The following is a 72,089-nucleotide window of genomic DNA, read 5'->3' as shown; positions in this document are numbered from 1 at the left end:
TTTTATAGATAATCTCTAATAAGATCTATTTAACATGGAAATGCTATTTATCTCTTTACTGGGGATAGATAGATAGATAGATAGATAGATAGATAGATAGATAGATAGATAATAGATAGATAGATAGATGATAGATAGATAGATAGATGATAGATAGATAGATAGATAGATAGATAGATAGATAGATAGATAGATAGATAGATAGATAAATAGATTCTTCATAGTGAAGCATTCTGAACTTCTTTCCTGGGAAGTTCATAAACATTCAGAATGAACATTCATGCACTGGGGTAGAATAGATGTCCGTGTTTGAACCATGGGACACTGTCTGCCCTTATTAAACCTGTTTGCCATCAGTTGTCTTATGTGGCACACCGCAAGGGCAAGAACCCGTAGGGTTTTCCCATTTCTATATCCAGCAGCAAAAGCTGACTGCTATTTCATAACCACACTTTGGATCTGTGCAAAGACAGAGCCAGGAATCTGTCTTGTTTGTTGGGTGGCCTAGGTTCGTTTAGGGTACAGTCATCTCATGAGAGGACACCCAGAAAGATGAAACCATATCCCTAAATTCATATTCATTCCATGATCCCATAATTTCTAACAGAATGAGAAACAAAGGGCAATTGTGAAAAATCTTTGTCTGCACCCCTCCTCAGAGCCTCGGGAGTAGTTCTCATTGCCTAAGATGAGGTTTGGCTGGTGTCAATCCCATTGTTTGTGCTTCCATTGAGGGAGGCCATCTCTTTCCCTGGACCTCGTGCACTCTTTGAAAATAACACTCACTAGGGGAAGTTTCTTACAGAATACATTTTCTCTTAGGGAAAGTTCCAGATGACAGATCATAAATTTAGAAGGTCCTGGTCTCAGAAGGTGTTTTGAGGGATTTTGGTAAAATACAGAAGGGAAGTATGCCTTTAAGACAACTATGGTGGGACAATCAGAGGGAGGAGGCGGTGTATGAGAAAGGCTGGTTTACTTATTAAAACACCCGTGTTCTCTGAACATCCGAGTCATACACTCCTTTGCATCAATGAAGAACCTATGACCCACCAGTCTACTTGAGCCATGGGTGGGCTGACTCAGGGGTTCCCTGAGTACAAAGGCAGCCCACCACCTGTAGGCAGGAAGTCCAGTGGATCAGGATGTGATCTGTCCCAGTATCTCTTCCTTTACTTTCTCTTTGCACTTACTCTAGAACCTGACATTGCTAATGCCCAGGCTGACCCATGAAACCCTCCTGTCTTGAGTAAAGTAAGCCCATTGAAGGCAAGAACAGAGGGCAATCATATAGTTTGGGTATCGGTGGGAATCTTGCTCCAGATGACTTCTGGTTCAATCAGCTCACTATTGAAGGCCAAGATCTGATATGCTTTGCTTTGAATGCTAGCGGGGTACATGGGAATGGTTCAATTTATTCTACTTGTTAGCCTTTCTTCCTGCTTGTTACCATGGGCTCCTCTATCTGTTCACATTCTGTGTGAGATGTTCAGGACAGTTCTTGAAATTAGAGTAAACACTCGAAAATATTTGTGAAGGTGTTATCAAGAGGTATCCTCTAGTCACCATTTCACCTGTACCTTAGACTCTGTTTCTAGGGATAAAACCACTCATTTTTAAAGGGCTTCATTTTTTTCATAGGCAATATGTAGACTGATATATATCCACCAGATAAATACATTCTGAACCCACCTGTAGCCACGGCCTGTTCCTTGGTCTCTCGGAAGTGCATCCCATCAAGACAGAGTATCATGAGTCTCCCCTAACAAGCTCTAAAAGATGAAGCTACACACAGCTGAGTATACAATCCCTGGACCAGAGCCCAGTGAAGTCACTACCTTGGGGGCCCAGGACTGTCATCACTGTCCTCACAAGTCCATGCTTCTGGACTCTCATAGTAGACTCCACACACCTGCAACATCTGGCTTGTGGCTAAGCACTTTGACTACAACAGACCAGAACCACATTCAGCTTGCCATGGGCAAGTGTACTGAGTCTCTCTGGAGCTCAAGTCTTTTGACTCTGAAATGGGAATGACCACAACTTGATCCCAATGGGTCCAATCATAAACTTGATATGCATACACTCTGCCTGGGATACTATTAAGATCCAGGTTCAGACACAACAGGTCTCACATGGTACAAAGATCACATAGTTCTCGCAAGCATCAGGTGATCTAAAGACCACACTAGGAGCAGCAAGGTCAAAGGGTCATGAGTTAATAAACCAGATGTAGGGAATAAAAATAGATAATTAATAAGCATTGCAAAGCAAAATATTATCAGTAGAGTCACTTTGTTTGAAACTCAGAAAATTATCATGAATGGGGTTTGAATCTAATTGCTTCTAGCCCTGAGTCCCTTTAGGCAAGCTATACCAACCCACCTGAAGCCTCTTTGAACCCTTCCCATGAGCCCGGGTGTAACTACAGAAGTCAAGGGCACAGTGGGGAGATATTTTATTACCCATGTATTTATGTATGGGTTTTGGGGTTTTTAAACTGGCAATTAAAACCTTGTAAATTTGTATTATCAACAAAATAAATGTAGACGGGTTAGTTACTCATTGCTAATAAATTTGATCATTCATTTATAAAACGAATGTTCACCCAAGAATCACAGAGCACTCTATAAATATCGCTTCACTAAGCCGCAAACCACCTTGACAAGGAAGGCATACAGCACCCCTGAGGGGTTAAACAAACCCTCCTGGCTGGGGGGCGGGCGCCTGAATTCCAGCCCCCTGGTCCCCTCCCCAGTCCAGTTCAGCTTCAGCCCCAGGGGCTAAGGCTTGGAAGCATGATATCCGTTTGGAAGCATTTCAAATCAGCCCGCCTGGAGGCCCAGTCCTCACATCGCCCCAGGAACCTGTCTGCAGGAGCTTGGGAAACCATCTTTCTCTGCTTGTGAGGTAGGAGAGGTTGCCCCCCTCCCTCTCTTGACCGTGCAACTCAGCTACTGCTGAGGAAAGCACTTCAGAGCTGAGTGTCCAGCTGTGTAACTAAGGCCAGGCAGTGAGGGGAAGGAGACAAACGGAGATACCTCTGCCTTCCCAGACACTGTCAGCTTCAGGCCTTACCCTGCTTTGAATCCTCCTCTCTTCTCTCCTGTAAATGACATTCAGGCAAGCATTTATCTTGAGTTCCTGTGCCTTCACAGAGCAGAGCATTATTGGTGGCTGTGGAGACCACAGGCCTCCTGTTCCCTAGAGGTGAGCCGGCATTACTGCAGGCAAGGGCATCTGGGGCAGTGGGGGATTTGAGAAGGTGGGTGAGAAGGCCCTGTCCTGGGTGGGAGCTGGTCACTCGAGCAGTGATCACTGAGCACATGGTGAGTCCCAGATGGCAGCATCAGGTCAGTGTCAGACTCTATTGTGCACTCTAGTATGTTTAAGCAATGAAAGTAGGAGCTCCTGTGACCCATCATGCACACACATATACACACACATATACACACACATATACACATACACACAGGCTCACATACACATACATACACACACATACATACACACACATACATACACACAGGCTCTCACACTCATGCATATACACACATCTACACATACATACATACACACACACTCATACACACATGCATACACACATGCACACACATATATAGAATATATATATATATATATATACATATATATATATACACACACATATGCACAAACACAGACATACACACCCAGACACACACATACACATACATGCTACACACACACACAAACATACACACATAAAAACATACAGGCTCACACACACATATACACAGGCTCATGCACACATGCATATACATACATGCATGTACACATGTATACACACATGCACATACATACATAAAAATATACATGTACACACACAAATACTCATGCATGCATAAACACAGGCATACACCCCCAGACACACACATACACATACATGCATATACACACACAAACACACATATACACACACTTATGTGCATGTATACAGGCACACATACAAACTCATGCATGCATATACACACTCATACACACACACATATACACATACAATGCATATACTCACACAGCCAAACAAACATGCATACACATGCACATCACACAGAGCCACACATACCACAGCACTACATGCACAAACATACCTGCCAGCATCTATGCACATGCCAACATGCATGGACTTATGTACAACTTTGCACCCATCTCCCCTATCCACACATATACAAAGGTATATATGCTCACACAATCAGATGCATGCATTGTTCACATTTCCTGCCACTCATAGTCCCAGATATCACTGAGCACACTTTGTATGTGTGCTTGTACGTGCATTGTACAAAAGAAACCCGTAGTACTTCAGCTTATATTAAAACTTAAATACTGATTCTGATGTCACATCTAAATAAGCATTTTAAGGAAAAATCATGCAAACTCTGTCTCTCATCATTTTAGAGGAGGGAGACAGAGGGGTAGTCTGCTTTTGAGAGTTAGTTCCCTAAGCAGAAAGGAAGGCCCTTGCAGGTGACTGGCCATCTAACCCTAATGATTATTGGGTTGTACTTTTCCCCAAATTTCTTTCCAGACTATCTTCCTGACTGAAACACTTTCCCTTTCTGTCTTAGTTAGAATTACTATCACTATGATGAAACAGCATGCCCAAAAGCAACTTGGGGAGAAAAGGGATTAATTTGCTCACATTTCCATATAACAGTTTATCACCAAAACAGTGCGGGTAGGAACCTGATGGCAGGAGCTGATGTAGAGGCCATGGAGGGGTGGTACTTACTGGCTTTCTCGCCTTGACTTGCTCAGATTGCTTCCTTATAGAATCTAGGACCACAACCCCTAGGGCCTCCCACATCAATCACTAATTAAGAAAATGCCATACAGACTGGCCTACTACCTGATCTTATGAAGACATGTTCTCAGTTGAGGCTCCCTCCTCTCTGATGACTCCAGCTTGTGTCAAGTTGACATAAAACTAGCCAGCACACTTTCCCATCCTCCTAACCTGCAGTTATCAATCCCGCCCTTGCTGGGGAAAGGAACTAAAATCCCCACTCCCATAAGTATTAACAAAAGGGTGACTTGCAGCATCCCCAGCCATGGTCCACTCAGCGACCATACACCAGTGACCCTAGAATTGTCTAGGTGCAAGGAATACCAGTGTGTACTTTTGTTTGCAGGTTAAAAGTTACCATCTTTTGCTATTCTTGGCTACCTACTGACCTCTTTAAAACTGATGGCTGCATTGATGTTATTACTTGTTCAACCTCAGAAAAGGCAGGACTCCTCTTCCCTTATACACTTTACTGCGTTCAGAAAGATGAGCTATAAAGCCACCTTGAGATGAGCGGCTCTGTTCTGTACACTGCCTTGGGATGAGCAACACAGAATCACAGGATTTCTTATAATCAAAAGCACAAAGCATGTGGGATGTTCAGCTTGCTACAATAGATTGACAAAGATGAGGGGATCTATGAGTTCCTAGTATCTTCAGTTTCTCTGTAGGCTGGGATTGATTCATCTCCACAGAAATCATCCACACAGTCACAACCTTAGCTACCTGCTGCAGGAGGGTTCTTTCCTAAGGGGACTAATGTCTACTGTCAGAAATGCCACCGCCTGCTTTATGGATCTGAATTTAGCCATACTCCCCTACCTCAACCTCTTCTTCGTCATGCTGCAGATTGAATGTAGGGTGTCTTAGTCAGGGTTTCTATTCCTGCACAAACATCATTATGAAGAAGCACGTTGGGGAGGAAAGGGTTTATTTAGTTTACACTTCCATACTGCTGTTTATCATCAAGGAAGCCAGGACTGGAACTCAAGCAGGTCAGGAAGCAGGAGCTGATGCAGAGGCCATGGAGGGATGTTCTTTACTGGCTTGCTTCCCTTGGCTTGCTCAGCCTGCTCTCTTATAGAACCCAAGAACAATCAGCCCAGGGATAATATCACCCACAAGGGGCCCTCCCCCCTTGATCACTCATTGAGAAAATGCCCCACAGCTGGATCTCGTGGAGGCATCTCCTCAACTGAAGCTCCTTTCTCTGTGATAACTCCAGCCTGTGTCAAGTTGACACCCAAAACCAGCCAGTAAAACTGACCCCTTGTCAACTTGACACACAAACACATCACTAGTAAGCCTCAACCCTTAGTTCTTATTCATCCCCAAGATCTTAAATAACTTTAAAAGTCCCTCAGCCTTTACATATTAAAAGTTCAATCCTTTTAAAATATCCAATATCTTTTAAAATCCAAAGTCTTTTTACAATTAAAAGTCTCTTAACTGTGGGATCCACTAAAATATTTTCCTCCTTCAAGAGGGAAAAATATCAGGGCACAGTCACAATCAAAAGCAAAATTTAAACTCCAACTGTCCAGTGTCTGGGATCCAACTCACAATCTTCTGGGCTCCTCTAAGGGCTTGGGTCAATTCTCCAGCCATGCTTTTTGTAGCACACACGTTGTCTTCTATGCTCCAGCTGCCTGTAGCCCACTGCTGCTTCTGTTCTTGGTGGTCATCTCATGGTCCTGGCATCTCCGAAACACTGCTGTCTTTCACAGTAACTTGGCTTCAACAATAGCCTCTCATAGGCTCTCTTTATGATGCCAAGCTTCATCTCCTTTGCATGACCCCTTCAGTCTTGGGCTATCAGTTGCAACTGAGGCTGCACCTTCACCAATGGCCTTCTATGGCCTCTCACAGTGCCGAGCCTCAGATGCTCTGCATGACCCCTTCATGCCTTCAAAACCATACCACCTGGGTAACTCTTACACATTACCAAGTCCAGCCACAGCACAAGGTACAACCTTGGCTATCTCTGGAACACAGCCTCTGTGCTCTCAGAAAACACTTCCCAGAAGATGTCACCTCAATGATGCTGGTCCCTTCTTTATCACCGCTAATTTCTTAGCTCCAGCTAACCAGCATCAATAGTCCCACTAGTGCAAAATGTTTGCTTTAGTAGTTCTGGTATCTTGTTAATCACAACTGATTCTTCAGCCCCAGCTAACCAGAACTACAGAATCTTCACAATCAAAGTAACAATGGCCCTGAAAAGAGTCTTTAATTTTTCCCTCTGAAATTTCACAAGCCAGGCCTCCATCTTCTGCACTGTTCTCAACGTTATCTTCCAAGCTCCTACACAACATCCCACAGAGCTCTTAACATTGAATGGATCTTGTACTTCAAAGTTCCAAAGTCCTTCCACAGTCCTCCCCAAAACATGGTCAGGTTGTCACAGGAATACCCCACTATGCTGGTACCAATTTCTGTCTTAGTTAGGGTTTTACTGCTGTGAACAGACACCATGACCAAGGAAAGTCTTATAAAAACAACATTTAATTGGGGCTGGCTTACAGGTTCAGAGATTCAGTCCATTATCATCAAGGTGGGAGCATGACAGCATCCAGGCTGTCATGGCGCAGGCAAAGCTGGGAGTTCTATGTCTTCATCCAAAGGCTGCTAGTGGAAGACTGACTTCCAGGCAACTAGGGTGAGGATCTTATGCCCACACCCACAGTAACACACCTACTCCAACCAGGTCACACCTATTCCAACAAGTTCACACCTCCAAATGGTGCCACTCCCTGGTCCAAGAACATACATACCATCACATAGTGTCTTGCCTATTTCAGGCAAACCTTCTACCACTGAGCTTTATTCCCATCCTTCCCTTCAATTTAAATTAATCAGGCCCTTAACATAGTTTAATGATGAAAGAATAAAGATTCCCATAGCCTCATTTTTTATACAGCAAATGTCTGTTGAGTTTTGTGTGTGTGTGTTTTCATTTGGTATTCAGTATAAATTTGTCCAGAAGATGTTCACTGCTACCTCTTATTAAGGTGGGTTGAAACTTGGTGTTTTCTTTGTGTAAGTCAATAAATGCTGCAGGTGGGAGGTGACTAGTCAACATTTACTACTCAAGTCTTTCTGCCTCTGGAATTTAACTCCAAGGTTCCCTCCATTGAGTCAATCCACCTACACATCTCAAACTCTCATTTTGAAGGCATCTTCAGTGTCTCTCAGTCTTTACATCTCAAATGGCTCCTTTGCAAGCTGTTATTGATGGCCCCCACAGAAGACTAAGACATGGCAAATTCGAAGTGCTCTTTCAGTCAGTTTTCAAAAACAGGGCAAGTCAGACTCATACTCAACTGTCAAATATCTAGTATGTTCCTACATACATAACCACTACCATAATCTAATTCTAGAACAACTCCATTGGCCAGTAGTGAAACACCAACACTGAACACACACTACCAATCACTGCATATCACTTGCTCCCAAACCCTACACAAATACCATCCTAAGGTCTATCTCTACAAACTTGTCTATTCTGGACAGTTCCTATGGACCGAATGACATAATACTCTCCATCCTGTGTCTGGCTTTCTTTCACATTATGTTCTTTTCCAGATTCCATGGTATGGGTTAGCACACATTGCCTACCCATTTATTGACTGCTATGCATTTAGTTTGTGTGTATGTTCTGGCCAGTCACACGTCAGTGAATATCTGTGCATGTCTGCATGTTTTCAGGTCTTTCCAATACTTAGAAGTAGAATTCCTGGGTAACATAGTGAGTGATTCTTTGCTTAAGATTTGGAAGCTGTAAAGGCATTTCCAAAGAAGCTTCACCATGTTTTTTGTTTTTTGTTTTAATTCCCAGAAGCAGGGCAAGAGTGTTTCAATCTGGCAGATCTTCACAGTACTCAGAACTCTCCGCCTTTCATGATCAGGGATTGAAAAGGGACATCTTTATTTTTAATTATGTCTATCTGGAGTATGTACAGGAGAGCTGGTGACCATGGTGGCCAAATGTAGTGAACGCCTCTCAAGTTGGAGTCACAGGTAATTGGGAGCCACCCATCATGGTCCTGGGAATGAAACTAAGAACAGAACATGATGCTCTTCACTACTGAGCCATCACATTGGCCTCTACAATCAAGCCTGAATTCTCAGTTTGAATCTTTGTTTCAGAGAATAAATATGAGCATTTAACTAACTTTCTTTAACATTCTTTCCCACTCTGAAGAACTTCATTGACCCTGACTGCTAGTTCATGGGACCAGGAGGTCTGGGTTTTTCCTCCCAGTGCTGTGCTGGGCAAACAGCTCCACTTTGCTGGATCACTGTCCCACCTTAGGGACCACATGAAGAAAACATAGATGCTGTCTATATCACAGCATCACAATGAAATGGGACATATGCATAAACCTATCTAGCAGCTCCTGCAGCCCACAGAGGGCAATCTGGAAAGTTTCCTGGCTCACTTGTAGCTCTGTCATAGGGTGCCTGTACAAGTGCCACCAAAGGGAAAAGATGTCTTGGATGACTTTGTAAATCTTTCATGTGTGTGTGAGTATAATTATGCACACACATATGCACATGTCAAGCATGTGAAGTATATAACTCAAATCAGATGCCTCGCCTTTTATCTCCTTGATTAGTTGGTCTCTGAGGAAGTCGTGAGCAGTTTTCATGCTGACTACCTCATAACTCATCTTTCTGTCCATATTTCTGTGGTAACTTCCCAGCGCCCTCCCAGATAATGTTCCCCTAAGTGTTCTTTCTGCTCTCTTCCCAAGACCCACAATGCCTAACAACAATTTCTCAAAATTCCAAGAGTAAAATGATGTGGGTATGTCTTAAGTGAGCTATGTCAGATACATGACTGGATACATTCCTGTCTTTCTACATGATCCAAATTTATTGGATAAACAATATGGTCTCCAGATCCACCAACTTCATTGTCTTTAATTCACTAAGCACTCGTGGATTCAGTGGGTATCCTTGGGCATTGGCAAGCACAGGTTCTTTCATACCCATCTTAATAACTAATATCACCTCTCAGATTATATCTTATACTTCACTCAATAATATACAGGTTATAGAATGGCAAAGAAAAGGTTCTATTTAAGTTACAGGCAGATAGCTGACTCGTGAAGACTCGTGAAGCATCTCTGTGTTGGACTAGATAAGGGACGCATCTTCATCAATTGTGGGCCTAGGTAGCAGGCACTTTGGAATGTCAATATGGAGTGGACTAAGTTATAGACTAGAGAAACTGAGCTGGAAGCCTTGGGTCAGCGGTCTTTCACTGTGGCAATTTCCTGGACAAGGTTTATGACAAATGACCAAATGATGGCCCAATGTGCCTGCCACATCTCCATCTTGGTATGCTCCTTCTTGTATAATCCCAGATAAGAGGGTCCTCTCTGGTATGATTAATAATAAAGAGTTTAATGTCCTTAGTATGATTTTTGTATAACCATGTGACCACAAGTTCCTGCTCTAATTGACAAGTTCATATGTTACTTGAGTGAATAAAATAATTTATCATTCTGTACCTCGTGGTTTATAGCAGACACATCAATGACTTACTTTCACAAAGAAGATACAGTTTACACCTCAGCATTTGCACTCATAGGTGAAGTCAACTGTCCTCTCAGCCTCAGCCTGAAGGCTACTGTTCTACATAGTAGAAGAAATCGCACCAAGCAGGGGATAGCTAGATTCCCACAGGGTACTGAGGATTAGGGAGCTATGCAACATCTGTGAATAGAAGCTTCAGAGATATATATAGTCCTAATCTCAGTCTCAGCAACACTATTTCCCAGTTCATGAACTTGAAGAGGTAATTGAATTGAGAGCCTTAATGGTCCTGTCTATAAACTAGGAAGACTGAGGGTAGTTTCTACCCTGGGGGCTTTAGGGATTCAATGGATCAAGGCATTTCAACAACTATGAAGAGCTGAAGATAGCAGCCTAACAAGCCAGTTCTCCTGGATCCAAGAAGACAACCCCTGCAGCAGCCCTGCTGGCCTCCCTTGTGTCTTGCTAAGCTCTGGGGAGCAGGTTTGTCAGCTCCTTCAGCCCTCACAACGTGGTTGTGGCATACTGGCCAGCACTGCTTGACAGCTGAAGGCACAAAGAGATGAGGCAGCCACCCCCCAGAAGTTACCAGAGACTGGTAGCTCTCCAAATGTGCCTCCATTGTGGGCATCTGGTCTGATGACAAAGTAGGTCACAAAACAAAGAGACATGCCACAATAGGGTCTATTTGTCCCACATCCCTTCCCATGGCCTCCCAGAAGTGCCCCACAGCACCAACCTCACTCTGGGTGGCTACTGTGGCTCTTCCTTTATGTCTGGGAAAGGAGGGTGTTCCATAGGATCCAGCTGCTAGGCCCCTGAAGTTCTGCCTCTGCAGCTCCCGTGTGACAGCACAGCCTTTACTGGTGTCCTTGTTCCACTAACAGTCAGAAATACCAGGAGTGACTCTGGGACAGGAGGCTAAGTAGACCTTAAGAACTTGCACAATGAACCAGTGCTATTGATGCCCATTGATGAATAGCATGTGAGAATCTGGAAAATCGGCACTGGTTGATTTGAACCTCACCTTCTTGGTTTTGTATTTTATTTTATTTTATTTTATTAATTTTATTTTTAGAAAATATATTAGTACACAAATATACCCCCTATTTAAATAAAAGTCAATTAAATAAAAGCTAAAGTTAATAATCAGTAAGAATAGCTGTCTATTGTTACCCTGCCTCAACTCTGAGCCTATGTCCTTTTCCTTCAAGTCCTAACTGGTCAAAGTTCCTCCCAAGTTTTCTCTTTTGTATTTTAGGGAATAGATATATTTAAGTATGGATCATTTGAAAAAAATAGGGGTTTTTTTCATACATCTGGTTTGAAAGTGTGTCCATTGCTTGCAAAAATACTTCCTTGCTTTATCTACTTACTGGAAGACTTAGAAAATCCTATCCAAGGCCAGGCCTACATAAGGACAAAGCTCCTATAGGCTGCTGCTGTACTTCCCATGCTATGGAGCTACCAGTATCCATCAAGCCTCACTCTTTTGATGCACACTTGGTTTCCCTGAGGGAAGATTCTAAAATGGTCACTAATGATCCCTACCTCCTGGTATTTGTGCCCTGTGTATTCCTTACCCTCTCAACATGGGATAGCTCAATGGTTTACTTCTAGTCGTCCAAATAAAGCAAAGGAATGAGATGCCACACCTGGGCTGGTAAAGTAACTCAGTGAGCACTTACCTAGGCCCTGGGTCCTATCATGACAAAAAGAGAGAGAAAGGTCTGGCAAGATGGCGCAGTAGGTAACGATGCTTGGCACTAAGTCTAATAATAACCTGGATTTGATCCCCTGGGTGGAACAAGAGAACTAATTTCCACAAGTTGTCTTCTGGCTTGCACAGATGCACAATGACACATCTATACAAATATATATATATATTTGTATATACACACACATATATATATATTTACACACACAAACATACATACATACATACAAATATATATATGCACACACAAACATACATACATACATGCATGCATGCATGCATACATACATACACACACACACATATACATACTTGGAAAAAGGAAAGAGAATGAGGGAAGGAATAGGGAGAAGTAAATCCATCACATGGGAAAGATTCTAAGTCGCCTCTTGTTAGTGCGTTCTTCCTTGTGGATTATAGCGAATCTTACATGATAACTGTTGGAGAGTCTTAAAGGAAAGCTAAAAGCAGCTTCTCTCTGACAGTTTACAATAACCACAGCCTGCCAACAGCCCTGTGAGTCTGGAAGTGTGTCCTCCACAAGTGTGTCCTCAGGCTAGTCCACAGATCCAGCCAGCACGTCATGGACACTTACAAGAAATGGACACAGAGGACACATTCAATCTACGCCTGGGTTCCCAGAATAAATTGAGATTCTAGAGTAGTGTTCTTTTAGACTGCCAAATTTATGCAGATTTTATATATAAATTACAGAAAATCAATACAGATGTTAATTGCATTGGGTCACAGTGCTAAGATAATTGCTCCTTGCAATGAGTGCTGTGTTCTGGAGTCCTTTCCTAGACCTGAGTCTGTCAAGTCATTGGGTAAGGATATATAACAAAGTAGGATTTACCAATGGTACTCTAAAACATGCCAATCATGCAACAGTGTAGGAAGGTCCCTATGCCTCTCTTTGATCCAAAGGAAATTAATAATTTAAAGAGTATCAGAAGGAGTAAAACCAATAACATAGTCAATTGATTGAATTTACCTGATAAGTAGGATAATCTTTAATAATAATAATAATAATAATAATAATAATAATATCTTCTTCTTCTTCTTCTTCTTCTTCTTCTTCTTCTTCTTCTTCTTCTTCATCATCTATTGGCCATTTTTTCTCTTCTTGTAAGACCTGCTTTTTTCTGCTGTTTCTTTTAATCCCATCTCAAGTCAATAGCTGGAAAGATAGATGAATGAATGTTAATTCTGCACCACACAGGATCTACCCTCTTGGTAATGCAACATTGACATGCCAAATATCACCTGATTTCTCTACTGTGAAGTCCCCTCCTTTCACCCTTATGACTATTGTATGAAATAAGTCAATCATTCTACTACTCATTAAAATACCCGCCGAGATTTAGTACCAGTGAATATCTGAAGCCTGGTTGTGGAGACTATAAAATGGTGGTGCCTGGATGCTTCACCAGTCCATAGTCATCCTTTTGTAGTAAAACACCCTCTTTCCCTCATATATTTATTAACTAGATACACTTAGATTTCTGTATTCATATGGTTCATAACTCATCTCTTCCCTTTATCACTGTAGTGCTCATATTTTATCATTTTAGATAATCGAGTCTTTCCAAATTGACTCTTATCTTCTCATCCCTGCCCTTACCTCTTCCTCCCTTTCTGCTTCTCTCCCTTCCTTCATCACTTCTTACTTTCTGGAACAATAACAACAACAAAAAAAAGTTCTGAGATGTGGGCAGTGTTCGGGAGATGGCTCAGTTAGTAATGTCCTTGCTGAGCAAGCACAAAGACCTGATTTTTCAATCCACACCCAGCCTGCTTATAAAAATCTGAGTGCATCTGGGTATACCTATTAATTCTAAAGCTGGGGCTGTGGAGAAGGATGCATCTCTGGTGCTTGTTGGCCAGAGATGTTGAAGAATAAGGGATCCCAATTTCAGTGAAAGATCTTGTCTCAAAAAATAGGGTGAAGAACTGATTGAAGAAGACACCTGACATATTACTCTAGTTGTTCTTCACATACATGTGCATCCACCTACATATACATACTATCTATTACAAGAGAACATATACATGGGAAAACACAACACATTCCAGGATCAGGATGAGGAATGTTGATTCTATTTAATAAACAAAGGTATTTGAGACCAAACTCTTGGACCAGATATATCCATTAAATTGGAACATTTTAAGTGCACACTGAGCCAGTATCTACCAGAAAACAAACAAACAAGCAAACAAACAGTCTTTCCCTCACCTGTGAAGTCCCTAACTGTGCTTGTGTTAAGTCAGTCTCCTGTACCCGACACACACACACTCTCCAGAATACTGTGTTTGTTCTTTAGTTCCCTCAGCAAAGGATCATGGTTTCTTTTTCTGTACTTCTCACTTAGCTAATGACAGCTAGCTGCATGTCCTGAAGAGAGTTAAACATGTTCCCTAGGACCATCCTGACTTCCCATCTGTGAAACCCCCATTCCCACCATGTTTCATAGTTTATCAACCTAAGTATCTGTCAAATGTCTGCATGTTGGGACATCTACACAGCTAACACTCTGTATCTCTCTTAGTGAATTCTCTAGCCTCCTGGCTTCTATTTCTGTAGGGGACCATTATAATGCCTTCTCCCTGATGTCACTGACACCATCTGAAGGAATGACAATTGGCATGAGGTTGCCTGATTGCACATTCCAGGTCTCCTGCTTGCCTTTCTCCATGGCTACAGGCAGTGGAGACCATATAATTCTCCACCTAGCAACCAACTCCTTTCGCTGGAATGCTTACCCCTCTCACCTAGTGCTTGGGCACAACGTCAATGCTTCCAATAATTTCTATGATGAGCTCTAAACTGCTGTGGTCTTTGGAGCTCTGGGTCACTCTTCTTGGTAGCACTTTCCATAGCTGTACCAACTCCTTTGTATTTTGTGACATTTGGATCTTGGTCTCCATGATTAGAATAGACTGCAGCATACACTCAGAACTATATCTGTGGCATATTTATTAAGATAGGAACTCAATGGACAGCCATTGAAAGTGTAAATGTGCCACTTAGCAGGTGTCATAAAGAAATATGATAATTCATGGCCTAGACACAGTATAGCATAGTATATATAAAAAGTACTCTGGGGACCTGTCCCAAAACTTCTATGGATGTCTGAAACTGCAGATGAAATTGAACATGGTTTTTATATACATATCTACCTATAATGAAGCTCAGAGTATAAATCAGGAAGAAAATAGCAATAATGAAGTAGCCTGATTGTAGCTGAACACTGTGCTACAGTCATGTGATGATGGTCTTTCTCAGTGTTAATCTATATATTATGTTCAAAAATCTTAGCAAGCACAGCATATTACTTTCTTATTTAGGTGGAGAACATTCACTCTTTTATTTTAACAACTTCCTTTATTGATTCTCTTTGGCATGTCTAAACTACCAACCCAGCTCTGAAACACCCTGGTAGTCAATGCAGCAATCAGGGTAGCTGCTGAGTGGCTAGCTGGCAGGTTGCATATACAGTATGTATATACTCTGGACAAACGGATGGGTCTTATACCCGGGTAGGATCCCAAGAGACTCAATGCATTATCAATATGACACATTATCTCAAAATTTGTGGACCGCTTACTTCTGAGAGTTTGCCTTGAATATTTTCACAGACAGCAGACTGTGGGTAATCAAAAGCATGGGGAGCAAGACGGCAGGGAAGGAGAGGTGAAGGTAAGGCGATGCTGCCTGAGAAAGCCAACTGCAAACCCCATCCTTCTATTTACCATTGACTGCTCTGAGCTTTTCTTTATGTGCCTGATTTTCCCACCACTCAAAAGAATATGCCTCTAAGGTAAAGACTAAGTCAAACTACTTGTCTCTCCCACATCTAGTGCAAAAGCATCTGCCTTACTAAGGGGATTGCTCGTCCAGAACTTCTCAAATGGGCTATGCTAACTGGCCCAAGGGTCCACCTGTCTATACCTCCCTAGCAGTGAGATTACAAATGTACATCTGCACATGAGGATTTTTTAATGTGGGTTATAAGGATGGAATTCAGGCCCTTGTGCTTGCAAGGCAAGTACTCTACTGACTGAGCTATCCTCAGCCAATCCCACAATGCTTAAAAAAGCTAATTATTAGCTGTGTGATAAATATTTCCTTCAACTGTTTTTCACTTGTCATTCAAGACATAGCTAATCATTCGCAGTCATTTAGTCAAAGCTTAATTAGATCATGCCATAATGTAACCTTCTTCCCAATTCGATTGCTTTCTTAAATATATACATATATATTTATACTCTAATATATAAAATATAATATACAATGTACATATTGCATGTTATATTATATGGTATATATTATATAAAATATAATGTGCATATTATATAACACTAAAATATATTGATATACATATTCATATGTGGCTATGGGCATTTTATCTAAATATAAATATATACATATATATTATATTTATATTAATATATATTGCAGCCATTTCTCAATTCTTCAATATCCTGGAAACTGTTGACTCTCTGACTTCTTATAAAGTACAACCCATGTCACCCTTGCTCAACAAAAACTCTCATTGGCATTGGGGCCACTCAGTCATACTGGTCGTTCAGCTCTGTGACATGCAGAGTAGCTGAGATCCTTGTATTCCAACTGAGTCACTTTGCCTGAAAAGGTCCAGTGCTCTGTAATGACTATGGTATACACAGGATGGTTCCCATAGGTTTTTCTCCTAAGGATGATTCTTGTGTATCTGAGTGAGAAAAATCAAATATGGCAGTCATCTGTTCAGAATTCAGGTCCTAGCTAGGAAGTCTTTGGCATTTTCCATTTTAGTTTTATTGGTATGAATCCTATCTGGGAAACCGAATCATGCTTACAATTCCTTACATCCCAGAACATAATCCTTTTTCTTCAAAAGCAGGCAGGACAGTATCTAGGGCTTTCTCTGAATGCCTCCTTGAAGCCAAACATCCTTTTCCTTCAAGCCAGAATTGAGCATTTGCACTTGTCATTGACTCTGAGTGAAAATGAAAAAGATCCAGCCTTCCAACTGGCTCTTCTCTGATCGCCTTAATTCATGGGAAGCCAAAGAGGAAAAATTGGTAGGTTCAACACTGTTGGACAAGGGTAAACAGAATCATATCACATTAACTGTAATTTATAGCATTTCAACACATTGCTGCCTGCGCCAAAGCCAGCAACAATCCACCACCATTGGAAAGGGGGGAGAAGAGGGTGAGGCTGGGGGCTCAAGTAGAGAACCCAAATTTCTATTTTCTACGCCAGAGTTTAAGAATTGGAGCCCCATCAACACTTTCTTGAATGTTTTGCTCATTCATACTGTAAAAATAAATATCACAAAATATTTTCTGGGCTCAGCCTAGTATGTTGCTAAAACCAGAGCCAGCCAGCTTCCAAACATACTCACCGAGGCTTGCTTCACAAGCACGGACATTTTGAGGCTGGCAGGCAGCCACTAGAGGGGTTATTGAAATTCAATTCAAAATGATGGACTCTGCATGAAAATGCCCATTTATGAGCACTCCAAAGGGCCCAGGCTTTTACAGGAAGATGACAGCAATGACAGCTTCTAGGGGTGCCTGGAGATGATTAGCCCCCTAAACACACACTCTGAGAGCTTTGTTGGAGAGTCTTCTAAAGACTAAGACTGTTTGAATGCATATGGAGACTTCTCCATAGATGAGGCTGCTTATTGCAGGCTGAGAAAACAAACACAGGCACAGGCGGGGGACAGGGAGGAATTCATAGATAAAATACCCCATAGCAGGGTCTAAATCATGGACCCCCAACCAGCATACTCACACCAGAGACTGGACTGAAAGGACCATTTCCTAGCCTGGGGGGCATCTTCACACACTCAGGGGTAGAACATTGGGAAACTATGTTCTTTCTGGGGCAGCCCCAGAAACACTATTAATATAGTATTTTTACTCACAAATGACCTAAGAACAGCTTTTATGGCTAAAACAATGCCTATATGTTGAATATATAAATCAACAACTCCAAAAGCATTGTGCTTCTTTAAGAACTATCTTTTTCTCTTGGGAAGTCATCATATCCATTGCTTCCTTTCCAATGATTGAACAACTATCCTCTGAAGCAACAGGAAGCTGAAATACACGTGCTCAGTGATTTCTGAGTTCTTCTAGAAAATGCATCGCCTTCCATTTACTCTGTGTGTGAGGCAGGCAGTGCCAGGATTTGTAAAACAGTAAGCCAAGGGCAAGGGTGTGGCTGGGAATTTAACAAAAGTCACCCAGTATTGTTTCATCTTGAGTTTAGGGTTTGAAAAGTTTTAGAACTGGTGACTTTTTCTGGCTATCTTAGGTCCACTTATATTGGATAGCATCATGGGTAGAAGCAAAGTTTGTGAATTATTAGCTTCACCCATTCTGACATTGCTTAGAATGTATGCTTTGGATCCCATCATACAAGAGGACTTTGTCCTCAGCATTAGCCAAGATAGGTATTGATTAATATTCATACAATAAAAGTATTTCAGGAAGTGATTTCGTGTTGTAAATAATGTCTCAAATTCAAGAATGCTATTTGCACAGGGATATCAAGGTATCCATGGATCTGGAGCTGAAGACTGTGGGAAGCCACATGTGCCGTTGCAGAGTGGCACTGACTACTGCTGGCCACCACGCATAAGTTTGGACAAACAACCAATGTGTACATATGCAGTAAAGTTTTTTGCAAAGTCACTGCCTGGCCTGGGCATGTTAATGAGGTACTGAGAATATAACCAATCAGATGTGAGACATGCAAATGAGGTATGATAATGAGGCTCTGTGAGGTACAGAGAGAGAGAGAGAGAGAGAGAGAGAGTAGCCAATCAGATGAGGAACATGCAAATGAGGCATAGTGCATAACCAATCTGGGTATGAGACACGCCTCTTCTAGGCCTATATAAGCAGCACCAGTTCTGGGCTCGGCGTCTTTTCGCCTCTGCAATCAAGCTCTCCCAATAAACATGTGCAGAAGGATCCTGTCGTTCTTGCAGCGTCGTTCTTGCTGGTTGAGTCCGGCGCGCGCAAGAGAAGACATCCATCATTCATTTGATGAACAGCTAATGCAAGGCCTTTTCATTTGCCCGGAACTTAACTGTGCTACATACACAATGATGAATACAATCAAGTCCTCCTTCTCATAAGGTTACTTTGTTTTGTGAAGTCAAAAGATAATGGATTCAAAATCGAGTCAATCGGTGGTAACTAGGCAGAAAAATAAAATGAGCTGCAGATTTAGAGGAAAGTCACTGAGAGGGTATTCGGGAAGGCTTCTGTGGGGAGGAATATTTGAGCAAAGGCTCGCATAAGTGAGAGCTTACTCTGCTAATGGGGCCATCAACATCTGACAAGGCTCTGAAGAATGTTCTGGTTTGAAACAGCATCACACAATGACATAAAAACCAACAGACAAGAACAATTTATTGCACAACAATACTTGCATGCTGAAAATTGAAAACATGTTGTTCCTCCAACCAGGCTGGCAAACACTTAGCGAGGGACAGGGAAAAAGAGAGAGCAGGAGGCGAATAAGTAGGGCACGTTCTGACACATCGATGTGAAGCTGGGTAAGTTACTACCAACTCAGATATGGATTTTCAAGAAATATTGATTCTTCATTCTTATGACTTAGTCCAGTGTGACTGCTATAACAGAAATAGCATTAAAAAACAAAACACATAAAACAAACAAACAAAAAACAAAAACAAATCTTAGAGACAGCAGCAGAAATCCATTTTTTCAAAATACTGGAAGCTGGGACAACTAAAACCAAGCAAGGCTTTGGCAGATTTGACTTCTGAAGAAAAGAACTTCCAGGTACTTCCAGGTACTGCAGGTTTTCAGTCTATTATCACCTGTCAGGAAGAGAGAGGGAATTGTGAAGGCTTTCTCATGTCTTGTTCATGAGGACTGGCTAATCACCTCCTAACTCCACCCCCAAGTTCGCAGCAAATACCATTGTAATGGGAACTGGGTTTCAACATGGTTAGGGATAGGACCTGAATATCAGTCTATGGAGACTCCCAGATATTATTTGTTGAATTGGGCTTTATGGCCAATGTGAAAAGAGCAGCCATATGGATTTCAGCAGGGAGAGGATTAAGTTTGGAGCTAGACATGATAGTCATAAATCTTGATTCCGTAATCCCCACACCATTTGTCTGCAGCTTCCTTCCATGTGTCAATTTTCACATGTGGGAAATGAAAAGGTGACTGTGTTCTTATCTAGTTCATGTGACTATGCTGGAAATTATTAACAAGTCCCTCTCAAGTCCATCCTACTGGTGATAGGATGCAGTAACATATACAATTTAAGATAAAAAAAATCAGAAAGAAAATATAATTCATTTTAAGCAATAATCCTGGGGTTACTTTTCCTTCATCATCCTCAGAAAAACTATCACTAAATAACCATCTATAAGTATCCATGCCCACAGTGCAGTACACTCATAGATGGGTCATATTTGTTAAATCTCTTTCTAAAAGGATATATTATATAAATGGTTGTTCCAAAATGTATATTCTGTATTGTGGTTTGATTATTGGTACAAAAAGCCAACTCAAACTACTTGGGAGCAAGTCTAATCTGAGTTCCTTTGTTCTAAGCTTAGACTTAGAAGTCTAGGCTTCTAAGTGTAAGTTTAGAATAAGGTGACCTATAGGAAGAGATTCATTGGTACCTCTAAAAGGCTGTGATACAGGTATTTCTATCTGAATATTTATTTTCTGTGGATCAATTTATATATACATCTATTCAACCATAGAAATTTACTGAGTTCTGGCAGTAGCTGTTATGTTTGGGATTCAACCAAGCCCCAGAAAGCATAATGAGTGATTAGATGGGCATATATCCTAGTTCAGAAGACATCAAACTCTCTTGTGATGAATGTATTTCCTGCAGGTGTGACATGATCATCTCCATCATGAGGCAGAGCTCTATGGCAACCAAAAGAGGACCTTGGGCCCCAGTCATAGCAATGACACAAGGACAAGATAGTGACAGCCAGGTCTATGGTAATGGTGATGAGTTTATCATCCTTACCTCCCAGCAAGATGGAGATTCCAGTCACCACTCCCTCCTGCCTCCCAGCTGCAGGTGACCCTATACCTACTGTACATAGCTAATTTTGAAAAGGACAGGAGCAGATAGAGGACAGGGAAAGTCCACTGGGTTTGGGGTGACTCATTGGTTCAGCTTTTCACGCAAGTCATCAACCACAATGAAAGAGAGGGAGACATTTAGCTAATGCTGTCTGAGTCCCCCAAGCTCTTGTAAATAATCCCAATACTTCATTGTTTCCCCATACTAGACTTTGATGGAATCCTTTCTTTAGTGTGTCGACATCCTATCTGAAGGAAACATTCATTTCTTCATGAGAATTACACAACACCACAGATAAACAATTGGCTTCATAAATAATTTGAGGTCCCCATGAATATTCTTGCTACCAAGATCTCAACTGGGCCTCTTCTGGCTCCCCAATCTTTTATTGAATGAACTCAGATGAGACATATAGAGTATAATTTAGAAGATGGGCAAATAAGGGCAAATAAATCATTATTCCAATCTTTTTGAAGAGATGTGCTTTTTATTAGATCTTAACATTTCTGGGCTTTAAGGGGATCCATGTGATTGGCAGGCTCATTTAGATTAACCCCAGAGGGAGAAAATATAATGTGCCTCTGTTCTTTATTAGAGAACCTCTGATACATGATAATCTTACAATAGCATGTCTCTACCCAGGGCAAGAAATAGGATTCAGATCTATTAAGGATGAAAGAAAGAAAACACTTCTTTTACATCTACAAAAATAAAGCCATGCTTGGGCTATAGAAATGGTTCAGAGACTAAAGTGCTTACTGTACAGGCATGAAGGCTGGAGTTCAGGTCCCTAGAACCTATATAACCAAGCAGGCATCTTGGCCTTGGTTATAAAGTAGCCACCTACAATTCCAGGACTTGAGAGGCAGACACAGAGGATCCCCAGGGCAAGCAGAGTTTATAGACTAGCCAGAACTGATAAGCTCCACCCTTCTAAAGAGACATGGCTCTATAAATAAAGTAGGGGGAGATCCCTAATATCAAGGTCAGGCCTACACATGCACATGCCTGTGCACACATGTGCACATACATTTGTACCTGCACACAAGAACATGCACACATATGAATGCACACTACCCACAAAAGTGGAAAATATAGACATTCTTTACCAGAAAAAAAAATAGCTTTCCTTTAATGAGTCTTCAAGCTATCTCCAGCATCCTCTCTTTCATGTGGTACTTAAGGTGACACAATTGTCATACTGCCCCTATCTTTTACATATGTTTTGAATTCTAAGGAAGAACAATTATAAAAATTTTTCCTCCCTGAAAATTAGTGTGTTCGGGAACATAGACATTGACTCCAAGAATGATTTTGAGGAGAGGAGTCATCCTTAATGACTTCCAAGCCTTCTATTTTTTAATGAGTTATTTAACACTATGGGAAATTTTATTCAGGCTATATGGAGAGCAAGGCATAGTTCAAGGGAGGTAGGGTAGAATTGCTAATACTGTAGTCGAAGAGCTAGTTAAGTGTGGTTAAAGACATTATATAACCTTTCTTTACTTGCTGAGAAAGAAATCAGGGGAAAACATCCCTTTCATAACAGCTTTTTAAAAACACTAGGAATTCATCTAACCATAGAGATAAAAGGATTTTTCAATGAGAAGTTTAAGACATTGAAGAAATAAATTAAAAACATTGTAAGATGGAAAGACCTCCCATGCTCATGGATTGGCAGAACTAAACCTAAGTAAATTGTTATATTATCAAAAGCAACTTTCATATTTAATAAAATTCCCATAAAAATTCCAATTACTTCTTTGAAGAACTAGAAAAAAATCAAACAAAAACTCACATGAAAAGTAAAAAATAAATAAAAATAAAACAAAACAAAAAATGAACTTGAGTAGTCAAAGCAATGCTTAGCAGAAAGAACAATTTTGGCGACATCATAATACCTGATTGTAAATTATACTTCAAGCCACAGCAATAAATACTATGTGAAACTATAAAAACAAAAATTGTGGTTCAGAAATAAAGCCACACAGATACAGCCACCTAATTCTCCACAAAGGTGTGGTAAATTATCCAGAGTTAAAATAAAAAGACAGATTTTCACAAAGAGGGTTGGGAAAGTAGTCACCCATATGAAGAAGAATAAAATTGTATGCAGATATCTTACAGTGGACATTTCTTACAAAAGTCAATTCAAGATGGAATTTGGTAAAAGGCATAAAACTTTGAAACTGCTAAAGTAAACCTAGGTAAAACTCTTCAAGATATAAAGCATGATAAGGACTCAAAAAATTATAGACCAATTATCCTGAAATGGGAGGGGGAACTACAACTGATTCTCAAGAAGTTCAGAGAGCCATGAAGTGATTTAACACTTGCACAGAACTGGAAATTTTGCAAAGAAAGAAAGAAAGAAAGAAAGAAAGAAAGAAAGGAAGGAAGGAAGGAAGGAAGGAAGGAAGGAAAGAAGAGAGAGAAAGAGAGAGAGAAAGGAAGGAAGAAAGGAGGGAGGGAGGAAAGGAAGGAAGGGAGGGAGGGAGGGAGGGAGGGAGGGAGAAAGGAAGAAAGGAAGAAAGGAAAAAAGGAAGGAAGGAAGGAAGGAAAGAAAGAGAGAGAGAGAGAGAGAGAGAGAGAGAGAGAGAAAGACAGAAAGAGAGAGAGAGAGAATAAATACTTGGACAATATGCTTTACCAAAATGAAATCAAGAAAACATGAAAAATTATCTGGAAAGTATTCAAATTTTACAGAAAATAATCCTAAATATTAATAAATGGGATTCTATGAAGTTAGAAATGGTCTACACAGGGAAGGAACCAATTACCACAATGAAGATGCAATGGGCAGACCTGGAGAAAATCTGTATTAACTGTACATCAGTGAAGGGAATGCAATGTAGAATAGATAAAGAAGAATAGAAATGAAATATCAAAATCCAAAACCCCAGTCATCCAATAATTAATTAATAATTAATCCAATTACAAATGACCAATAAATAGTCTTAAATGTGTTTGACATCCTTAAACTCTGGGGGAAAATGGCCTTAAAAACTTATCTGAGATCTATCTGGCCCTAGTTAGAATGGCTAGTTGGAAGAAAATGAATGGCAATAAATACCGATACGGATATGTGAGAAAAGGAACATATCTATACTGCTGGAAGCAATGTAAACTGCTTCAGGTACTCAGGAAGGCAAAACAGAAGCTCCTCAAACAAACAAACAAACAAACAAACAAACAAAAACTAAATATTGAACAGCCATATGACCCAGCTACTCCACTCCTGGGTGTATCTGCACAGAAGCAAAGAGGCACATGTGTACCAATTTGTTGTTGTTGTTGTTCTTGTATGATTCACAATAGCTGATTCACAACTGGAAAAGCCTAGATGTCCACCAGCAGATGAATGGGTGACAAATATGGGGGACATGTACGCAACATTGGCTTTGGATCTAAAGAATAATCAAGTCGTGACATCTGCAGGACAATGGATAGAGTTAAAAATGATTATGCTCTGTGAATAGTCCAAACTCAGCAAGACAAATAGTGCATACTTTCCTTCATGTGCAAAGCCTAGATTTTAATTCGCATATCTGTTTACACCTGTGTGAGGGGTGAGTAGGTGATAAAAGTAGAAAAGGGGACTATAAAAGGGAAAAAGTGTCTTAAGGGAGGAGAATATATTATTAGAATACACATGTTATAAAGAAGAAGAGAGCCTATTAGGAGAAGAACCAATAAGAAGTGAGTGGGGCTTGAGGGAGGGCATTTGGGGAGGGGTGAGTGAGAACACAGTATAAAGCACATGTGCTCAAATGTCACAATGGAACCCAACACTTGGGTGTCCTAACTTTAATTCAAAAAGTAATTTTACAGGACTCTAGAACAATGAGAAACAAGGGCCTCTTACTCCTTGGACTTCAGGAAATATTTATTTCTTTTCTCTCTACTTGACTAATTAAAATATATAAAATTGTACACGTTATAATTACTGAGTACAAATTTTTTAAGGCATATATGTAATAATTTCCAGAACAGACAGTTCTGAGAAATCAGAGAATTTTAAATGTGAAGTTAGACTAGCAATCAAGGAAATAAAAAATAGGGATATTTTCAATTGCTTAGAAACTATGCAACACACTTCTATGAAATCTCCAGGTTGAAGTCACCAGGAGGAAGAGTGGAAAATATTTTGAATTAGACAAACATATACATATTATATATCAAAATGTATTGTAGGCAGCTCAAGTAGTGTGCAGACCTAAATGTAGAGCTTTAAGCATAGAGAAGAGCAAACAGGAATGAAAACAAATTCCGGATGCTTCTATCTCAATAAACTGCAAGTGTGTTGACAAAGTTAGTGTACAACAAGAAAAGAGAGAACACAGCCCAGGCTAGAGCCAAAGCAAAGAAAGAGGAGACAGATTCTAGGAGGAAACATCTAATGAAATCAAATACAGATTGCTTTTCTAGGATGACTAAGGAAGGTAAGAAGGGAGAAAGGAAAGGAGGTAGGAAGGAGGGAAGAAAGGGAGGGAGGGAGAGAAAGGGAGGGAGGGAGAGAGAGGGAGGGAGGGAGAGAGAGGGAGGGAGGGAGGGGAGGAGGAAGGAAGGGAGGGAGGAAGGGAGGGAGGACCAGGAGCAAAGGGCATAGCTTTGGGGGGGGGGGTCACCAGTGTTAGGATATAAAAAGCTTAACCCATGGCAGCTCACAGAGACATTAAAAATATTATAATGGGCTGTTTTGGATAACTTTTTACCAATAAATTCAACAACTTAGATGAAACAGATAAATTCCTTGTAAAATACAAGTTTTCCAAACTATCACAAGAGTAAATAAGAAATCTGTTAAAGAGATGCAGCTTTTAATTAAAAAAATCTTCCAACAAAGAAAATTCTGGCCCCAGATGGTTTCATGAGTCCTGTGTTTCAAACGCTCAAGAAGAAATCACAGCAATCTTATATAACATACGCTCAAGCGTTTAAAGAAAAGAAAACTTTTTTTAGCTCACTTTATGAGGTCACAATAACCCTAGCACCAAAACATCAGAAAACCATTACAAGAAAAGAGAACTACAGGCTGAGCTCTCTCATAAACACAAAGATAATAATATTGGCCACTAAGCACATTTCTCTTAAGCTAGAAAGTTGTTTCAATCTATTTTGTTGAGTTGATCTAACTTGTTAGAGACCTGAGACATCTTTGATGGCTCAAGGAAAGGATTCAAGAACTTTCAAGAACAGGGCAGGCTTTCTTCAAAGTATTGAATTAAAGATGCCTATTCTGGGTCTGATGCCTCCATGGGATACATTTGCATCCCTAGAAGGAAAATCACTAGGACTCTTTTCTTGGATGAAACCCATCTTTTTGTCCACAATGCAGAGAATAAAATGATCTCAGCCCAATTTGCTTCACACCATCTGCATGACGAGTATCTGTTGACACAATGGATGATGGCAGACCATTCCTTATTGTAGGGGGATGAGTTGCAATGAAAATACACAATCACACATTAGGACACATTTATATACAAGAGATGTGTGTAACTACTTGGCATCACATCTTCATGACAAACAATGACTTTATTAGACAACCCACAGCAATGTTCCATCTCCAGTTATTCTCATATAATGGACTGTTGGATCAAGATATAGTAGTCCAATGTTATCTTTCATATTCACCCTTTCAAATATTTTCATGGGCTATTATATTAGTCTCAACATTCCTTAAGTGTGTCTACTTGGTGTGGCTAGGTTGGCACATGCACCAGTCAGGCAAAACTGCCAGGTACCTAGAGAATAACCTGATTATTGTCCTAAGCTGACCAAACATTTGAAATGAGTTTATTAATGGTTAGCTGTAGCTGCCAAAGATAAAAGATTCTCAAAGTGTGGTGCCCAAACCAGCAATGTGAGCTTCGTGTAAGAATCATCTAGAAATGTGAGATCTCTAAGCCAGATGCATTATATTAGAATATGATCAGAAATACAGTAATTGGTGCTTTAGTCTGTTCTTCTGGGTTTTGGTGTCCATTAAAGACTGAGAACCACTGAGGGTCAATATTACCCCTCTTTGTGCCACACCCCTTTTGTGTCTTATGTATGCCATGTGTGTGCCCCATATGGAGTACTCCCCCTAAGACATAACTGCCTAAGAAACAAAGAAAAGTTATGGAAGGAGAAAAATGTTTCCATAATCTGAGATTTTTAATTATAAAAAGTCGATGACTGTTGTTGAGTTTGGGCTGTGACATAGATAAAGTTGGATGGGCTTGGATCTAATTTATAGATACCTCAGCATTAGCAACCCCCTTTCTCACCAAAGGAGTCTTACAGAATATAAGTGGCTGGTAGTGATGTACCATGCCCCCACTACATTGTGCTAAGGAGTAATGGGAAATACGTTACAAAGAATGATCTGTAAAACCTGGATATGAATCCTGCCCCTCCCTTTAGCTACAAGGCCTTGGGTATCAGTCTTCTTGTGCTTTGACTTACTCAGACACCCTTTTATTTCATGGGTTTAGAAGGATTAAGTGGAAGGGAAATATATATATGTATATATATATATATGTATGTATGTATATATATATATATATATATATATATTTGCTTTGTGGGTGAATGGGATGAATGAAATACTTATGAAGTGTATTCTTGGGCTAGGGCTTAGAATTCAGCAACCTCTCAATACGTTTTAGCAGTTGTCATTATTAGCTTTGATACTACCGGGCTAGCAAAAGTAGCCTATTCATAAGTTTCATCATTGAAAGGTTCAATCAAATTGAACCCATTTAACAGCAAGAGACAGAAACTCAATGCTAGTTTATGCAAGAGGCAAGAGGAGGTGGGAATGGAGTTACTGGCTTGTTTAACCAAATTATGGAAATGGTAGCTTGACTCAATGTAAGGCTAGAGGATCCTAACATGCCCGGGACACTCTGTGGTTCTTCTTTCTTAATCACTGCATTTTTTTTTTACAAAATTATTTGATATTTCATACATGGAAACAATTAAATATTATCATATTCAACCTTGATTCCTCTCTTCAGCCATGTGTCCCCCTAATATCTTCTCCCTCCTCCTCCTCCTCCTCCTCCTCCTCCTCCTCCTCCTCCTCCTCCTTTTCTTTGTCATCACCATAGTTATCACTACCATAAAATCCTCTAATCCAAATATGTGCGTGGATGCAGAGCATCCAATAGAGCACGGGAATCCTACTTCTAGGAACACCCTTAAGAAGGAATGATCTTCCTTCTCTGTTCCCATTAGCCTTGTCAGCTTGCCACAGCCTCGGCTCCTTTGAGAGGAAAAGCTTGATTGAAGAGTTGCCTGGATCAGATTGGCCTGTGAGACATACCCATGGAGGATTATCTTGATATTACTAGATGTAGGCTGACCAGTCCACTGTGGGTGGTCTCAATCCTGGGCAGACAATATTACACTGTATGAGAAAGCTGGCTAATCATGAGCCTGTGAGTGAGCCAGCAAGCAGCAACCCTTAATGGCTTCTGCTTCAAGTTACTACTTGAGTTCCTGCCCTGAGTTCCTTTAATGACCTGGAAGTGTAAGGCAAATAGATCCTCTCCTTCCTTAAGTTGTTTTCTGTTAAAGTGTTTTATCACAGCAATGAAAAGGAAAGCAGAACGTTCCCTCAGCATCTATCAACTGCCAATAGCAACTCAGCAAGGGGTGGGTCCTAGAAGGCACCTCTCAGTCTATACTCAAATTTTGCCTGGCTTGACCTTCTTTGGGTCTCTCGGAGATCACCACAGCTGTTATGAATTTACCTTCATTCTCTTATACAACAGGACCACCTTCTTTCATGGGGCATGGGACACTGTCTCCATGTGTTTCTAGGTTTACAGTGTTTTGATGAGAGATGTTCCAATTAAAACATTCAAAGGGGAAGTGCTGCCCTTTGTGAGTCCCTGCCCTTCTTGGGACAGGTTTAGCTGACAGGAAAGTGATGTCACCCATCCTGTCCTCTCTCCCCATCCAGAGTTCAAGCCAGCAGCAGTCTCTACCTAGACTTTTGCTGAGAACTTATACACTGGATGGTTACCCTGGATAGTCTTCCTAAGCCATCTGGCCCAGGAGAAGTAGCCAACCATGTTATGCCTTTCCTGTTGTTACTGTTGTGATAAGCATTTCACAATCTGGGACTTAATGAGTGTCCCCATCTTTCATGGCATTGGTTGAATTTGACCTCAGGCTAAAAACAGGACATGTGTTTATTTTACCTGACAAAGTAGCCATGGCTGAAAGGCTGAGAGCCCTTGAATACTCTACTCCCCTGTACCCATCCCCCCATGGGGCTGTAATTATAATTTAACTGTCTGGGTCTAACTTAAGGTGAGGAAAAGATATATTAAGTTTGCACACATGTTATTTGCCTGCCCCTACCCACAACCCTTACACATTTCATATGCAATCACCTTCTGTGGGAGGTGCGTGTGTGTGTGTGTGTGTGTGTGTGTGTGTGTGTGTGTGTGTGTGCTTGAGCGTGTGCGGGTGTGTACACAATCATGTTACAATTTTCATTTCATGAAGTCTATACAAAAAAAAAAAAAAAAACGAACACCTGGGTTGAGATTTTCCTAAAGGAGTCATCTGAAGTAGGTACTTCATGCCAAAATGTCACAAAGATTTATGCGCTTTCATTTGTGCATTAAATTGAGGACAGGTGGAGAATGCTCTAGCCTGAGAAAACCTGATAGCACCTTTCTTTTCTCCCTTAGAAGAGGGGTAGCTGTTAGGACTACTGCTGTTCTTGTTGGAAAAGAAAGAAAGAAAGAAAGAAAGAAAGAAAGAAAGAAAGGAAGGAAGGAAGGAAGGAAGGAAGGAAGGAAGGAAGGAAGGAAGAAAGAAAGAGGGCTCATGATTGAAAAAAGTAGTATTTCAATAATCGTCTAATTATTTTTGCAAACTTGTTTCTTACAAATGGGGACGCTGTACTGGCATCCTAAAGTGAGTCCTAGCTCAAACATAGCAGACAATCCTGTACCCACAGAGACAATAAACAGCTAGGCCTTGTTTCATGCCTATGAGTAAGATCTCTGGGACCTCCACACATTCTTCTGTAATGTCTTTTGATGGGGTAGGTTACACATATGTAACCACTCGTGCTTTAATTTAGTTCTTGTTTCAGACACCTTTCTAGGACCTAATACATCTAAGAAATGCCATCACTTGATAGGTTGCTCACTACTCTATGGCCACAGAGCTTGAAACAGTCCATTCTGTGTTCTGAACCTTCTCCTGCAATAAGAGTATGAATGTGCATATTAGAAAGGGAGGGATTGCCAGAAGACATGGGCATTCCATGGGCTTTTCATTGGGGGAAAGGAAAGGACATACAATCAGTAAGTGTTTGTTGTGTGATCTCATTCAACTCCAATCCCAAGAAGGAAATTTGAAGTCTAATGATTTCCTATATTTTCTGGTGCGTAAAATTATGACAACTGTCATGACCTGTTCATCATTTAGAATGACTCATGAATGACATGATCAGAGAATCAAAAATGCCCAGATCCCATTGGCAAAAGATTTCCAATAAAATACTTTTTCATCCCCAGAAAATTTTGCATGAGTTTGTTGTACAACTCCATGTGTGATATATACATGTTTGTGGACAAGATGGCTGCTGGAAGAAGATGGAGAAAGGGAAGCATTTTTTTCTAACTTTTCATTGGTTCTTTATGAATTGCATATTATGTACCTCAATCCCACTCATCTTCCCATCTTCCCTTCCTACATGCCCTTTACCCTTGCAATTCTCCCCGACCTAGGAAAATAATCTCATTGTGGAAGCTATAGTGTGTCACAAAATATACCTTTTGTCCACACTTCTTTGCAAATGTTCATTGTGATGACTTATTTGTCTGGTAAGAGGCCTTTGGCTCCTGCTACTCCATCAGTACTGGAACCCCACTCGGATTCCTTTTGGATATCCTGTCCTTGTCATAGAGATTCTGAAGCTTTAGATCTGTAGGACTGGCCCCTTCATACAGTCCAGCAGTTCATCAATGGAGTAGATATTAGGGTATACTAATTCAAAGTCCTGGATCTGGGCCTGAGAGGTATCTGAGCTGGTCAGCCCACTGGCTCTCTTACTCTCATGTCTGTGGGATAGCTCGCCAGCAACTCTTGCAACCAAGGCCAGCTCTACCCTGCTGCCCAATAAGGTGCAGAGCCCACTCCCCCAACTGTTGCAACCAATGAGATACAAGTGCTTTCATTGTTATGACTCTTGGGTCAGCTCTCTCACCTGCCATAGGTGGTAAGGGATGAGAGAGGGGAGAAGGGGATCTCTCCTTCCATGCCACCTCCCAGGAAACAAGACACAGGACGAGGACTGGCTCTCCTGCTCTGATGCCCTTGGAGTGAGAGACCAGATAACCTGTACTGACCAGACAAGGTGCAGGGTCTGCTTTCCCAGGTGCTGCAGCAGGTGAGGGGCAGGGCCAGCTCTCCTACCTGCCTTAGGTGGCAAAAGGCAAGGGTTGGGGAATGCATCATTCCCTCGCCTACACTGCCACACAGCAGACAAGGGCCAGATCTACCATGCTCATAGCCTTGGGTCAGGCTCACCTGTGTGTGTCCTGCCATCAGGGTTAGCTCTACTGCATTCAAGTGAGGGGCAGGGCCAGCTCTCTTGTTCTCATTGTGGACAACTCTCCCAGCCACTGCCAGTGGCATAGGCAAAAGGGAGGAGTGGGTATCTCTCTCCCACTGATGCCACTGCACAGCATAGTAGAGGCAGGGCTAGCTCTTCCACAATCACTGCATCCACGGCCAGCTCTAATGTGCTGTCTCGGTGAGGTACAGGGCCTGCTCTTCTGAGTGCTACAGCAGGTAAAGGACAGGGACAGCTTTCCTGCCCACTGTAGGTGGCAAGGGGCAATAGGGGGTATCTCTCATTTGCCCATGTCACCACAACAGACAAGTAACGGGGCCAGTTCTCCCACACTCATATCCTCCAAGCCAGCTCACCCATGCCCCTGCCACCAGGGTCAGTCTACTGTGCTGCTCTGGTGAGGTGTTCTCCTGAGTGCTGCAGGTGGTGAAGGGCAGGGACAGCTCTCCTGTTATGACTCCATTGGGGCCAAGGAGAAGAGTTTATAAGTTAAGATAAATATTCGTACTTCATTAAGATAAATACTTGCCTTATAAGGTTAAATTCCAAAAGAACAAACAACACAAAACCTGACAGAACCTCTATTTTCTGCATAACAGATTAGGATGTTATCTTGCACATAGATTAAAAGTTATATGTTATAGTCAGAATGATACTGGGAGGGAACCACATTTGGTTTTGAGAATATATACATTTTTTTAATATTACACTTGAGCTGAAGTTCTGATTAAAATTCCATTACTTGGTGCAAATTACTTAAGGTTATTTGGCCATTGAAAAACAAACAGAAGAATTCTATTCAGGTGTGGTGTGTGTGTGTTCATTATTTTTTGTTTTGTGATGGCACCTTGTGCATGGTAGGCAGGTGCTGTAACACTGAGATATACCACTTCTCTCACAATGGGTTTAAGTGCTTCAAATGAGACTCTACCATAAATTCACATAAATCTATTGTTCTAATACCAGCACACAAATAATTTCTTATAAATGTCAATGGATGGATGGACTATGAAGCACCCTCTTATGGACACTACACAGGTCATCTAGTTGGGTAAACATGTTCAGCTCCATACTTGACCTTCTCCACCTCCAACATCAATCTCCCTGGATGCAAATGCAGATCTCTCTAGGAATGAACACTTAGGCACAGGACCTGCTCACCCCAAGCCAGATCTCTAGCTGAACCCATGAACCTAAGTGTGACCACTTCTGACGCCTCTCTAAGACTTGTTTTCTCTACTTCTCCCACCCTGTCACAGCATCTCAGACATCCCTTTCCTGTTGGATCTAACTTGAAGTATGCCTGAGTCTTGTTTGGGAGGCTGGATAGACCATATATAAAATACATGGTTCATCGGATATTTTAGTTAGGATTTCTATTTCTGTGATGAAATACCATAACCAAAGAGCAAACTTTGGAGAAAAGAAGTTATTGAGCCTACACTTTCTCATTGTACTGTATTACTGAAGGAAGTCAGGCTAGAAACTCAAGTAGGACAAGAACCTGGAGGCAGGAACTAATGCAAAGGCCATGGAGAGGTGCTGCTTACTGGCTTGCTCCTCATAGTTTGCTTACCCTGCTTTCTTGTAGAACCCAGGACCACCAGCTTTGGGGTAGACCTACCTACAATGGGCTGGGCCCTTCCCCATCAATCACTAATTAAGAAAATTCTCTACAGACTGGCCGATAGCCCACACTTATAGAGGCATTTTTTTTTTCAATCAAGATTTCCTCCTATCATGTGACTATAGTTGTGTCAAGTTGATATAAATCTAGCTAGCACAGGAGGACATGGTCAATGATCCTGAGTGTCCCCATCTAGACCTCTGCAATGGCAGTGAGTCCAGAGAACCTACCTCCATCAGAATACCTGACAGAGAGAAAATTAACCGTGGCTCCTTCAGAGAGCACTTTTCTTTCTTTGGTGGTACCAGGAATACCCTGGCTCTACCCTCCAGGACACAGAACTAGCCTAACTCCCTGTTATTGTCAACAAATCCTGCTGTGACTTCAGGTAACTAAAACAAGAATTAAGCAAGCACTGTCTCTGTCACCAGGCACTGTTCCAAGCTCCCTGTATTAATCCTGATACTTAATCTTTACAGCAATCATGTCATTCCACTCTCTTTGTTAATAAAGAAACTATGATACAAAGAGGGGTGGATTTGATTGGTTGGGTGGTGCTGGTGGTGGTGCTGGTGGTGGTAGTGGCGATGATGGTGGTGATGGTGATAATGATGGGGACAGTTGTGATGATGCTGGTGATGATGGTGGTGGTAGTGGTGGGGGTGATGATGGAGTTTTTGTTTTGTTTATGATTACACAACCAATAAAGAGTGGAACCAGAACTTAAATCCCAGCTCTGGATTCATTCTGACTTCATAATAACCACTTAGCCATGAAAAAATATATACCGCATAAAGAACCAAATGTGCATGTTACTTTAGACATCTTGACCAATATTTCAATTTCTCTTACTGATCTTACTGAATCTGTACTCCTAAATACTGGAAATGCCCCCACCAGTGGATGGAAGCAGAGGTGGAAGAAGAAGGGGAAAGATTGTGAGATTGGGACAGAAGGAGGCTGCTGTGCCCTTGGCATAAGAAAAGGCACTGAAGGTCACTCTTTCCTCTTTGTTCACTATTAACAGAACATGGTACCCAGTGACTATTTTATGAGTAGGGTCTGGCTGGAGGTAAACCGATGAAAAGATAGTTCCAGAAGGTAAGAACTCTAAAGACAAATCAATGCTTCTTGATTCCCATTCAGGTATATCTGGATGGTCGAGAACAGCACAGCTGATGGCTGCTATGCACAGAGGCACATAACAACAGCTCGTGATGGGTACTCATTGTCTGTGTTTAGCCCATCTCCATGCCAGCATCTGACTGTGGACACTAAAGTTGGCATTATCAGAATTTAGAGCTAAAGTCAACAGGAACATCTGTTCTTGAAAACCCCTGACTCTACCCACAGACTAGAGGAGAGACAGCAGGTCTCCATCAGCAGGTGCATCACTGTAAATCCTTCCTCCAAGAAATAACGAGATATCTGTCCATGTGGCAGTGCACCAGGCATAGCGTGCTTGGCTGTGAGTGACATATTTTTCAAATGAGATAGATTTTCATGTAGTCTAGGTAGACACTTAGGCTAACAAATACACTAGGAACATGGCTAAAAAAGGAACATTGGATTCCCATATACCACCCCATGCCAAGATAAGCAGAATAAAACGGATGATCCCCTAAGACGACCGGGGTGGGTATGGTCCCGCTTGGCCAAAAGAAGCATATTAAGGAAGGATTCCTCTTTTCCCTACTCAAGCAGGGCTGGTGTTTAAGTGTTATACATTTGGGATGCTGCACCAGCCAGGAAAACTTCTAACTGATCAGAGACCAAGTATTTCTCTCCCTGTTTCTAAAGTTTTCAGTCTTCTCCAAATGTATATAAGGACCCCCACACATGGAGCTGAACACACATAGGTGCACAAACACACACACGCACACGCACGCACACACACCTACATCTCCTTCATTACAGCAAATACATTGTTTTGGGGTTCCCTGGAGTCAATGGTACATTTATTTATCTTCCAAAGCTTGGCTCAAGTCCCATCTCCTCTGGGCAGACTCTGATTTTCTTCAAACAGACACCATCTCTCCTTCACTTTCTGTCTTCCCTTTCCTTACACTCTGCCTTTTATTGCTGTTGATGGAAGACCCTATGTCCCATCTGGGAGGGAGGATTAGCGGTGAAACTCATAGATCTTAATAGCTCCAGCTTTCCAAAGTATTAGAGGGCAGCCTTTTGCAAGGTCAATATCATCAAATGTTTCCATGGAAAATAAAATAGCATATGAATGGGGCCTTGAAATTGCATATTCAGGATGAAGAGAATGTGAGAACACTAGCTGTAGGCTTTACCTCTGCGGAATTCCTATATTCAATCCATTCTTTTCTGTAGCTCCTGGGCTCTACTTCCAATTCCTTAAGCTCACCCTCCACCTTAAGAAAGGCAAGAACCTCAACAAATGGGAAGAAATGATGAGACTTAGAACTTGGGTTTGACTTTAGATGAGATGGGAGGCATTAAGTCAAGAGCCTACAAGTACACCTTTGCTTTTATCTTTATAGAAAAGACAGTACAAAGGATGTCTTGCCCTTTTGCAGACCCTACTATGGCTTGAATCTGGTTAGTATACTAGGAGGCTCCACTATGTTTGAAGGCTTGATCTGCAAGGTGTGGTGCTAGTTGAACCTTTTTGAGTTGGAGCCTCGGAGGAAGGCTGTGCCTTGAAGGGTAGAAGTTATTTCTCAAGTGACCCTTTGGGTTCTCTCATAAGGATGGGTACTGAAAGAGCCTATATATATATATATATATATATATATATATATATAGCCTATATCAAGAATGTGATCTTGAATGTGACCACTTGCTTCTATAGATACTCCCACCTGAAGGTACTGCCATCTGCTGCTCACCCAGAAGACAAACCAACAGACCTGGCAAACTACAAAAAGATTTAGGTGAATAAATCTTGTCTGGCATCTGCCTCAGACACTTGCTTGTAAAAACTCAAAGGTGAATCACTCTTTCTCTCTCCTCTCTACTTCCTCCCCCTCTTGCTCATATCACTCCCTCCTTACCTCCCTCCTTTCTTTCTTTCCTGTTTATTTATTTTTTTAAGGGACACCGTGCCAAGCTAATCACCAACTCCCTAAGTAGTCATGGATGACCTTAAGCTTCTGGGCCTCCCCTGCTGGGATTGCCATACCCAGTATGCGGTGTTGGTGACCACACCCAGAACTCTGAATCTGCTTAGTAGAACCCTACAACCAAGCTACATCCTCAGCACCACATCATAATTTTATTACTAATTTCTAAGTTTCTCAATTACCTATTTCCATAGCAGAAAATAACCTCTTCCCTGTTGGTACCTTTCAGAGACTATATATCCTATGCTGCTTTCCTCTAGGGAAAGCTGAATGCTAGAGGTAAGCCCATCTTTCATAATGAAGCATAGACTCAGTAGGATTCTGTCCCAAGACTTTGAGAATTGGTCTCAGAAGTCAAGGTCAAGAGGTCAAGCTCCAGTGCAGTAAGAGCACTATCTGAACAGGTTATTTCCCTCTCTCGGATCCTCTGCCCAGCCTTTCACACTCACCCCTGGAACTTAGACCCTTCCAGTCTCTCTTCTTCCTTCCATGTTCTTCGTACGTGCCCTTTGACCCTATATGACCTCTCTAGCCTCCCTTTTCCTTTCTATGACCTTTTCAGCCCGCGATTTCCCCTTCATGAACTTCACTCTCGACACTTAATGAATTCCCCAACACTTCAGCTCTCCCCCATCCATCCCACTGCTAGCAGCCAAGACTGTAACCAGGAAATGCTTTAGGAGGAAATGTTCTACATACACTCTGGTGGCAGACAGCTGGAGGTCGTTTCACCCACTGTCTGCAAGGGCATGGCACCGCGGAGCAATCTGGTGATGACTGAGTCTTAAGGTCTCAGCGCTACCTGCCTGGCTCGGTGGGTATTTCCTTACAACAGCTCAACCACGGACTCCAGAGAAAACATTTCTCCTCAAGTACTCAACATTACGTCTGTTGTTTTATGGAGGACAAGAAGGGTTTTCATATCGTGTTGTCATGTGCCAGTCCATTCATTGAAGATAATTATTTTGTTTTTTAATGGGCCATACTTTCTCACTCAGTCCTCTGGGGAGAGCTCAATGACTATAACTGAACTACCTTTTGAGCGATATTTCAAATGACTCCATTCAATTGGCTCGCACTGCATAAAGTAGCCAAATCAAAGCTTTGGCGTTCCAACGCAAATATTTCTTTCTTTCTTTTTCTTTTTTTTTTCCTCCTGGTTCTTATACACATAATTACATGTGATTTACAGTGACGCACAAAATTTCCGGAAATGAAAACAGAAATCTTTGCTCAAAATTTTATCCACTCCAGAAAAAATATACCCAGGCAACAGAAGACAGATGTCACCAACATGGGGTGTATGAGGTTGGAAAATGTTTGCTGAGTAAGAATAGCTCTGGCTCCCAGATAAAGGCTAGAAGCTCAAGCTAGGCCTCAGCCATGGCCTAGGAAGAAATGGAAGTTCTCAGAGGGCCTCCAGAGGGGCCTTTTCTGATACTCTTCTAGTGATCCCATGGTTTAAACCTCCTCCCACAACCCTAACTTCTACTGAAGAGCAAACTAGAGATTATGAACTAGGTGGGGGCCAAGCCATGGAGGATCGTATAGAAAATTGCTAAGTAAGCAGGCGTTCAGTGTCCTAGAACCAAGGGGTCTGCTGCTTAGTACTGGGTCTCTAGGGAAGGTTCAAAGGTGGATGGTAGGGTTAGCCTGTTGGCGCAGAAGAGAAGGTTAAGCAATCAAACATTAAACTGTTTTATGTGAGCTGAACATGTGAGGTGCTAGGATTTTCTCCTCCTGGGTAATAACAGCTGTGTACAATTATCAGCTCTAAATAGCAAGCTGCCATTGAAAGAATCTGGGCCAAAACACCAGCCAAGGTATTATGAGGACTTCTGGGTAGCATCAGCTTCCTCCGGGTGATCTTAAGCCATATTCTCCCCTATCATCACCCTGTCAAAGGGGATGTGATGACCTTGCAACTGTCATCTGTGGGAACCTTTGCTCTAGATAGGTGTCCACACCCATCTTCTAAATCAGTAGATGGAGAAAAAGCTTCTCTCCACAGTATGGGGCCCCTGTTCCCACACCCGGCAGCTGATGGCCACTGTTCTTCTGCTTCCTATGCTCATCCCATGACTGGCTCCTGCTCTCTTAGCTCTCAAATGTCTGCTTCCATGAAGAACATTTGAAAGATTCAAGTAGTCCCCACTTTGTTCTCATTGTGGCTCAGGGGCCACATACAGGGCTCGTCTTGCTTTTATAAATAAAGTTTTGTCAGTAAGTAAACACGCCCCTTTACTTACACATGCATGACCTTGTGACTGCTTCCACCTTGAAATGGTAGAATCAAGTAAATAAAATAATAGTCGTAACCTACAAAGTCAAGACTAGTTCTCCATTCTCTGGCTATTTATATATGGTAATGTAGAGGATTTCTGACTCCTCTTCACTAGAGTCCACACAAACTCTAACTGTTTTTTTTTTCTTTACTTACTTCTTATTTGCAATCAAGCTTATATGTCCAGACATGCAGGGACCCTAACCCTGCCTATACTGTTCAGTGTTTATCCTCAGCCTCTAGCTCATTGCCTGGCACAGACATCAATGGCCCTGTGCTAGGGAAGGATTCTTGCCCCATTACCCAGGTGGAAATGCTGGGAGAGCTGCACCTGTGTAAAAGGGGCTTCTCTGGAAATAAGTCATAACTCGTACTTTAAATGTATTTGTTTGTTTGTTTGTTTGTTTTTAATTATGTATATGGGGTGGTATATGTACTTGAGTGCAGAAACTTGTGGAAGCCAAGGGTTTTTAATCCCCTTGAGCCTGATTTATAGATAGTTATTGGCTACCTTATACAGGTTCTGGAAACGGAACTTAGACCTTCTGCAATAACTGTATGTGTTCTTAACCACTGAGCCATCTTTCCAGTCCAATTATTTTTTTCTTAATGACATTTATACAGAATGGCTGGGTGACTCTGTCTCTACATTGGACTGTAAGTATCAAGAAGCCAGCCACCATCTTTCTGCCTTGTTCAGTGTGATTTCATTAGCACCTGATTAGCACCTGACACTTGTGAATGAGCCAACAAGTAAAAGGACGGCCATCACCTCTGTGTAGCTTCTAACATTGCCCAGGGCTACACACTGACTGTGAACCCTGCCATAAGGAACCAAGCATGTACAAACAACTTTACAAAGTAAATAGTCATGTGCCAATCACATCACTATAGAGTCCTCTGCCTCTGGTGATCCTGAATGTATATTTGCTCTCAGGAACGTACTCCACTGAAGAAGAAAAAAACAAAAACAAAACCACCCTCCTTCTGTGCACCTATGATCAGCAAACTTGCCTGGTGGGAGTGTCACCTTCATTAAATCAAGCTTGTTTCCTTTACAGGTGAGATGAGGAGGAGAAAAACGATGGAGAAAAACATTACAAATCACCATGATGCTCAGTCCCAGGCTGATGCTACATTCAACCTCACTGTGCCCACCCATGAAATGGGAACACAAAGTTTGAAGTTTCAAGATTGCTTTAAGACCATCATGAGATGAAGATGCATTGGAATTTGTTCGACATGATGTTGGTCCATGAGGAGCTGCCCCTACCATTTTCAGCCCTGGCAGCAATGGATTTCCAATAGAATTAGTGTCCAAATAATTAGGTAGCCATAATAGTATATAGAGTACCAATAGTTGGTGATGGAGCTTTAAATACCTGATTACAAATCATAGCTCTATCCTAAGTAGCTATCTGGCCATAGGCAAATCATCATTGCTGCTTTTGTTGTGTCTAATGGCTTTACTCAAGAAACTCCTGGGAGATTTCTCTTCAAACTTTGCATTGCTGAAAAGTGGGATATGACTGGGAATAAGAGATGGGGCTGACTCCTCATAAATACCTCAGGACCTGCTCTCCAAACTATGTTCAAGCTAGGACCCCTTCTTTCTCAAACCTTGCAAACAGAGTATCTTTCAACAACAGTTAGGATTATGACCATAATATATTAAACAATGGGGGAAATGAACTTGAAATATAAACATTTAGTAAGCTATATGCACAGAGAAAAGAATCAGAGATTGGACTTTCCACTAAAATACGGATGTCCTCACCAGTCAATGGCAGTCGGTTGATGAATCCCAGGAGTCCATGCTACTCTCCGGCTCACTGTACAGGAAGTTATGACCGGGCTGAGACTCACATGGGAAGAGAAGATGGGGTGTATCCAAACATGGCTCCCCTCTAAACGATCTCTTTCCTTCCAGTGGAAGAGAAAGTCACAAGTCTGAATGGGGCCCTCTGAAGGCACATAGTCCAGTCCTGCTCTATATAATCCAAGTTTCTTGTTAGTCTAGGGAATAGTCCATTCATGTTTTTAGTATTTCTCTGTCTTGATCAATCTCACCACGGAAATCTTGGGCATAGTCACTGACTTTAGGACTTTTTCTCCATTCTTCGGGGTCTGCCTAGTCCTTTTGGCTACAGTGACACTTCTGGCAGGCGTTCATAAATGGGGCACAGAACACATATTCCCGTGTCACACGTCTAATCGGTCTGCATTTCTCGATCCTGCTTCCATAAGCCCTTTTTATTAATACATTTAGTCAGCACGAGGATTATGATTAGATACTCCTGTTTCTAAAACTTCATCCTGAGGATAAGGCAAGCAGGAATTTGCTTCCAAAGCAACTTACTGTTGCTACTTTCTAATAATTGAAGGTTTTAGGGCAGCCATTTCTCTTTAAGCTTCCCGATAATCCCAGCAAAATCCGCATGTCAGAAAGTGAGGGCAGCCCTCCTGCCTCACACTGTGTCTGTGTGTGACAAGGGTGCTGACTGAGTCCTGCTTGGCTTGAAGACTGGTTCAAAACAGGAGAACAAGCTGCGGGCAAACCAGGAATCCCACACAAATCCCCCCCGTAGAACCAGGAAGTGAGCAGCACGGTGGAAAATGTGCCTGCTTTTCTGCTTCCTTGTCCTTTGCTAGCAACCTAATGTTAGCTTAGGCCGGAGCCCTACGGAACTAAAGCAGGGAAGAGAACCACAAACTGTAGGCTGCGAAAGACCTTCACAGGAGGACACGGAATCGGGAAATCTCTTCACTGTACCAGATAACACGGTTTTGTCGCCACCCCCCTCCCAGCCTGATAATTATGGAGAGAGGTGAGAATTCCAAAAGCAAACACAGAGCTCTTTGGGATGTAAACTTAGCAGCACCAAGAACTTTTCAGGGTTCCTACCCTGGACAGGCCAGGAGACGGTACCCATTTTCTGAAGGGTGCTTCTCCCACAGGCAGTCAGAACAGAGCTATCTGTTGCCAGAAACCATTCATCAGACTCCAGAAGAGGCTGTCAGCTCAGCCTCCAGGCCTCCAGCCAGCCTGTCGGGATCCAGGCAAACGGCCAGAGTGTCAGGGGCTGCGGCTGGTAGCCAACCAGGACTTTGATGTCTAAGGGTTGGCCAGCTGGTATGTGAGGGTGGCCCAGAGGCTCTGAAATCATATGCCCAGCCTTGAGGGCAGGGGTTCTGAAGCAGGCTGGCCCTAAGAGTATCTCTAATAAAGACGGAGGTAGACATCTTATATTGTTAAAGAATTATTTGAATTATTTCAGTATTTGTTTTATTTAAATTTCCATTACACATGCTTTTCATTATACAACTCAATTAGTATATAGAAGTTTTTTTCTCTCCTTAAAATGTTTAAATGAACGTAATTGTTCAATTTGGAAAGATTACAATGCTTTTATTTAATTAACACTGCAATAAATACATCTCTCTGTAATGAACCCCATACTTTTAGGCCATTAACCATTCAATAAATTTGCAATATGGAAGGTCCTATATGCAGAAGAAGATAAATAAAGCTATTTCGTTGAATGTATGAGAGCTATGATGCTGAGCAGCAAATGACTGCATTTTGCTTCTCATCCCTGAGAGCTATACCTTGATCACAAACATATGTGCCTGCAATAAACACCACACATTTCCATTGCTATTTTGAACATGAGCTACACTGGACATTAAAGAAAACTTGTAGGGCATTGATGCTGAGTGTTCTCCATGGCACCTTCCCAACGAGAGGTTCTTCCAACATTGGTTCACAAGGGTCATCTGTCATGCGCCTTAGCAAACCTAGCCATGGCCTTCCAGAAAAAGAAAAAAACAAAAAAATCAACATCTAACCAGTCAGGCTTCCCCAGTCAGAGTGTACTCCTAGAAGCACAAAATTAAAGCCACTCCCTTCCTTAGATGCTCTGTGATGCACAACCATCCAAGACAGACCTCACAGCAACTAAGGACATGACTTCCATGGCAAAGAGCTCTCAGTCCTGTGTCCATTCCCTCTTCCCAGGGATATAATGCATTATAATTGCTGTAACATCAGTTACAGCTCATATTCTCCTCTCTTCACACCTTCAACTCCCCCTAGTATGGAGCCCTGAAAGGACTGAGTCCACAGCTGCTATCCAGCTTTAAATGCACCTCCCAAAAGCTAATTAGAGCATTAAAAAAATCCAAGAACTCACATGAGAATATTTCTTTCCCCAATCCATGTTGGGGAAAGAAATGTTATTGTATTGCAACTCCGGGAGAGCAAAGTAATCTTGAAGCCGAAGCCTTGGTTCTCAAATGCAGTACAATGGCTCAGGAATTAGCCTGACTTGGAACTAGCCCTCCCTTGTAGCAGGGCTGATCTGAAGGAGCATTAGCCATTTTGCTAGAAAGACTAAACCTGGGTAGTAAGGTTGGCATTTCAGTATAGGGAAAGAAGGACGCCAAGAACAAGAAGAGATGGAATAGATAGGGAAGAGACAGGCATGTATGACTCAGGCATGAGTGAAGCTGTTAAACAGATGCTTCCAACCATCTTGCACTCTGGACCACAGCCCCACCCACAGCAGTTCTGTCAGCCTCTCTCCACAGAATCCAACACCTGGTGAGAGGGTGCTGGCAAAGAGGCAGCTTTGAAATTGGGTGATATAAGCAAGTTTCTTGAGGTATTTGGGTTTGTAGACTAGTTTAGGAAATGGTGGATATTACACTGTCATGGACTACAGGGCACATAAATGGCGCTGGGTACCCACAAAGTGTAAAATGGATTCTGACTAAAGTCAAGGAAGCAGTCTGAGCCAGAGGTGAGAAAGACTGAGTACTCTGTGTGTATGGTGTAAGTTTGCACCCCTGATGATTTCACCATCACTTGTAAACAGGCTTGGTGAAGGAGGTTTCCATTAAATAATTCAACCATGGTCTAGAAAGGGTTCAGTGAGGACAGGGTATGAGAAAGCTTTAAGAGAGGGAGCAGAGAGATTTATAAAAATACACTGCCAGTGGTGGTTGACAGGCAAATTGGAGAAGGCACTACAGAACCTAAAGTCTCTGAAGGGGAAAATTGGAATTTTGAAAATCATCAGGAGGAGACTGGAATCAGAAGGATAATAGCAATGTGTCCTTGGGCTGAGATAAGAACTTAATTTTGTTGCCTGCTTCATGCACCTTACTAATATTGGTGACCATAATTATCAAAATAATCAATAGCTAAAATGCAGTGTTAACACTGAAAACAGAGGCTGCTATTAGGTGATCCCTGTGTGCCAGTTACACTGCACTTTAAAGAGGAGGAAACTAAAGCTTTAATGTGTAGGGAATTGAACCATGATCACATGAAAAGCACAGTGGAGCCAAGTGCAAGCTCTCCAGCTGCTCCGTGGCTGCTCTCTTCACATATACCTGGGGAACTCTTTCTGTTGGCTTATATACTATTGTCCCCTATGCTTTCCTCCATGACCCATTCCTATGCTTTGGTCCTGTCTCCAATCAGTGTTATAAAGATCACAGTCTGGGACTCTTTAACCCTCCCCCCCCCCCCCCCCCCGTAGATCAGGAAAGACAGAAGACCACAACCATACAACATAATACTCCCTTGGTATTTAGTTGGCTACATTTTATTTGTATGGCAAAGGACTTTCAAGAGTAGGAGACCCCAAACCACGGTGTTTGTGGAGTCCGCCTTGGTTTCATTCCCATCAGCTGGGTACTAACTGAGTAGCTTTGAAGAGAGTATAAGGAAGTTATAAATAATAACAATGATTTATATTTTCATACAGCTACTGTGAGATGTAAGTCATAGAGTTGAACTTAGCGAAATTAGGGTAAAGCAGGAAGTAAAGGAATGTGTTTGACAGACACTAAATGATTCTGGTTTCTAGGCTATAGATTCAAAGGAAATTTAAATAATTCAACTGATTGCATTAATTTTTGTGGTCCATTGTGTTATTTTTCCTAGTTGTTGCAGCAAATACCTGATAAAAGGCAACTTAAGGGAAGAAGGGTTTATTCTGGCTTACAGTACCAAGACACACAGTCCTTCATAACACGGAAAGCATGGGTGGCAACAGCCTGAAGTGGACAGAGAAAACAGAAAGTTAAGCCAGGCTCTCAAGCCTCAAGGTTCATCTCCAGTGACCCATGTCAACTTCAATGACAGTGCTGCCAGCTGGGGACCAAGTGTTCAAACCACAAGAGCCTGCAGGGGAAATTTCACATTCAAATCTCAAGAAGCACCTACCAGTATCTGGGCATGGCTCTGAGCCCTTGGGATAGAGATAAAGTCTCTATCCTAACCCTATACTGTTTTAAACTAGGTGACAGGCATGGGAGTGTGTCTAAAATAAATCAGTAGACAAAAATATATTCATAGCTCTAGGACAAGAAAGGAAAAATACTAGAGTTGAGTGTGAAGTGGGGACCATTCAGAGAACCAGCACTGAAGTCTAATAGAGGATAACTTGCTGTGGTAGCTGTGGCATAGCAGGTTTAAGTATGATGGGTTGTCCAGTTTGCCCTGCAAGAGTACGGTGTGAACCTCGATTTATTCATTCCAGAAACATATATATACAATGACTTTCCAACCCCAGAGGAGACAGTGAGACTGGCTTAGTGTCAACCTAGCTTACATTCTTTCCAGAATGTGATGCCCCCATTACATGGTAGCACAGTGATCCCTTCTAGACTACAGAGCTTCCAGTGTTCAGATCTCTTTTCACAGAGGATAACTATTGAGAAGGAAATGGGGAAGGAAGGCAGAATTAGTGCCAGATGGCAGAAATGAGAAAGAACTGCTAGCAATGGGTAGAATCCAGGCATGACCATTTGGTGGAAGGGGTTGTGGGTTAGGAGGTTCAAAATCCTAACTTCAGCTCCTCTTCTGTAACTTCTGACAGTACGATCTCCTTCCCGAGCATTCAGCAGTCCTAAGTATGTGTATCCTTACATAAAGTGAGGATAGTGATAATCATTCATGTCCATTCTAAGTTACAAGTAAATGATAATGGTGTGTTGGATTAAACTGCAGATTAAACTGTTTCCCTACACATAAAAGTACAGAAACAATAAGAAGAAAAAATATGCATATCCCTGAGACAGAGATGTGTCTGGTAGATTGTGGTTAAGTACGGTTTGGTTTGGTTTGGTTTGGTTGGTTTGGATTGGTTTAGTGCAGAAATCCATTCTGAGTCCTCACATGGCATCAAGTACTACCTAGGAATGGCGATGGAAAGGGAATCGCTCTAGCCTTGAGGGCAGCCTCTTAGTCCTGATTTCCTATTGGTCTTTGATGAGGTTTTTCTTTTCCTTTCTTTCTTTCTTTCTTTCTTTCTTTCTTTCTTTCTTTCTTTCTTTCTTTCTTTCTTTTTTTTTCTTCTTACATGTCTTTGTATCTTCAGCCACAGATGATTTTAGGAAAAATCCAGGATGTAACCAGATAGTTGGTTTGAGAAATAGAAGGATGGAAAGGTCATCCAAGAGAAACTTAAGAATGTTCCAGAAACATAAACCCTTAGTTAATTAAAAACCAAAGCAGAATAATCTGGCATTTTCAGAGCTGGGTTGACCTTCTCTTTCCTTCCTGAACCTACTTTTCTCATCTTCTCAGACTCCACTCCTTTATGAGCGATGAAGAGATCTCATGGGCTGGGTTAGGGTGTCCTCTGTAAGCTCTTCTATGAAAGCCCTCTTTCCTCCAGAAACAAAAAGTAAGTCATGTTTGCATAGTTCTTAAAGGGCATTCATGTCTCTTAGACCAGCTCTATGTGACAGTCAGGATGGTTATTCTAGTGCTTATTATTCAGTTAAGAAGAGTAATAGGAAATGTTGCTGGAATTGTTCAGTAGATCTGGACAAGAAAATCCAGAAGGCCAGACCCCAAATGCCATGCCAAGGAATTTGAAAGATGTTCTCCCCAAACTCCACATGTCTCTCATCTTTCTCTTATCTGCTTTCTATTTTACTGTTCTCCCTTAACTCCCATTCTCTTAACATGACTTACGTTTGCCCTTTATCTACTACACCTCCCCACTTCTTGCCTTCATGCTGCCTGACCACAAATCTGCTACTCAGCACTGCAGATTAAACTTATTGCAGATCTTGCTGGACCTCATATTTGTTCTAGCTCTCTCATATTCTCTCTCTCATATTCTCTCTCTGTTTTTCTCATTTCTAATGTCTGAGCATGGAGCGCGCGCGCACACACACACACACACACACACAGAGAGAGAGAGAGAGAGAGAGAGAGAGAGAGAGAGAGAGAGGGAGAGAGAGCTTTACAACATTCTCCTTCAGTGAACAGCTATCATTTCCCTCCCTGGCATCTATCAGCCCTTCTCTGGAACATTCACACCAATTCTCCTGGAGAGAATCTGCTCTCCACTTGTCTCCATTCTGTATTTGTCCTTCTCAGGTTCTATGGGTCTGCATTCATCTAGTCAGTAAGAGCCTTTTCAGTCCTACAACTGCAGGGATTGGGTCTCAGATGGGAGATGGAGCTCAACGATAGAAACTCAGAGCTTTCCTGCTGGATTATAAAGCTAGCAGGCTATGTCTATAGTTGTCAAAGCCTATCTTTCCCACCTTTTGGGAGCAAACCAGCAGGGTAGTCAACAGAGATAAGAACTTATGAACAAACTACTAAGAATTTTGTTTGAGTACCTGTATCCAGTCCTGGCTGAAATGAGACTACTTGTAGTCTTCTACAAGCTATAAATGACCTGGAAAAAAAATCTGGTTTTAAAGTTGTTGGTAGATGAATGCATTGCGTCCTTTAATTCCATAAATATATACATTCTTTATATTTATATATATTTTTGTTTTATGACGTTGAACCATTGGAATGGTTTATAAATTACCTTACTAATCAGGATGTTAGGAGAAAGAAAACTAAACCTGAGATGTGCTTTCTTGACAGAACTTGTTCATTCACAGGCTTCCATTCTTGCAATTTGAACGAGCCAGAGCTAGCCTACTGGAGGAGACTCATAAAGCCCAGTTACCAAGCCAACCATAGCACATGTGAATGAGCATGTTAAACCCATTGTAAAGTTGTGATCACCCTAGACTTAGAAACTAAATAAAAGCAGTAACCCTCCAGGGGGTGGCAAAAATTAAGAGTGATTTGTTAAATATCATGCTGTGTCAATAGATAAGCGACAGTGCTTACTTTCTAGAATTTACAACAAAGGGCATCTAAATAAAACAGTAATCTCATTCTACCCCAGCTGCTGGATCTCATGAATAATATAATCTTTTATAATTGATACTCACTATCTATATATCTCTCCAGACCAGCACTGTGCAATAAAACACTGTCAATGGTTGATATACTCTATTTATCTATTGTCTATGATGGGTGCATATATATATATGTGTGTGTGTGTGTGTGTGTGTGTGTGTGTGTGTGTGTGTATGTGTGTGTATGTATGTATGTATATATATATATATATATATATGCAATATTGTACAATAACTGAGTTTCTAATGGGGTGCATTGGTACAATTAAAAATAGAATTTTCTGGAACTAGAAATAACTGAGGGGTTAAAGTGCTTGCTGTCTAAGAATAATGACTTGGATTTGGATCCATGGCACTTATATAAAAGTCAAGAAAAAGGTACATGCCTATAATTCAGCACTGGGTCGCAGAGACCGGGCTTGAGAGCCAGCCAGGTCAGCTGAGTGGCAAGCTCCAGGCTTGATGAGAGGAGAGGCCTTCCCTAAAAATGTAAGATGGAACATGATGGAGGAAGAGGAGCATACCTGCATCACCTCTGGCCTCCATAGTTATATGGCACATGTGAACATACACCTGCACACACACATATACATACACACACACACACACACACACACACACACACACACACACACACAAATTCAATTTTATTTAGATTAATTTAAGTTTAAGTAGCCATCTGCTGCTACTAACTACCATATTTCACAGGCAGCTTTAATGCCTCCTGTTTAAAACCAGGAGTTGTGTCAATCTTGTTTATGATCATACATCCAGGGAAAGAAAAGGTTATTCATATATTTTACACTATAGAACCACACTCAGCGGCAAATGTGGATGTCCAGCCTCTCCTATCATGTGTGTATCTTATATCCAATCTCTCTTTCTATAGGGATCTTTATTTTTAATATGCACTGATGTTTTTCCTGCGTGTAGGTCTGTGTAAGGGTGCCAGAACTTGGAGTTTCTGACAGCCATGAGCTGGGAATTGAACCTGGGTCCTCTGGAAGAGCAGTCAGAGGTCCTACCCAGTGAGCAATCTCTCCAGTCCCATACCATTTTATCATTATTCAGTGGCAAAAGGTACCTTAAAATGCTATGTGTTTTAGCCTGAGCCCTTGGGAGTCAGCTGCAGAGAAAATTTATAAAGGCACCAAGAAGAGGTAAGACCCATGAAGCCACCTGTCTGATTCTTCCCAAAGAGAAGGATGCTGAAGCAGATACTTCAAGCACTATGGCAAGGAGACTTCCATGAGGCCCCCAGGGCAGCAAAGATGAGAATCAAGTCTCTAAGATCAAGATTATTATCTCATGGGCCACCAAAGGATCTCACGTCCAAACCTAACCGCTAATCTAGGCCAAGCCAAAAAATGAAAATGTTTTGACATACTCATACCTTTAAAAAAAAAGAAAAAAAAAAAACAAAACTTGCTATTTTGGAAATATGTCTTCATTAATCCTGAGACAAGGACCAATATTTGACAACTATTGGTTAAAGATCATTATCCAAAAAACAAACAAACAAATAAAAAAAATCTTTGTCAGCCAAACATCTACCAGAGGATTAATATCTAGACTATACAGAGAATTTTTTAAAAGCTTCTGCCCAAACCAAAATAATCCCCAAAAATAAGTAAAAGAGTTGAAAAGATAGACTAAATATTTATAAATAAATATATATACATACATATATATGTATGTATGTTTACACACACACAAACACACACACACAAACACACACACACATATATATGCGTGTGTGTGTAAGTAATATATATATATATATATATATATATATATATATGAAATACTTGACTAATCTTAATCTTAGCCACCAGGGAAACGCATATTAAAACTTTACAAGATTCTAGCTGACCCCAGTCAAAAAGGCTATCACCAAGGCAAACAATAAAAACAAAGCCAGGAAAAACAATAAATGTTTGTAAGCACACCCCCCAAAAAGGACCAATGCAAATAGAAATTTATGTGCAGAATCTAGATGTAGGAAGAAGATGCTGGTGGTGCAAAGAGATAGTGAATGTGAGCAAAATTGTTCCAAAGCTGTGTGAAAATGTCATACTATCAGCAAAGTAGAAGTGAAACTGCCTAAGGAACTAATGGGAGAGGGGTGGGATGGAAGGGGACATGCCCATACAAGATAGACGTACACGGAAATGCACTTATGAAACCCAGCACTGTGTACAATGAGAATACGTCAATAAAAAGCAAAAAAAAAAAAAGTCTGTTTTATGTTTTAAAAAAAGAAGACAATGTCTTAATGACACCCATTGATTCGAACAGTAAAAGTGATGATAAACAAATAAAAACAATCCCAGAATACAATAGATGCCTATTAATATTTGAGTCACAGCTTTAAAGTGATCGTTATTCTTTTCAAACTCAGTATCAGATACTGGCCATCTCTCAAGAAGGTAGATAGGAGGTTTAGTGTTGTTGTTGTTTGTTTGTTGTTGTTGTTGTTTAAGACAGGGCCAGGAGCTCACTATGCAGACCAGAGTGGCTATGAACTTACAGAGATCAGCCTGCTTCTGCCCCCTGATTGTTGGAACTAAAGGCATACTGGTTCTGAAGAGATGGCTCAGCCAGTAAAAGAACATCCTGCTATTGAAGAGGGCCTGAGTTCAGTTCCTAGCATCTTCAAGATCTGATGAATCAGTGGCTGTAAGAATCCCTCTAGAGGGTTCTGAGGCCCCTAGCTTCCAGAATCTACATTCAAACACACACACACACACACACACACACACACACACACGCACGCACACACGCACGCACGCACATGCACACACACACACACATACACTAATATACATACATACATAACTTGATTTAAAATTATAAAAATAAGTCCTTTTAAAATGTGAAAATATTATCAAGTGTTCTATCATCGTTGTTTCTTCTATACAAAACTGAAAGTACTTTCTAAGACATATAATAAAAGTTTTAATCACAAAATGTTTTCCAAACCAAACAGCCCCACCCAGAAACACTTTGGGGGTCTGACAGATTCTAGATTTATCCATGGTCTTTGCCATCATTCTAACACAACTAGAACCCTGACGTTTGAATGTTCCAGTCCAGATGAACTACTACTGAACACATAAGAGTTGAATATGAGTTTGGGCAAAACAAAAAGGACTACTTACTACAAAGGAGTTATGTACCTTCCAAGACTTCCTGGGACTATGAGTGCTGAGGTCTCTACACAAATGACAACATTCATACCACCAAGAGGAGCACCTAAGCCGAGAACTTATTGTTCTACATACATGTAACCACAGGAACTTTACAAGCTCGTTCCCTGTTAGTTCTTCTAGACCACCAGAGTCATAGGCAGGAGCATTCTGTCCCATTGACAAATGAAGACTCTCAGAGGCAGAAAACTGTCCAAGGTCACTCTTCTGGAGAATGACATTCAAGACTGAAAACCAGACCTATAGACCCTAAGGCACATCATGAGGCTGCCATTGACTTGGGGAGCAGCGGTTACTGACTACCTGGAAGCCTTGCAAAGTCAGAGGCCTCCAAGATGTACTGCTCTGGTAAGCTTCTTCCATGTTTCCTTAACAATCCTTAACTGTACCTAAAAACAAGTAAACACACACACACACACACACACACACACACACACACACACAAAGAAAAAAACCAAGGGCTACTTTTTTTTTTTAACATACCAAGAAGTCTAGACACCTGCTTTTGTATATTTTCTGGAGGAGGAAAAATAGGCTCATTGTATGAAATTTATTTCAGCCATTTGAAGGGGTTTTAGTCAAGATGGGTTACATTTGCAATTCAGCAATGAGACGTAAATGTTTAACCCAGGGTCTTCCTCCTCACCCGCCTTTCTTCGAAGGATGCTCTGAATAATGCAAAGCCTGTTTTAAACTCTGCTGATTCACTTGAGAAAACAGATCAGACTGTTTTGAAATATTGTTCCTACGGTCTGGAGGACGGGAGTGTTAAAACATGGAGGGAAACTCAACAAGCCGCTTCCTGTCAGCTGCTCCTCAAGCCTCCGTGGGTTCCCAGCACTCAATAAAAAAACACGAGCTGTAAATAAACCTTGATTTCAACTGCCTTTTCCATCAAATGACTGAGACTCTGGGAAGGCTGCTTAGTTCACGCTGGTGAACACACATACCCTTTGTACTTAAGCTATTCATTTCCTGTGCCTTCATTAAGGACCTACTAGGTGCTGTGCATTTTACTGTTGCCTCAATTCTCATAAAATGAATGATATCCAGATATCTTTTTACCTACAAAAAAATTGCAATGTCATGTAGTTGAACTTAACAGATATTTTGCATATTTTATCTTGTAGGCCTAGACGAGCTGAGAGGTTAAGTTATTTTAAAATTCCAGGGACATGAGGATGTCAGCTCAAAAGGACAGAAAGAAGTGGTTTATCACCTCAAAGTTCTCAGTGTCTAAAACAGGGGTTAGCCCAGAAAAGGTGTTTGTTAATGGATGGATGGATGGATGGATGGATGGATGGATGGATGGATGGATGGATGATGGGGGTAAATAGATGAACTGACAATCGTAGGTGGATAGGTGGGTAAGTTAGTGGATGAATGGTTATATGTCTGGCTATATGTGGATGGATGTAAACAAAGGCTGATGTTACCATTCAGGCTTTAAATACAGGTCTGGTTGTTGCTGCAGGACACTCTCCAATGGTTTGTTAAAGAGAGGATGCACACTGTTCCTCATTTCTAGCCCATGACTCTATTCTTTCTCTAAAAGCATGCTCTGTGCCCGTGGACAGAGTAAAAACTCAAGACATCAGATAACAACCAACTGCCTTCTCTGACCTTCCGAGGTCCAACACATGTGGAGCAGGGAGACATAACAGAGGGACTATCTTTGCTGACAAGTTCCATGGTATTTTAATCCTGAAAACCTAAGGTTATGCAGGAAAAAAACTCACAGCCATCAAAGGAATCTAAATGGTAGTGGGGTGCCCAAGGTTCATGCTACAACGTGTGGAACTGTATCTGCCACAATGCTTGGTTAAGTGGGTCCCTAAGGGTTAACTGGGAAGGTGGAAGGGCAGAACAGAGCTGAGGAGAATAAACCCCAGGAGGAGGAAGAAGGGGAAGGCAACTCAGGCTGGAATCGTTTTGTTTTATGAATAGTTTATGAGGCGTATCAGGAGTCACACTAACGGGCAGGGGCTGGAATGTTTTCTGACTTTAAAGTGAAAGCCGCCCACCAGGCTGCGAGTGTGGGAGAGTCCAGATATGAAAAACACGGGGGCCCCTCTCAGCACTGCCCAGATAGCTTATAAAACCTGGATCTTGGGGCTGCAGACACTACCAAATGTGTCTCACTGGGGACACTGAAACCACCTTCCAGTTTTACATGACCACTGTGCTGCACTAAATGTTTCAGGCTCTGTCTTCTTCCACTGCCTGGAAAAGTATCATGGGAAGACCTGGGGACTGAAAAGAAGTTTGGAGGGGAGGACCACAGAGCCCAGGGGGCACTCTCCTCCACACCAAGTGCTTTCCGCGTCCAGAACTGCATTGATCACATGGAGCAAGGAGGAGGTTCAGCTAGGGGTAGGTGGTCTTGCCAGCAGGGAAGAACACACAAGGAGCCTCAGAAAGAAATCTTTATTTGTCCGAATCAGCTTGGCGCCTTTAACAACTCCCTCTCTATTCACAGGCAAAGACATGGGTGCCCCACAAACTGACCCCTCCATCTAAGGCCTCAGGGACTGTTCCTTCCTCCCTTCCTGACCCCGGGGCTCCATTTGTAAGCACAGAGCCTGACACCTTCAGGGACCCACATTCAAGCACCCTCCTTCTGTGTCTGCTCTGTTCCTGGGCCCTCACACCACCCAGACAATTACCTTAGCAGCATCTCTTGTGTTCTCTTAGGCCAATGTCTTCCCTTTGTTCCATTTTTCAGGCAGGTTTTGGGCCCACATCAGCCTCTGGATTCAAGCCAGCATCTGATTCCTGGCTTCTTGCTTGCCTGGAATGTGAATTCAGATGTCAGTCAGCAGGTTAATGTAAGGGACATTCTTGTTACAGAGCCTGACTGTCAGGTGCTGAAGTCTCTCCTGGCTGGGTACGCATTCCTGCCTCTGCCTTCTAACCCACAGTTCTCTCCCATATCAATGTGAGTTGGAAAGCCTGGTTTCCTTGATCAAATCTGTACCACCACTCCCTTTACATCTCCTTAGAAATCTAAGTCAACTCATCTCCCTGGTAAGTTTTCTTTCCTTTACCCTGAGCTGAAAGGTTTTAGAATTTTGTTAGCTTTTCAGAAGTGTTCTGGGAGGATGGATACATCCTATTATGTTATTAAAATTCATACAGCTATGATCCAGAGCGCACTGCTGTTGCCACTGGGGAGCATATCATGAATTTATTTGTGGAGTCGGCTTGCATGGTACTAGCATAAACTCCTGGAATTATAGGCACATTGGAAATAATAGTACAGATATCAAATAAGCATCCGGCCCTAGAAGTGTGCCTATAGTTCTCCCTTATTTGCTTGTTCAAGTCACTACTTTCACATAGTCAGTTGAGTTCTGAACATCTAAAACAACAGCAACAAGAGGTAGAATGAAAGTTCCTGGATAAAAATACACAAATAAAACACGTGTGGTCATACATGTTGGTGATGAAAACATACAGGCAACATGTACAGGCAAGGAAAGAGGGATGGGAAGGTGCTAGGTGGTCTAGGAGCAACATCATACACAGCACATCAACAGTAACCTGACACAAGGCTCACCACAGAAATACCATCTGAACACCATGGGTCTGAAGAAACAACGGCTATTGGACCAGAAAAGCAGATGTCATTTCAGTTTAAGGAAAGGGAGAGTAGAGGTCCGAGTAGCAAAGACAGAAGTCGATCAGGAAGTGGGGGCGGGGGGTAATTTGTGCCTATCAGTAATCAAGGCAGGAGAGTCTAGTGAGTGCTCTGCTAGGATCACACGGGCCTAATAGAGTAAACTTTCCCAGACTCTATCCCAACCTGCAGAATCACAATCTCTGTGTGCAGCCTAGAGACTTATATTTCCAAGTCTCTTTGGTGATCTAAAACACACACACACACACACACAGAGAGAGAGAGAAGGAGAGAGAGAGAGAGAGAGAGAGAGAGAGAGAGACATACACACACACACAAACAGAGCAGCTTAGGATGAACTAGTCCATCATCAATGGGAGGAGGGGCCCTTGGTCCTGTGAAGGCTCTATGCTCCAGTGTAGGGGAATGCCAGGGCCAGGAAGCCGGAGTGGGTGGATTGGAGAGCAGGAGGAGGGAGGGGGATAGAGAGTTTTTTAGGAGGGGAAACTAGGGAAGGAGATAATATTTTAGATGTAAATAAAGAAAATATCTAATAAAAATATTACTTTTCTGGAAAAAATGAAATAATGGTCATATCACTTTGGCTCAAAGTGAGAGCTTCTTAAGTTCCCAGGAGCTTGTGATCAGCAAGATCAGTAGGAAAAGAAATCCCATGCTTCCAGAGGAGGTAAGAGGACAGAGAGACACTTAGCAATGCCAATGACTCTTTACCTGGGCTGGCCATGAACAGGGAAAACAAAGCTTGTCTCTCCTCCTGCCTTCCCCAGAAACCTGGCTGAGAGTATGGGAGGCAACGTGGGTTTTACCCATAAAGACCTGAGAAGAACACACACATCCCAAATTTCTCTGAACTCGTGTCCTGGAAGCCTATTGATTTAACTACAAGGAACAGGAAGTAGAGATAGCCAGGGACTCTGACACCCAAGGACTGATTTCATTGCTGCTAAACCCATTTTCCTAAGGGCTCCATGAACTGAAGGCTTGGATAGTATCAGCAATGAAGAAACCTTGCCAGGTGCCTGGAAGAGTCTGGAAGGTTCCCTGTTGAATGCAGCTTGTGAAATGCAAGGACCAACCTAGGGTTCCTGTAGTTTTTTTCTTCCCAAGATCTATACTAGAGGGGCGTCTTGGCCCTGAATCTGCTTCAAAAGCCCTATACAATGTCCTTTGTGCCGCTAACTCTATCAAAGAGCCTGTAAGAGTACAGTACTCAGTAGGCTGTAGGCAGGAGATGCCTTTGGGTTGGTGAGGGGAGCTTTTATCCTCCTACAGAGGGGGTGGATGTGCCCTGTTCCCTCCTGCTTTTCTGTTGGGCTTTCGGAGAAACAGTGGGCCATTGTGGGGGGAGAGTCTGTCTCTCTCCACATGAAGCCAAGGGCAGCTTGGCTTCTGTAAATGGTTTCACGGGACTAGTGAACAGGTCTCCCATGGCAGCTCTTTGAAAAGCCCAGCAGGAGAGGCTGAGAGCTAAAGACTACAGGGCAGGTCCCCTCTCTGGGGCAAGACATGGCAGTGCCCCAATACCCTCATCTCTATTCTTGAAACATTTCAACACCTTCCCTGGTCTTGCCACATTGGGAAGGAACAGCCAGTTTGAAAGAGACATTTTGTAGACTTGGCCAAGGGCAAAATTTTACACCTGGCTGAGTAAAACAGGCCATATGGCAGAGCTGTTCCAGCCAGAGCACTCCAGTTACATGCTGACACACGGACACACATACACACTTGGCAAACTCAAGTGCACTGTCCTCCAAGAACATACCACATGACCCAGGCTACTTACACCAAGGCCAGAGAAACAGACTGAATGAGACTGAATGATTGCAGGTAGAATAAGTGTGTGTGTGTGTGTGTGTCTAGTCACTCTGCAGGAAGCAGGTATTATATCTCATCAGTTTTGTGTAGCATTAAAGAGGGAGAGAGAGGCATGCTGAATAATGCTGCATCTATCACATACCAAGGCAAGCAGGCTTCCCAAGACATGGAACTTACAGCTGGCCTGGAGGAGGATCCTTCTTTCCAGATGTGATACAGACAAAAGCAAGAAGGAAGCCCCAGAGGGAAGTCGTGGGAAAATATGGGGAAGTTGTTGGTAGAATTGTTGGGGGAGTAGAGAGATTAGAAAACAAGGAGTCAAGCAAAAGTTTCCACCAGCTGAAACAGGGAAAGAAATTTGACATGGAAAAATACCAGCCCAGCAGTAATCAGTGGGGCCTCCAGGAGTTTCTGCCATGATTGCAGAAAAGAGGCAGAGATAAGACTACAGGAGTATTTACTTTTGTCTACATGAAGATGCCCTAGTGACCCAGACATCTGGACATCTTCTCCCATACACTGTCATGTACGAGTCTCCAAAGGTATGAGGACACATAACCACAATGGCACATGTGTCATGTCCTGCATTTGGAGGGGCAAATGACAAAGCTTCTTTCAAGTGTACATATAATTCAGAGGATGGGGAGGAGAGTAGGCAAATTATATACCAGAATCCAAAATTATGCTTTCCAATGCAATATACATCTGCATTGAACAACCTTCTACAAAAATTTTCCCATTCTGTCCACACATACTGTACGAGCCAATACAGCTTGCCCTCTATGCAGTGGCCTTACTGAAAAGTCAACTAGCCAGCAGCCTTCCTTACAGGAAAAAAAAAAGTTCTTCTCTGGGAGACTCTTCCCAAGGGATTTTGTAGAGATAAACTTGAAAGAACAAAGGGGTCAGAGATCATCAGAAAGGGATCAGGACTTAAATAGTGTGATAATCAAAAGTACAGAGGAATTGGGGTCTGAGGCTCCAATTCCTGGAACAGATGCTTAAGATGTGGTACAGCATGCAGGCTTCCCATGGGAAATGAGTGGCATGGGAGCCCTGGGGATAAATTGGTTTTACCAATAAGGGAAGGGAGTCAGTTTTAACACAGGAAGGAAGTGATCCAGGAAGAGAGGACTTAGTCAATTAGAGGCTCAGAGGCTTTGGAGAGCAGGATGTACAAATGGAGTGGAAGGAAGTTCAACCAAGGGAGAGAAGTTTATGAGGTGCTAGCAATGCTGAGGGATGAGGGCCTGGGAGCTACCCTAAGCTGCCCAGATCTGGCCTTCCAAGGAGGAAGTAACTCTTTCAACATCACTGGTAGCATCAGAGGTTGAAGGCACACCAACTGTAAGTCAGGACCAACATGACAAAGGGAGTTGCAATGTTAGAGACAGGTAGGAAATCTATAAAATCATAGTCCCTTAACCAAGGGAGGGTCAGCATCCTCAGAAACAGGAGTGGGGTCACTGGCCATTCACATGGAGAAGAATAAAACTCTACTTCTAGCTCTTTTACAGTTGCTGTAAAAATCAACTGAAGATGGACTGAAGTCTTAAACATCAAGACCCCAAACTAAAACCACTAGAAGAAAACACAGGGCAGACACTTGGAATGGGCAAGGATTTGGACAGCAGAAAACAAAACCAAAGGTCAGTAGATTTATGACAAACTCAGAAGCCTTGAGAAAGTAAAGAACCGTCAGAGAGAAGAGACAACCTACATATGGAATGGGGGAGAATATATGTCTCAAAATATGCAGACCACATAAGGAAATCCAAACATTTATAAAGTTTTGTCTTCAATTATTTGTATGCACATGTGACTTTGTAGGAGAATGTGTAAACTAAGGCAGGTACCCATGGTGGCCAGCGATAAAGGATATCCAGAGGCTGGAATTATCTGCCCTTATAAGATGCTCAATGTGGATGCCGGGAAATAAATCAATCTTCTCTACCAGACCAGTACGTGCTCTTAGCTTCTGGGCCTTCTCGCCTGCACACACTCTACTGTTATTTCAATGTCAACTGCTTAAAAATGGGCAACAGACTTTACTAGAGAGAGATGGGTAAAAGTGGATCAGTTGAGTAACAAGTTACAGTTAAATAAGAGAAAGGGGATCTGGGTTTTTGTGGTGACTAAAGATACCTACACCATCTACTTTCCATCTTAAGTGTCTAGAAGAAAGAATTCTGGGTATTTTCACTATAAAGAAATGATACACAAAAGTTTTAGGAAGATGATAAATTTTGACTTAAACATTGCACCACATATGTCAAAACACCACCTAGAATTCAATGGATAAATCTGCTTTTGTGCGTTGAGTAGCATTAAAGAAAAATATTAAATATATAAAAATAAAAATTTAATCTCCTCACCCTCTCTCTTGAGAGACAGAAACTTTATGTCAAAGGAAAAATATATGGCTTGACTACTGAGGGACTTGAATTCACTGACATCTTCAACTCTACAAATTTCCTTTTGATAGCATGTGGAAGAGAGGAAGTGCTTATGTTGGAGGAAAAGGATGGGTTCCTGGGTTGTGCTTAGAAGGCACCTTGTGAAATAATATGGAACACTTGGAAAGCATGGCTGAAGGCAATCTGATATGTTGCTAGATTCTAGCCAAAGCTGATGAACAACCAGTCATGATCATTCTGAACCTGCTCTTAGGGGGTATGAGAGGACCTAGCACTAAAGTTAGCTTATGCCTTAATAGTAGGGCTTGGCTATTAGATTTCTTGATCTCTTCTCTCCTGTTCTTGATTTTGAGCAGATCTGGATGTCAGAGACTTAATGGAAGATCACGGCAGGGGTAAGGGATACCTTGAAACATTTGCCCCCCTATGAACAGATCATGGTTAAAGAGACAAATTTAAATGTAGAGTCAGCAATCTCTGCACTATCACAAGTTCAGCACCATCAATTCAAACAAGGTGACCTTGAGGTGCTTATTTATGTCCTACTATTAATATAAATGCCCATGCATAGCCAGTATACAGCCTCATCTGAGTTCAGTCCATCCTTAGATCCCGTCAGGGGAGGGGGCATGTGTCTGATGTATGCATGCAGCCACACATGCCATCCTGTACTCGTGGCGGTCAGAGAATGACTTTGGGAAGTAGGTTTTCTCCATCCACCTTTATTTGGGTTCCAGGGATTGACTCTGGTTGCCATGTTTATTTGGCAAATTGCTTTACCACTCCCCTTTTTCAGTCCTCTCAGTGACCCTTGTACTAATTTTAATAATACCACTGGCAAAAGTCGTGCTCCGGTTAAAACCTACCAAGGCTGGGGAGACCCATATATGCTAATAAATAGATATGTAGGTACGCAAGCAATGCCTGCATGCTGCAAAAGAACTGCAAAGCCACTGTAAAACCACATGCCAGTCACACAGCCATCGACACCATCGGGAAGGAAAGAGCTTGCCAAGAACTGCATTAGCTTTCACTTTCAAACTGGTGGAGGTGGTGGTGGTATTAGGGCACCATGTGAGACGGAGTGTGTGAAGTGGGAAAAGCACAGGATGCATTTTGCCAATCCTGAGCAACCACACAAGGCAGTGAATGGCAGAGCGACAAGGAGTGTGGGGGCTGGCGTCCCAGACCCATCAACTCAAGACACTTTCCACACATTTCAACACCTGGTGAGATCTTTATGGTGCTGGGAGTTCCAAATTGCCTGTGTGTCAAGAGACAAGAGTAAAGACAGGACTTTTATAGGTTTTGGCTTCCTGAGTCTTTATGGTGCTGTATGTACCAGAGTGTCTGGGAAATCAACTCAACAAAGCAGCGTGCCTAAGAGCCCAGGGATGGAGCAGAAAAGTCAATCAGAGTGCTACAAAGAGGGAAGGCGGTACACACAACACTTTGTAAATTCATAAGGGCCCCTGCAGCCTATGTGTGTGGCCTTATCTGGTTCACAGTAGTGCCCTGCAGCTTTCATTTTCCTTTGAAAATGCATTTTATCCAGGGTGATGTCGACCTGACCTTTTGCCTGGACTGAGCAATGCCACATTGCTGGTGAAATATTGACCAATCCGTGCATTCCTTCTAGATGTGATTTGCATCTGAATCTGTAACCTCAGTAAAGATGGGTCTCACCAGGTTGAGTGACCACTCTACTAACTACCCAAGCCATTATAGAACAAAAAAGTAAGAGCCCACTTCCCCTGGATGTGTTGGGACATCTATCTTCTACACAAGAGAATCTATGCTCTGGAATCTCAGGCCTTTTGATTTAGACATCAGACTTTGAATTTTCATAGTTTCCAGCTTTCACATGGCAGATTGGGGGAGGGGGTGGGTTCTATAATCCCATGAACCAATTCCCGTTATATACAAATATACATATATAAAATATTTTATTTCACATAAGTAAATAAAAATTGTCTATTTTGAAGTTTTTCTGGTTTACTTCTTTTATGACAATAAAATACCAACCAAAAGCCACTTGGAGAGAGAGTATTTGTTGCATCTCGCAAGTAACAGTTCATAACTGAGGGAAATCAGGGCAAAAACCCAAGGAAGGAATCTGGAGCCAGGAACTGAAGCAGAGACAGTGGAGGGGGGGGGCTGCTTACTAGCTCATTCAGCCTGCTTTCTTGTGTAATTCCAGATGACCTTCCAAGGGATTGAGCTGCCCACAGTGGGATCTAGCATCTCACATCAATCATCGAGCGAAAAATAGTACCTGGCAGACATGTTCCTAGGCCAATCTGATGGAAGCGATTTCTCAACCGAGGTTCTTTTCTTCCCAGATTACTCACTCTGGTTTCTGTTAAGTTGACAAAAACTAACTGCCACGGATGCTATAAAAAGGTCTGCAGTAAGATACAAACTATCTCTTGCATAAATTCCAGCCATTTCCTACGCTTTAGTCAGTATAAGGATATCAATACAAGTATATATTATTTATAATAGTATTTAATGAGTATATTATGTTATAGTAACAACACCAAGCCCCTGTGATATGTGATAATCCGGGGAAAGTATTTACTAATGTGATTCTTTGCCAACTTGTTTCCTCTCCAAAGCAATTGTACCAATTTACCACTCCTATAGGGGCATAGGAACCATCCTCATTTCACCAACACAAAGGGGGTCAACAAGAGCAAGCCCGTGCCAAAGCCATCTGGTTGGTGCCTGCTTCTTTTACCCTGGCCTCATGTCTTATCTTCTTGCTGCCCACAGGACATTCTGCAAAGACTGTCTACAAAACCCCAAACTGCTCACTAATTCCACTGTGTCATGTTGGTTCCAGACCCTGGGGCTCAAGAAGTTTGCCTCCCAAGAAGGCCAGCCTGCTGGCAGAAGGCAGACTCCACAACCCCATCCGCCCCACCACACAAGTATGCGCCTCTCCCAGCCAACAAGACTTTTTATTTTCATAACTTTGTGTCATTATCTCTGTGCAGAATTGTGAGCGGAGAAGAGGAAGAGGAAGAGGAGGGAGAAAAGCCTGACACAGAGAACATTCTTCCCAAATCACCTCCTTTCATTCTGAAGTTTTAATTACCCAGATGACTTTTATCTCCAAGGAAATAGCCCCAGTTCCCAGAACACATGCTTTCAGCCTCATTTGACCCCCACATGGTCATGGGATAAAACGAAAAGCAAGGCTGAAGCTACTGAAGAGTCATAAGGAAATCATTTCTCCAGCAGATAGCATCTGTCCACACGAGTGCTCAGGATACCCCAGCAACAATGACAGTTTCCAGGAACAAACCAAGCAGGCATGGCTAGTATTTCCCAGGGCAACGGCTGCAGATGCTCATCCAGTAGGAATCACCCTGCCCACAACTTCCCACCAGTCCTCCTCATGGTAGTCTTCAAGACCCATCTCAGTCAGTGGAGACTTGAACTCTGATCTACCGGAGGCCAAGAAGAACCGGTCCAAAGAAATGGAGACCCAGCTGCAAATATTCTGCCCCCCACTGGTAAGTTTAGTGTGCGCTCCTCTCTGAATCACTCTCAGAAACATGGACAACAGTGACTCTCCTGCTGAGACTTTCTGGATGAAGTGAGATTTATGCCATAAAGCTCACCTATGATAGAGCGCACAAAGGTACCTGGCATACAGCACCATACTGAATGGTGGACACACAAGCTACAGTTGTACTTCAAGGTCTGGCCTTTCCATTCTGATCTGTCCTCATTTTTCTCTTCCCAACTAGTATAACTGGCTCCTCCTGGCTCTCTCGGTATCAATGCCTTCCTTGAATTCACAGAATATATAGCCAGTGAAAACAACCTTCACTCTCTCTCACTCTCTCTCACTCACTAACTCACTCACTCACTCTCTCTCTCAGTCACTCTCTCACTCACTCATTCACTCACTCACTCACTCTCTCTCTCACACTCACTCTCTCACCAACTCACTCACTCACTAACTCACTCACTCACTAACTCACTCACTCACTCTCTCACTCACTCACTCTCTCACTCACTCAGTCAATCGGGCCCATTCCATAGAATCCATTTCATTTGTTGATGAGATTTTGCCATCTGGCACATGTGACATGCACTTCTGGGTCCAGGTGTTACTAAAATGTTTAACTCTGAAGATTTTATCAAGACTTACCAGTGCCTTTTCCTCAGCAAAATCTGCCTCATTAGGAAGTCATTTTTAAAATTGAGTTTGTACGAAACCCGTCCAAAAGTCTTGTCCAGAGGATGACTCCTAGGCTCTTCATGGTTAGTAAGGTCCGAGGCAAGTGGAAGAAATCATTTATAGGACTCCACTATCAGAAGTCAAAATGCTGAGGTGGGGACTGAAATGTCTTCTTCCTGTTACAGAATTCACCCACTATCTAGGGTACAGAGAGTATTACAATTAGAGCATCTGAAAGCTCACTGAACCAATCAGAACACATCTTCTGATTTCTACCAAGAGATTCGCAGCACAGTAGGTATCAGTTAGCTAGTTAGCATATACCTGCGTAACATACACATGGGTCCTGCCATGCAACAAGGAGGACAGGTACATATTCTACGTATTGGGAAACCGTGTGGTTACCATTCCTGCAGATGTGGTTCTGATACTACTTTCTCCCACAAAGTCCCAGTACCCTTCACTCCCAGCCCTCTATCGTTCACTTCCTGTACCACACAAGCAGTGGTGTGCGGGAGGGAGGATAACCACTAGGGAGAGGTGGTTGTTAAATGTTCTTAACTTTTGTGACCCGCGGGACTTGATAGCCTTCTCTTGGCCCTGCTAGATGTATTTGTACCAGTGAAGGCCACAAAGGCAGCAGACCCAGTCTCCCCGAAGTCCTGAGAGCTGGTTGTTAAATATTTACTAGCACACCATAGCAGAGAGGTTAATCTGCCCCTCCCCCATTCTCCCTTTTCCCACAGTACTCACACTGGCCTGACCCCTACCCCTCAGCTCCAAATCCAAATGACTGTCTCAGAACCACCCAGATGAAACTTCACGCCATGTTTAGCTGTTTTCTCTGGGAGAGTGGTTGGATGCCAGGTCTCCAGTCCCACTGGCAAAGATGCTCTCTCGTCTTTAATGAATTCCACCTGCTGGCCACACCCTGAGCCTTTGGTGGATTTAAGGAAGGAAGTTCTCTTCCAGAAACAAGGACAGTTGATGGGCATGTACAGGCTCTCCCTCCCCCACTCCTGTTCTCACTCTGTCTGCTGGTCTCTGTCTCTGCCTCTCCATGTGTCTCTGTCTCTTCATCTCTTTCTGTGTGTCTTTCCCTCTCTTTTTCCCTCCCTCCCTCCCTCCCTCTCTCCCTCCCTCCCTCCTCCCTCTCTCCCCTCCTCCCTCACTCCCTGTGAAACAAGCATTCTAGTACTGAGCTACATGTTCAGCCATCTCTCTTTTTGTATGTGTGTAGATACAGTGCATGAGCAAATGTACGTGTGCATGTTTACATGAGAGTGGGCACACATGTGTGTACAAGTGCACACACATGTGTATCTTCATACATAGGGAGGCCAGAGGTTGACCTGTGTCATTGATCACTCTCCACATTACATGCTGAGGCAGGGTATCTCAGTTAAGCTCATAGCTCAACAATTTGGCCACTCTGGCTAGCCATTTGTCCCAGATTCCCTCTCTGATTCCTGAGGCTGGGATTACAGAAGAGCCCCCCAAGCCCCTTAGAGCATTTGTCTGAGTTCTGGGGACCTGAACTCAGATTGCCATGCCTATATGGCAAGTGTATCACCCCGGTCTCTAGTAAACTGTTTATCATCACTCTTCTACGTGTTCATAGCCCTGCCCTCCACACTGGGTCATGTGATCAAAGCAGGTCACTTCTAAGAGTCCCTTACCAAACTGTGTGATATGTGGGTGATGTGCTCAAGCAAATTCCTCATGGGCCTAGGGATGGAGATGCACTGGTCCTGGTAGGTCCTGCAAGATGCCTCCTGATCTCATCAAGGACTGACCCCACCATTGGAGATTCTTTGCCACAACATTCCCTCCTCCCTAGATTACTATGATAGAAATACACATGGAGAAAACCAGGCCATAGTTTTGAGGCAGGAGGGCCTCCGACAATTCGCCTCACACTTCAGCAACTTTGCAGTTTATGTTTGTAAACCCCACATATTTACTTGCCCTGGTTTTGTTACAGTAAACTCATTTGGAGTCACCACATAAAAGGGCTTTGTTTACATGGCCTCTGCTTTCAGTTTAGATTCCTGGTTTCATCTATTAAAATGAGCCCAGTTTTATTCTCCCAAAGAATAAGAAAACTCTAAATAAAGCCCCAAGACTTCCAGACGTGGATAACAAACAGTCCCAAGACTCTGTACAAAGGGCTTAAAAAACATGGCTGGTGAAAGAGAGCGAGAAAGAGAAGAAGCAAAAGGAAAGGGAGAGAGGAGACGGAGTGAGGCCTTTACAGATCAAGTTTACCTGGGTACTGGAGCTTAGGGCTTGGGGTTTGTCCAAAGCTTTCCAGCTGGAAAACCTAACAGGGTTCCTTCTGGGAGTAGCTAAGAGTCTGAAACTTATGCTGACTCAGTGGGACTACAATGAGGGTTCTAGGGGTTTACATCTATCTGGTTCCTTACACTCTGGTCTCCAACAGCCAATAAACCTTCAGGGACAGCCTGTGGGATACCTTAGAATTCACCTGTTACTCAGAAGAAAATACTGATGCTTGCAAAGGAAAAACAAAAACAAACAAACAAAAACCTGCTGGTATTGTATCCCATCCTCCTGCAGCGTTATCTAAGTGTATGTATATGTATAGCATATCTTTCTGGAGCACTGAGGAAGCCCCTATTGACATTACTAGACAACTAAGATAGTCAGATTGACAGATACTAGAATCACCTAGGGAATGGGTCTCTGGGCATACTTCTGGGAGATATCTTGATTACACTCAGGTAGGAAGCCCACTGTGGGCAGCACCATTCCCTATGCGAGATCTTGGACTGTACAAATGGAGAAGGGGAATTGAGCAGCACCATGCATCATGGTTCTCTGCTTCCTGAATGTGGATGCTTCAGGTCTCCATCATGATAATGGGATAGGAGAAAGAAAACAAAAAAATAAAAAACAAAACAAAAACAAAAAAACAAAAAAACCCAACCCTTTTCCTATGAGTTGTTTTCCTCAATGCATCTTATCACAACAGTAGCAAAAGGGACTAAGTGACTGTGAAGACTGTTTATTTTTATTTTGTCCCTAGAGCTTCATTCCTCTTTCCAGGTGGTAGAAATGAGGAGGGGCTTCCGAGCATAGCAACTCATAATAAGCACTTGGATGACTCATTTCATAATTTGAAATTCTTGCTGGGGACTCTTAGGGGCACTCCTGATCAGTTTGCTTCTGCTTTCCAGATCTAGCTAATGGCATCTTGGGGTGATCTTTGGGCCCAGGGCTGGAGACTGTAAGCATGTCTGAATGGAGAGAACTGAATTTATTTGCAACAATATCCTGACGAACATATGCCTTTTTCCATCTATAGACTACTATGTGAGAGTTCAGGGGACACTGGCATACCTGAGTATTCTGAGGGGAAACATCCTCTGGGACGTGAGGCTTAATTAAAAAGCATGTGTGAAACAGCACATCATTTATAGCTTTTAGAAGTTTTATTTTCGAGGGTAATCATGTTGAGAGAAATTAAAAAAAAAAAAAGCACGGTCAGAAGTCTTGATGTAGTCTGATGTCTTAGTTACATTGCTGAGGCGACTGCAAAGGTGCAGAACTGGAGATCAGACCAATAGCTGGCTATGAGATGAATGGAGATTGTGGCTTGGGGAGAAGTATGATTACGGACGGATGGGTGATGACGTAATTAGAACTGTGTGTTGACAGAATAATTCCACATCTTGCTTGTGGTGGTAGCAACACACATCTGCTTGTGGAATACAGTCTAGAACTATACACATTCCCCAGTGCCTCTCTGTGGTTTTGATACTGTTGTGTAGTTATATAAGAAGTGACTGCTGGGAACAACTAGGGACAGAGGACAAGGGACCTCACTGTGTCACTATGAAAACATCTTGTAGATCAATGGTTTCTTCAAAAATCAAAGTTTACGCCTCAAAATGGTACCATATACGTTTGTAGACATATTTGTAAGCAAGTAAGTAAACGTAAAGGCTATCTGCCTACCCAAGCCTGTGGCCCTCACCCTAACAGATCTTGTTGGGATGGGGGCTCTTTGGAAGATACTTCTCCCTATCTGTAATGTTGGAATATTTTTCCAGCAGAATGCATTTGTGTATTTTTGTGTGGATAGTTTAGAAAAGCATTATAAACTTTGTAGAGTCAGCCAGCATCAACAAGTATTGATTGAACATTCACTGTTTGCCAAACACCGGGCTTGGGGGAGTTGCCAGACAAAAACCCCTGTCCTCATGGAGGGTCAGCCCAGCTATGAAAACAGTCATTAAGCAGACAGCCATTGGTGCAATGGCTGCCAGGACCAGAAAGCATTGTGGGCTGCATCAACCTGGAGCAGGGAACGTAGGATTCCTTTCTGAAGCCCCCACTGCCACCCTGTACCCAGGAGCTACTTACCCACTCGAGGTTTGTTTGTGACATTGGGTATGTTCTGCATGCCTCTACTGAGAAGCTGGAGAGGAAGGCATGAAGGTCTTGTCTCACTTAGCAGAAAGCACAAGCAAGAACATGACCTCTGCTAAGCCCAGGAAGAGTGAGGACAGGATAACAACCATGAGCTAGAGCTAGGCAGAAAGGTCTCACAAAAGCCACTCCCTAACCTTTGATTTCCATCAATCAGATTGTTAAATGCAGTGGTTATTTCAAACAAACTATGACTGGCACTGTTGTGCAAGTTTGCAATTCTAGTTCTTAGAAGTGGATTGGAAAGATCAGGAGTTCAAGTTTGGTTTCAGCTACATAGTAAGTTCATGGTCAACCTGGGCTGCCTTGCAATCCTGTCTTTAAATGAAAAACTTTTAAAATTACACACACACATCAGATAGATACATTATCTACTTTTCTTTGGCAGAGAGTTGACAGAAACAACTCTCTCTAGAGGAAATAAAGCTCTCTTTGTCTGAAGGTTTCATAGAGTTTGGTCCATCACAGTGGGGAGGGCGTGATGAATCAGCAGAGAGAGACAGAGGAAAGCCAGAGCTCTGCTGGCTCTCCCCTCCCCCACTGTGTTCTGGCTAGGCCTCCAGCCTATAGGATGGTACCTTTTACATGCAGGGGAGAGCTCCCTTCTTGCCTTGACCCAATTAATCATCTCTGAAAACACGCTCAAAGATACACCTCAAAGTATATCTCAAGCTTCTAGGTGACTCTAAAATCAGTCAAACTCACAGTACTTAGTTTATATTGCATATGAAGATCAATAGTCAGGAGTCATTGTTTTCTGATTGTTTCTTTGTATCTTGAGCTAATTGACAATTTGTGGTTATTTGTACCCTTTGTGTCCACATGCTGCTGAAAGTACTGACAAAGGCCTACAGTTGGATACCTCTGTTACCTCTAAACGTGATGAGTTCACACTGGGAGAATTTATACCACAGAAATGAGCAATTGCCACAAATAAAGGCTCCCCCAGGTTATGTTTACCTGATTGCTAAACATTTATCATCCCTCATCCTACCCAGGTCAAGATTCACTGAGGCACCTGGGCCCTATGTGTTGAAACTGACATGTGAGTTTCAGTCCTTCTATGTCAGCCAAGAACATGGATGGCACTCAAAGCCCTTTAGTGGGCAGAGCCAAGATTGAGCAGGGCTTGGTTCTTCTGCTATTCTTCCTAATGGTTTCCAACAATAGCCATGTTTCTCTTGTCTTGTCCTTTCATTCAATATCATTATTTGCCCCTGGGAGAGGCAGGGATAGCCTCTTCTTCAGACCCTAAAATGGCTTTCTCATGGATAAAAACAGACACCGCTGACCATGGCTTGTTTGCATAACCCTAGAGAAAGGATGTTCTGACCTGAAACTCCTATCTGAACTTGGTCACACCAAGAATTTGCAACCCATGATGGCCCACATCTACTTACAACTTTATCTGAGGCGTTCCAGGAGTCCTCTCCTTTGCCCAGATCCTCTGCTTTTCTTTCGTGCTTCTTGTTGCAAGGAAGGCAGGTGCTTTCGCTACTGCCTGAATCTCAAATACACCCACTCCTCAGGGTATCTGTATTTACCACTTGTGTCCTTTAGGAGATAGAGTATTTTCCAAATTTTAATTAAACTCTCCACATAAAAATAAGTATCAAGCCACTCTCACAGAAATGAGACTTGAGCAAGTTGGCTGGTCAAGACCTGCATCATGTACCATTTGAGCAGTGACCCCAGGACTGGGTGATTTGGTGTTTGTTTGTTTGTTATGGAGGTAGATGAGTACTAGAAATTGGCCCTTGCATGTTTGGCAACCACTCTACCAATGATTTATACCTTCGCTCTCTTCTTACTTTTTATTTAGATATAGTATCTCACTATATTGCCCAGGATAGCCTTAAATTTGTCAATTCTCTTGCCTTAGATTTTGGGGTAGGTGGACTACAGGACTGCACCAGAAGGTGCCACTTCTGGTTCTGAATTTGAGAGTCGAGATCCACTGAGCCCTTTCTATTCTGTTTCCACGCCCTCCCTAATATCTCTTCTCCCTACTGAATTCTATAGAGCTCAATGTGAGGGGAGGTTTTTCTTTTTTGACTGGTTGGTACCTACCCTCCTCTCATCTCCTAGATTAAGTACTTTGTTCTCAGGGTAAACAATTTCCTTTCTCATCAAACAATTTTCATGTCACTTAACATGGTTAAACTCTCAAGCAAAGATCCGGGAGCTGGATGTCAAAAATCAGAGGGGTTCAACTTCAAACCTCTCATGACAAGTGTTGAAAACAGGCTTTATTTTCACAGAAGATGTGAGAAGAGTTATGATGCATGAATGGACATCTTGTCTGAGAATGGAATGGACATGGGAAAACAGAAGGTAACATCGGAAGAATCCTCAACAGCATCCTTTGAACTGCTGGAAGTGGCTATGCCTGAAGACCTGAAGCTAGATGGTTCTGTGTTTTTATTTAAGGGAGCCAGAAAATCCTGGTGGGGTTTATCCTGGGTGTAGGGTTTTTCTCTACAGTTTAAAAGCTGCTGGGGAGCCAAGGACCCTGGACTCACGGCAAGTTGGTGCAGTTGGCCTCCTCGGGTGGTAATTTCATGCTAGCACAGTGGCTCCTTATGAGCCTTGCTTTAATAGATTAGATCCACCATAAAAGTCTGAATTGGTAATCAGGACAGGCAGTATTGCCCAATTTATCTGAACATGATGACAAAAATCTATCATTTCTAGGGTTCTGTGGCAAATGTAGTAAAGCTTAGGGGTTAAAAATAATGGCTCCTGACCAGGCCAGGCTTGGCTAAAAATCATACCCGCCTCTTCTAACTCATAGAAAGTAATGTTTGGCAAGTGACCTCACTTCTCTAGGAGGTGTTTTTCTCATCTGTTGTTCTATTTCTGTGAAGAGACACCATGACCCAGGCAAGTCATAAAGGAAAATATTTAACTGGGGACTTGCTTACAGTTTCAGAGGGTGAATCCATGATTAACTAGGTCTAGCATTGGCTTTTGAAACCTCAAAGCCCACTCCCACCAACAGACCTCCTCTAACAAGACTGCACTCGCTAATCCTTCCAAACCTTCTTGGAGTGGAGACCAAGCATGCAAATGTATAAACCTATGGGGCCATTTTCATTCAGACTACCACATCCACTTCAGAGAACTAAGAAAAAATAAATGCTTAGTGCAGAACCCAATCTGAGGACAAATTACTGTCCACTGGCACTGACGTTATCATCATAGCCATCTTCTCAGTAATCCCACAGCTTGACTGACCTTTGTTACTTCACCCTGCAGAGGAAAAAATGGACTCTCCAGGGGGCTGTAGCTTTAGTGTTGGTTTCTGTACCGTTAGAGTCAAATTGTCCGGAAATCACTCTTATTAACAAAAATAGTCATATAAATGGCTCAGCACATAAAGGCTCTTGCCACCAAACATGATTACCTAAGTCCAATCCTTGAAACATACATGATAAAAGGAAAGAATCACTTCCCATGTGTTGTCCTCTGACCTCTATATGTGCACGGTGGCATTTGTGTGCATGTCCACAGAGGGACAAACACGCAAAATAAAATGAATGTAACTTTAAAAAAAAAGAACTCCCCGTACTCCTATGCTAGAGGTTCCAAAAGTTTGCTCAATTTTGAGAGGAGCCCAAAAGGCTGGTATAAACCAGAACAGCTTACAAGTCTCCTGCCTGCTGGATTTGGGAGATTAATCTCTAGAATTTTCAATTCAACACTTTTTGGAGGCAGCAGACCTTGGACCTGACCAAGTGAAGACAGAGTTGTGCAATTTCGCCTCATTCCTCAGATACCTCAGATGCCCACGTCCTGGGGAGGTTTTGGGGAAAGCCCATCAGAGCTACACAAAGCATGTGTTTACATGGATATAGAGAGGTTTTCAACTGAGGTGAAGGTACCAGTAACTGCATTTCCCATCACTGCAGATTGCCCTGCCCTCTTAGTGACCCCCACCACAGCTGGTGTAGCCCACCCCTGTGTCAATGTCACCAATATCCTTGCAGCCCAGTCCATCTCCTGTGTCTATAACACTTCTCATCCATGGGACACAGATCAAGCCCAGTCATTTCAGGCTAAGGAAGCACCAAGGACTTCCTGTTTCCAATGTGACAAAATACCCGATACAACTGATATCCCACCACATACCTCCTGACATCCTTCAATCCAACCACACAGCTCTCTGAGAGCCCGACCCCCTCCCAGCTCTGCACCTTGACTTAGCTGTTTCCTGTGCCCACAGGACCTTTCCCCACTGCCCGTCTTTTAAGTCCCATCAGCCACCTCTGCTTTCAATATCCACACATAAAATTCTGCAGAATTCAGAGTCGAAAATGAATTACT

The 72,089-nt window shown here is 42.3% G+C and overlaps 1 long non-coding RNA gene across 1 annotated transcript; it reads right to left on the bottom strand.

Annotated features, from left to right (window-relative positions):
- Positions 1 to 19,498: 19,498 nt before the first annotated feature.
- On the bottom strand, positions 19,499 to 67,835 carry Gm35164 (predicted gene, 35164). Its single transcript, NR_168471.1, has 3 exons — positions 67,698 to 67,835; positions 53,908 to 54,032; positions 19,499 to 19,957 (listed from the first exon to the last, which is right to left on the bottom strand). It is a non-coding gene; the product is annotated as a predicted gene, 35164 (long non-coding RNA).
- Between the last annotated feature and the right edge of the window lie 4,254 nt (positions 67,836 to 72,089).

This window comes from Mus musculus, chromosome 14 (assembly GCF_000001635.26).
Source record: "Mus musculus strain C57BL/6J chromosome 14, GRCm38.p6 C57BL/6J".
Lineage (NCBI taxonomy): Eukaryota > Metazoa > Chordata > Mammalia > Rodentia > Muridae > Mus > Mus musculus.
The sequence above is the reverse complement of the archived record's forward strand: the minus strand, read 5'-3'. Positions and strand labels throughout refer to the sequence as shown.